Here is a 70,652-nt window from a genome sequence, read left to right as displayed (position 1 = left end):
TTGACCCATAATACCTACTTAATAAGTCTGTTGAGTCAATGAAAGGGCAAAGAAATAAGACTTTCCATGTCATTAGTGGGGACACAGAGGAGGCTGGTGGCCTCAGGGACAGAAGATGCTTTGCCTGAGGGCTTGGCATACAGCAGGAGCCGCACTCCTCCTTTCCCTCTCCATGTTGGTCTCGAGGCTGGGAGTCTCAGGAGAGGCGAGGCTGTGGTCCAGAGGTCTGAGTTTGGGCTGGTTCTGTCCTGACTTCTGAGTGCCCTCCTCCGCTCCTGGTCGGGCCTCGGTTTCCCAACCTGCAAGGTGAGGTGGGGCCAGTTGGACCAGGAACAGACCCATTCCTTACAGCCTGGAGAACAGATGGCCACCCAAAGCATATCCAGACCTTCTTTTTCCAGTTGCTGACCTTTGGGAGAAAGTTCCCCTCCCCTTCCCGCTCCCCTGCCGTGGGCTTAATAAGGCTTAATGAGGGGCCCGGTCCCTCCGTGGCCACCAGCTCATACTTCTACTCCAGGGCAGGGTAGGGGGAACGGGGCTAATGACAGGGTCCTGGTGTGGGGCGAGTTGACAACCTCAGCTGGCCTTTCTGGGCCTCTATTAACAGACCACACAGGGAATGTCTTTCCAAGGCCCATGATTTTTAATTTTTCCACTGGAAAAGGCAGCTGGGACGAGGTGGCCAAAAGGCCAGAGACAACGGCCTGTGCTGCTGTCAGCACAATTCTGTCCGCCTGCCCGTCTGGCTGCCCACGGCCTCCTCCTCCTGCCCTTCCACTTGCCCATGGATTTACCCATCCAAGTGTCCAAGTGTCTACCTACTTGTGCCTATGTCCATCCTTCCTCCTAAGCACCTGTCTGTCCACCCAACCTTCCACCTCTTCATCTGTGCACACGCACACACGCACACACACTCACACACACATCTAATCACACAGGTTATCCAAGATCTGTCTAAAACTAATTCCCCCAAGATCTGTCTAAATGCTAACTTTGTGCCTAAAACAGGACGGGGCAAATCCTTCATCCCCTTCCCTTCAGCCATCTGGTGAAAAGCACAGAGTGAAAAGTGTCACTTGCCAGGTTCAGTGTGAATCTGAGCTCTGCCTTTCTTAACTTTGTGACCTCAGATAACTTTGTGCAAAGAAATTTATCTTTACTTTTGAGCACCTACTGTGCTCAGTGATCTGCAGATGATGGCTCACTGATTCTTCCAGCAACTTTTTTGAGATGACTCCCATAGGAATCATTTTACAGACAAGGACACTTGGCTGGGCCACTGTACAAGGTAGTAAAGGTTGCGCACTGCATGACTCTTGGGGTGTCTTTGACATCACCACCTATGATAGACAATACCAGAAACAACAGTCTTTCTAGAACTCTGTCACACACACACCCCACCCTGCCCCTGAGTGGACCGTCCCTATGGTCAGTGGGGTGTGGTACTACTATGTTCAGAATGATCCTTTCCCAAGCTCAGGTGGATGGAGAGAAGGAGAGAAGAAAAGGAATGGAAGGAGCTGATTCCATGATGTGGTGAAACTCGAGTCTTGGAGAGATGGAAAGAGTTATACAAGGGGAAATTGAGTCCTGGAGAGACCCCAAAATCCAGGGCTTGGAGGAACCTGAAAGATGCTCAGACTCAGCCATAAACAATAGCACTGCTATCCGGAGTGTCCCCATGTGAAAGGCTTGGTCACCCGACCATGGTGCCATTAGAAGGTGGGGCTGTCTTTAGGAGGCATGGCCTAGTGCTAGGGAGGAAGTGAGGTCTTCTGACTGTGCCCTTCAAGGGGACACGGAGATGCACCCCTTCCCATCTCTCTCTCTGCTTCCTGTCTGCCACGAGGTGAAGGGCCCTCCTCCACCACATGCTCCCACCATGAGGGACTGTGCTGCCGCAGGGCCAAGTGCCTGTGGACAGACACCAAGAGCCAAAATAAACCTTTCTCCTTTCACGTTGCTCTCTCGGGTAGGTTTTCCGTTTGTCTTTCTGCAGTAAGTTACGGACACGAGCATTTTCTCAGCTCTTCCCCTGAGCTGAGGCCACACGGTGCCTCGGTCCCTACAGCTCAACAACAGGGACTGAGAATAGCCCCAACCTCGCAGGACTGTCGGAGAAAACTAAGGGGAGACACAACAAAGGACCTACGGTGGCCATGCCGGGGCGAATGTGCTGTCCAGATGTTACTTACCATGTTTCAGTCCGACCCCACGAAGCCCAGGAAAGACGGAGGCTCTAGGTCCCTCTGGATCCAGCTGTGGCCGGGCCTCTCAGCTCTTCCATCTCCCCAGAGAGTCCCAAGTGGGTTTGCTCTGAGTGTGACTTTGATTGAAGCCAATGCCACCAAGTGTCAGGCTGTCTGAGCGGGTGTCAAGGGAGGGCCCCTGGCGATGTCATCCTTCTCCTAATTACCCTACACCACGCCCCGAGTTCCAACAGATGTGGCCTGGATTGAGAAGGGCGGGGCCCAGTGCCAGGCAGAGCTGCGATTGGAACTTGCCTTTGCCCTTCCTGATTGTGAGAGCAACTGCACGTCACCGAGGCTCCTTCCTCCTCGGTGAGTAGAAAGAGGACAATGGCTGCCCAGGGGACAGTTGGTCCTTACAGAAAATGCCACGTGCTCACCTCCCCAGGAGCCAACCCTCCTTCTACCAATTTCTGTTTGTGGAACCCCCTCCTGCCTGTGACCAGTGCAACCTGCAGGAAGGACCCCAGGCCTTGCCGGTCAGGCTGCTGTCCCCCTTGGCCTTGGTAACTGGCTCCAGAGGCAGCCTTCTGGCCTCCCCAGAGACCAGAGGACGCAGCTGACTTTGAAGGATGCTGAGCAGAAAAGTGGAGAGAGACGCCATCCCAAGGACGCGTGTTGCCCCTGGACTTTCCCATCCAGTTCACACCCTGTGCACGTGGCCGGTTCTCTGCAGCCAGTAGAGTCCGAGAGGCGGCCTTGGTGAACCTCCCCGCGAGCCGAGCTGCGCCTGCGCCTCTCCTCCCCGCGGTCCGACCTCTGTGCTGTGCAGCGGGCCAGCTGGAGTCAGGCTCCAAAGGGGTCCAAACTCTTGCTTCAGAGTCTTTTGTTTTGAGGGCAATTTTAATTAAGGGCCTTGTAATTTCTTCTATGAAGAATTGTCCTGGCTGCTCCATGAGAATGTAGGGACTGTCCCCAGAGATGTCATTCCTGATGCCAATTATTCAAACCCCAAGCCCCAATTTCTACCAGATGTGGCCTTCAGAGGGCTGAGGAGTGGGCCATGTGAGGACAGAGAGTCCCACCTGTGTTGTGTGTGGTGCCACACGGGTCCCACCGCAGCCCTGCTCAGGGGCACCCAGTGGGTCCCCGCTGACCTGGTATTCAAGAGTGGCCGAGCTGGGGCTGCAGCACAGGCCTCTGCACAGGAGGGGAAGAGACCCAGCAGGGTAAGAGGAGGGGTGGTGGCCATTGGACTCCCTGCAGGAAGTGGAGCTCCAGGAGACGGAATGGGGGACACTGGGGGACACCAGGGAAAGGAAAGGGCCGCCAGGGACACGGCATGGTGCAGGCACGGACAGGGACAGGATGGGATTCCCAGAGATGTCCTGGTAAAAAGCTCCTGGTCGCTGGGCCCTGCAGGGCTCTCCTCTTTCTTCCTCCTCCTCCTCCTCTCCCTGCTTAGAACCACCCTTGCCCTCTCCCTTCCTGAACAATCTCCCATCCACTGGGGCTGAGCATCCTTTGTCTCCCCCAGTGCCCCCACCCCACCCTCGGGTCACCTCTCCTAGCAGCCCTGACTACACCTGTCTGTCTGGTGTGGGTGACTGGACATCTCCGCTGGCCACAGGCTCCTTGAGGGCACCTCGACTCTGGTGACTTGAAGAGGATTAAGGAAAGGTTCTTAGGAGGGACCTGGGTAAGGTCCTGAGGTCCCGTTGTGTGGGTCAGGTCTGGCTCCGGTGTTTACTAGCTGTGTGCTTTAGGGAAGTCACGGCCTTTGGCCGGCAGTGCCAGTTCCCCCACTGATAAAATGGGAATGACGAGTGACCCTTACCTCATTAACCATCATGGTTCAATATGACAATCCACAGGAACACCTGGTGGCCTGGCAGACCCGAATCCTGAGTCCTTTATATACAATGTGTACTCTGCTTTGGGCGCCCTTCTAGATGCTGGGGCAGAGCAGAGAATAGACAGACATGGTTCCTGTCCCCAGGGAGTGGGCTTCCTGGAAGGGACTGCTAGCTAAAGGAGGGTGACAACAGTTAACTGGGTTTCATCATCCAGTTATATGCTTAGTTCTAATATTATGAGATGGACCTGAGCCCGCGTCTCCCTGCCCCCTCACAGAGGCCTTCCCCCTCCCTCCCCCTGGCAGGGGGGGATTTGCTTATTTTGCTCACATTGGGTTTTTCTAGAATGCAAGCTCTTCTCAGGGCTGCGCTGACCATGCACCTAGGCTGCCTGGATCTTCCTCTAAGCTAATGACTTGAAATGAGCCTGGTTGTCCTCATCAAAGACCCCCATCTCACCCCATGGCAAGGAGGGGGTTCGTTCTGCCCCAAGGACAGCAGGGAAGTCCTCAGAGGCAGGAGTCCCTGAGCTGAGCCCTGAAGGGACACAGGGTGGGCGGTCCAGGGGGCAGCCTCCTCAGCAGAGGCCTGGAGCTTCAGATCATCCAAGTTCTAGCGGATTTCTTCAGCCAGCCCCATCTGTCCCTTCTCCCACCCGATTAGTGCTGATGGGTGGCGGGGTGACCACCCCCCAGGCTGGACGCTGGTGTCTCAGGCGTCTGCATGGCTGTGGGTCTCCTAGCGAGGGCAGGGCACCAGCAGTTGAGGGCTTCGCTTGTCTGCTCGCCCCTCCCTCCCTCCCTTCCTCCCTTCCTAATGAATTTCTTTATTAGGTCAACAAACACTCCTCCATGCTGAGACCCAGTGTTGGGACAGTTGGTCTTCCTGCCCTGGAGGAGCTCAGGGTCTTACGGCAAGAAGAGAGAGAACATCCCAAATAATAAATATAAAATAGGTGGCAATGACGTCCCTGAAGGAAGCAGACAAGAGGTTGAGAGGTGCAGTCCAAAAATCCTACTTTCAGTGGGTTGTCAGGGAAGGCTTCCTGGAGGAGACGACATCCAGGTTGAAACTTGGAGGATGACTGACACAGGACACACATCCAAAGGAAAGGAAATCAGTTGTGTGGAAGACATGCCTGCACTCCCATATTTACTGAGCACTGTTCACAACAGCCAAGAAATGGAAACCATGCGACTATCCATCAGTAGATAAATGAACCAAAAAAAAAAAAGAAGATCATATATACTCAGTGGAATACTATTCAGCCATAAAATTATGAAATCCTTTTAAGACAATATGAATGGAACTGGAGATCATTAGGTTACATGAAAGAAGCCAGATACAGAAACAGAATCATCCCCTGATCTCACAAATAGGTGGAATAAGAAAAAGAGGATCTCATAGAAGTTGAGAGTAGCATCGATTACCGGAGGTGGGGCGTATAGGGGTGGGGGAGGCTGGTTAGCAGATTCTAAGCCACAGTCAGGTGGGAGTAGGAAACAGGGTGCTACTGGACAATGGGGTGACCATAAGTATTGACACCATACTGCACATTTCCAAAAGCTAGAAGGGTTTTCACCATGAAGAAATAATAAATGTTGGAGGGGATTGTTTACCCTAAGTTAAGCATGACACAGTGTATACATAAGACATCACATGGTGCTCCATAAAGACATGTGATTTTTGTCTGAAGTGTCCACTGAAAACTAAATGAGAAATGCAGCCACAAAAAGAAACTTGGAGGATGAAAAAAACATTCAGTGGAAGACTGAGGAGGGAGATGTTGGGGTGGGGGGACAGCGTGTGCAAGCCCCCAGGTGAGGGAGAGCGGTGTGGAGGGCCTGGAAGGAGGCCAAGGGGAAGGCTTTGGTTCCTGCTCTGGGTGCAAAAGGAAACCACTGGAAACGAGAAGGTGCCTTGGCTGCAGGGGCGGAGACGCACCAGGAGGCAACAGGGCAAGAGATGCCAGACGTGAGGTTCCCAGCCCCCTCCTGACCCTTTAATCCTTTGGGCTCAGCACCGTGGAACCCAACGCCTACCCCTGTTGGATAGTTTGAGCTGAAGGCGCCTTATTCCTTCAATTGGTGATTCTCAATCTTTTTGGCCTCGGGACCCTGTCACACCCTTAAAAGTCATTTAGGATCCCAGAGAGTTCTGTTTCATATAAACTACACCCTACACCAAGGACAAGGTAAATTCCAGGAGCCTTGAGTGTAAAATGTAAATGCACCAAAAATCTCAGTCCTTAAGATAAAGATTTTTAATTGCTATTTTGACAAACGCAAATGGAAGCCCGAGGCTGCGATATCCACCTGGCGTGGGTCTTTGTGCATCGTGAACTGTTTGCGTTCATTTTGTCTTTGCTCTTCGAGCAATCGGGAAATCACAACCTCAAACTTGGAAACCCCACTGGGAGTATAAAGGACAAACAATGCCTTCACATCATTATGAAAACATGTCTGACCTTGTAGACACCCTCTTGGGAACCCAGGGTCTCCAGATGACACTTTGATGAACCGCTGCTCTTGGTGGCGTGACATCTTCTGCAGAGAGCTTCCTCCCTGCGTCTGTGGCTGCCTGGGGGGCTCCCCATCTCTGGGCGGCCAGCGCTCCAGGTCTCGGAGGCTGAGATGTTGGATTCATGCTTCTTCCCCATCTGCGCCAGGGGTTCCTCCCAAAGCACAGGGTGCCCCCCAACTCGCCCTATCCTTCCTCTAGACAAGCTCCCTTTGGTTAAAGATCAAGAGCCCCAAATAGGACACATGCTCCCAGGTGTGACCAGAGCAGCTCAGACCCCTGTGGACCTGTCCCCTCCACCGTGGGGACACTCCATCTCTAATCCTACCCCTGGGCCTGGCCATGCCCCCAGCCACCTGACCCACAGTTCCTGTCCCTCATCCCTCCTGGCCTCGTGATTGGAGCGTCCAGACCTCTCTGGGCTTCCTCTGGCTCTTGGGAAGCAGATGTCCCACCAACAAACAGCGCCAGCCCAGAGAGCCTCAGCGGTGACGCCGGCTCCATTCGCTGGCCAACTTCTGAAAATTAGATTTGTTGGTGCTGTAAACAGGATACGGAGCCTGCAGGGACGGCTCCGAGGAGGGCGTCTGAGTGGGGTGCAGGGGGCAGCCACCTGCGGGGCAGCAGTGACCAGCCGGGCGCCTTCCCCAGCCGCATTAAAACCAGCGGCTAATCACGAGCAGAGCCCGGCCCCGGCCGCCGGCCCTTCCTGTGCTCATCAGATGCACCGGCCTCAGGTCCCCCAGCGCTGCCTCTTTTGGACGTCTTCCTCCGTCCCCGTGGGCCGCATGAGAGGACTGGGCTCAGGTCTGTTGCCTGAGGTCCACTCTGTCACCTAATATCCCAGGATATTAAGTCCCAAGAACCTGTAATGGCGGGATTATAAATGCCCGGGGTTTGGGACTGAGTTTGACCAGGCAGTGATGGGGCTGTGACCGTAAGATCCCGCGGCTCTACCACCCTGCCCTTGTGACTTCCTATGATTCTGAACTTTGAAGGCTCTGAGTCTCAGTGATGTCCAGAGCCTGTGAGGCCCCGCCGAGTGCTCCACAGCCAGGTGGCCTGGCCTCGCCTGCCACAAGCCCCACCCCACTAAGAACCCGCAGGTGCCTCCTTTCCACAGCTGTGAAGTGGGGGTCATTCGAGTCACTCACTCATGAAGCACTTGTGAATACAGTGAATTCATGTCTGTGAGAACGTCTGGTGCCTCCCCGTATTTCATATTCTAAGACGAAAAGTTTCTACAGCTTCAGAGTCTGAGACTCCAGAGACATAAGTTTCAAAGAATCTATAGCTCAAAGACTTGTTGATGCTGTGATTCTGTCGGCTGGCCGGGGACAGACACCACACTGTGGTGCCCCTGAGCCAGGATCATGGGGATTTGCCACAGGCCAGCTGGGGAGCCTGACGGGTCAGTCTGATCCTGGCTCTCGGCCAGCAAACCAACAAACATGACGCGTTCGGTACCCTCCACCCCTGAGAGGTGCCTTTCTCCGTCCTCCCTGCACAACCCCTGGAGACAACCTTCTGACCAAAGTTCGCTGACCTTACGTCACTCCGACACAGGAAGATCACCTTTCCCAGAGCTTGGAACTCTCTTTCCCAAGAACCTGCTCTGGCTCCGTACTGTTCCTCAAATGGAGTCTTATTTCTCAGCCCGCCTTTTGAAGTCTTTATTTATTCTCACACCACAAATATTATTAAACACCTACTATACGCCAAGCTCTGTTCTGGGCCCCTGGGGACACAAACATGAATCAGGAAGACAAGGTCCCTGATCTTGGATGCTTACAAATCCCATTTCAGATCCCACTCACCGTGAGCCTTATTCTAAGGGCTGGGAGGACAGGCCATTTCCCGGCTGCAGAACTCTGGACCGACGCCCTGGTCTCAGTGTAGAGTGGGCACTGCCCACCACAGAGCGCTCCAGTGAGGTTTAAATGAGATGGTGATGGAAAGACCCCAGCAGTGTCTGGCCCACGGCAAGTCTGCAGTCCCCGGCAGCTGCTATTATTATTGTCACTGTCATTGTTACTTTGTTTCTACCCCCACTCCTTTGGGGCCCTCACTGTGGTGGCAAAAAAAGCCAGGCAGGCCTGCTCCGGAGTCCTGGGGTGCACAGGATGAACCATCCCAGTGCCCCTTGCCAGGGCCGGTTGCCGGGCATGGTGGGCACCCCAGCCAGGGCTCACGTGCAACCAGGGCACAGCTGTCTCTCGGAGGACTCCTCCTGGCCAACCTCACTCTCTCCCTTGGGTCCACACCACTCCTACAGCCAGAGCCGCCCCTTTGGGTTCCAGGGTCTTCCGTGCAGGGCTTGAGCAAAGTCAGTGTAAGACACAGGCTGAGACGTTGGGTCACCGTACGAAGGCAATAGGGAGCCCAGGTTAGCTCTGGAGAGAGAGCAGCCTCCAGGCCGAGGAGCCCACGGCCTTCCAACGGCTCCTCAGTTTCCCTGCGTCTTGTCCTGACAGCTGCCAGGGGCTCCCGCCAATGCCAGCCATGGGTCCCTGGGCTGTTTGTGGTTAGATTATTTTTTCATTAAGTTTGTAATTATTTAAAAGTGCAAGTCAAACTGTGACGCGCCGAGCTGGGCAGGCAGGAGCTTGAAGCTTTTTCCCTGCCTGCGGCCGGCCGGGCCCCCACCCTGATCTGGTTAAAGGGGAACGTTTTCGGGAAAATAAACAAGGAGGCCTTGATCCCTTAGGGACTTTCTGAACTTGACCCCACCTCGTTAGCAGGCCTCGTCACTCTCCCTGTTAATTAAAGGGGGGATGAGCTTCCAGCGCAGTTCCAGCCTCGCCAGGCCTGTGCCCACATCCTCGAGAGGGAGGCCATGGGGACGGGCAGGCCGGGCAGCTGGTGGCCTTGGAGGTAACAATTTGTCTTGCGATGGAATCCACTCCCCTGAATAAAGGGACTTTGTGTTCTCTGCCGTCCTCACAGCGCCCTGGCCCCCAAGGAGGGGCTGAGTAGAGAGAAACCGCCATGTTTCCCCAAAGCAGCAGCCACCATGGGGACAGCTTTGGGCCACTGTGTGTGGGGTGAGACTCAGCCCCCTGTCCCCAGCTTCCATTAGCATTTCTCGCAGGATCTGTGCAGCTGTGACTCGCTCACCCATTTATTCGTCCACACAACAGGTATTCCAGGCCCTGTGCTAGGCCCCGAGGGCCAGGAGGCAAAAAGGAAAATCTGTGCTTCCCCATGATGGAGAGCGGGGTCCAAGAGGGCAGCAGCACCAAGGATGAACATGGCCAGGTCGGGTCCACAGCCACCAGACCCGCTCAGTCAGGGGGGAGGGCAGCGGGATCCTTTGGGGAGGTGACGTCTGAGCAGAGGCCTGCAGGAGAGAGGGGCCAGCTGTGGGGACAGTGGCAGTGCCACCTTACCAAGGAACGGTGGGCCTTGTTCCTTGTTCCCACTCTCACCTCTGAGACTTATGCCTGGGCCGCCTGGACTGTCCTGTCCCTTCCCACTGGCACCCCAGCAATGGCTTATCCGTGGTCCTTACTACATGATCTGTTGTTTTAATCACTGCGCCCAGTGCGTCTGTGAGACCGGAACACGAAGCCGTCTCAGGGCAGAGCGCTGGCCGCCAGCGAGAGGCTCCAAACCACGTGGCTCACGTGCTTCTGTCCACTACTGCCGCATTTTTCCACTTGAAACTCTAATGAGATGGCTTTCTGACATTGCTTTTGTCTAATCCAAGGGTGTTTTTCTATTTTAAACTCTAATGAAATGGTGCTTTTCAGATGACAGATTAAACATTTCTACACCCCTTGCTTAAAAAAAAAATTCTCCCCAAAACAAGATCAAGAAACAGAAATACAATTCTTTTGTGGGAGAAAAGTAGGAGAGATTTGAAATCCTGAACCAGAAGGAAAATAGACGCGGGGACCCCCCAGGGACTTCCAGACGGAGCCACCCTGCACGATGGGAGGGGGCTGCTCTGTGACAATGGGGAGGGGGCTGCTCTGTGACCGAGGGCTACACAAAGAAACCAGCTGAAGAGTTGGAGGCGGCAGGCAGCAGAGGAAGTGCTGGGGATGCGGACACTGGGAGAGGGATGATCTGCAAGTCTGTCCCCAGTCCCCGCCCCCACCATGCCCAGCCAGCCCACAGTCCCACTAACATCATAGTTTCATTGTCTGGAAAAAGATAAACTAGGAGATCCCCCAAAGCAGGGACACCATGCCTGGAGAAGGTGAGATTCTCAACCCCCTCCACCTGTCTAACTCTGGAATATCCAGGAGACTATTTTGGATCTTCTTTGTCCCCTAAGCATAAAATTACCTGGGAACCATTTCCAAGAAAGTGACCTAGAGAGAGGCCAATTTGACCATGGAAAGCGAAGGTTCTGTAGAAAAAATCAACCAGCCACTTGGCCACCCACCCCATACAGAAGCCCAGCAGTCGGTCAACCCCAACCACAGATTCCAATCTGTGTTGACGTGAATGGAAGCTGGAAATCATCATATGTATAAAGAAATTTCCAACATGAATTGTTACAGAGTCTGTAAACAAGTCAGGATGGCGCCTGGCAAATGTTAGAGTTCGTAAACAAGTCTGGATGGTCCCTGGCAAAATGCCAGGGGCCATACAGACTCGGCCGTGGCTCTCAGCAATGAATGGCAGAGACCACAGAAAACCATGAGGTTGGGGGAAAAGACTTTGAAAAGAAGAGGATACAGAGAACAGAAGAGAACTTAAAAATAAATCCTAAAATTGTTATTCTTTGAACAAGAAAGATATACTATTCATAAAACATGAACAGAAAGCTATTAAAAAGGAACAGAGGAAGAAAGTCAATGTGAAACATACATGAAGTAGATTGTATAAATGGCCCCAAGTTTCTTCTGCCCCAGATTTCCTCCCCCTTCTCAATTAGACTTGACCCCTCCCCTCATCAAGAACTGGACTCTGTTCTGGTTTTCTGTGGCTACATATCAAAGCACCCCCAAAACAAGAGAGTTGATCTTGCAAGTTAGAAACTCAGGCAGGACTCAGCTGGTGAGTGCTCTGTTCCACGGGGTGTTGATGGAGCTCACCAGGTGGCATCCAGCTGGTGGATGAGGTAGTCAGGAAGGTTCAAGAGGGTGTCACTTACAGGTCTGGTGCCTTTGGCAGGGATGGCTGGGAGGCTGGTCTCAGCTCAGAGGGTTGCTGGGCATGTTTGTGTGTGGCCTTTCTGGCATGGTGGTCTTAATAGTCTGACTTCTCATGGGGTAGCTGGCTTCCCCTGGAGCGAATGCCCCCAGAGAGCCATGTGGAAAGTGCCCTGCATTTTCCAATCTAGCATCAAAGATTATGCAGTGTCCCTTTTGTTGCATTCCTAAGGCTGGCCAAGGCTCAAGGCTCTGTGACGGGGAGGGGGCTGCAACATACTTCAAGGCTCAAGCAGAGGAGGTTGTTACAGGACAAATGGGACAAATGTCAAGGATTTGTGGACATGTTTTAAAGTGGTCCTGCTGATGGGACATGAATGTGCTCTACCAGAAAGAGGCTCTAAACTTACATTTTCCTGTGCAGCAAACTGCCTCAAAACTCAGTGGCTTACACTCCACTCTGAAGTTACCCAAGGACCTATGGTTGACCGGTGTGAACGGGCTCCATGTGGCTTGCGCTGGCCTCTCTCATGTCCTGTGGATGGCTGGTGTCGATGCTATCAGGCGCTTGTCTGGTGGCTGGGTGATGTCATCTGGGGTAACAGACGGGGCTTAGTCTTGGGTCTCTGACCCCCCAGGAAATAAGCCTGGGTGCATGCCAGCGGGTGATGGACATGGGTTCCCCAGAACTGTGAGAGGGCACCGGGCCAGAGGCACAAGACACTTCCCAGCTTCTGCTTGTGACATGTTCACTATCATCCTATTGGCCAAAGCAAGTCACATGACCAGAGTCTGTGGGCAGAGCTTGGACAGGGGCCTCGACACAGGCGCGGAGGGTTGGGGGTGTCGGTGTGGGGTTGGGTTTCTACCATCTTGGTTTTATAAGTCTCCTAGGACGAGCTGAGACACAGGAGTCTGTGGTTTCAACGCAGCAGAGACCAGAAGGTTTCCAGGGTTCTCTGTGCCACCAGCTGAGAGCAAATCACGTCTGGGTGGATAGGCCCTGAAAAGAGAAGAAGAAAAAAAAAAACATGGCAGCAACATTAAATTATCAGATTTGTCTGCGAGGAAATCGTGCTGAGCGGTGTTTTATAGGGTGTGTTCAGGGTGATGGGAGGCTTGGGTTAAATGTTCAAAGAAAACTATTTTTAAAAGGCAATTATAATTTAAGGGAAAGGAACTGGAAGTTTTAGAGAAAGGAAATATTGTTACCGGCAGGACTTAGCAGGAGACGGTATTTTCATAGTCATGATAATGACCTTGACCATGAATGTGAAACTAATAAAATCTTGATCTTGGCTCTACTAGGAGGATGGGGGGGATGAGTATAATCAAGTTAAAATCCCTCCTTTATGCAGTAAATGAATGTGTGGTGTCTGAAGTGGGTCCGTGAAGAGCTACAGGTAAATTAGATTTGGAAATATGAAGGTGAACCCCAGAAGACAGATTGAAAAGTATCCAAATGAACTTGGGATCAGGCCTAAGGGTCTCCCTGGAACCATGTGATGGACTTCCCAGTTCCATTGGAGGGTGACCCAGTGCCCGACCCCAATCCTGCCACCTCCCACCACTACCACCTTGGGTAGGGCTTATTATTATCTTATATAATCCACACAAAATAGAAATGTTTAAAAAATTAGATCAAATGTATAGATAAAATTACTGATTATTTTTCTCGCTACTCAATAAAGTACATCCCGTGGTATGTATGTGGACTCCACTTTGGAAATTCTGGTCTAGGGCATAGCAGGTACTCAATAAACGTAGGTACTTTTAAAAGGTAATAAATATCATTATTAGAGAAAATCCTTGCTCTTCTCCTAGACTGTAAGCTCCATGCAGATCAGAAAATGTTTCCCTGAAGTGCATACAACAGGAGCTCAACAAATGTTTATTGATAGATGTGTCCAGAGGTGAAAGAAGTGAAGAGGAAAGTACTCAGGGTTTTGTTGTTGTTGTTGTTATTTTCTTGAGGTCTTGCTAAGTTGCCCAGGCTGGTCTCAGCCTCATGGGTTCAACTGATCCTCAAAACCTCAGCCTCCCCTGTAGCTGGGACTACAGGTGCGTGTCACCACACTGGGCTTGGATTTGGAGTGAAACAACCTCGGGCCTCACTCCCAGATTGGCCACAGGCTCACTGCGTGACTGGGCAGGTCAGTGCGGTTCTCTGGACCTCAGTCTGCTCATCTGTCTGATGAAACCAACAAACCCTCCCCACTAGGATTGGGGTGAGGTAGGAAGGTGCTTTGCCCGCTGTGAGAATGCCATGGGGCCACAACACCTTCTCCCCCTGCTGACCCCCAGGGTGGGTTAGGAGTACATTAGGAGTGCTCTAGGCTGCAAGGAACAAGGTGCTTAAATGGGCTCCAGCCACATGGGTCGTTATTAACAGCTGACACTGGAGTAGGGGACCATCCATTTATACGTGTGCTTCAGAAAACCTCTGAATAATGGCTAATTCAAGGAATTTTTCCCACATGTACCAACCGCCTAGACAAGTTCTAGAGGATACTTGATACCCCAGTGTGACCTTGGGCCTCTTTCCCAACTGCTTCTCCCCTCCCTGCCCCGAAATTTCGAAGCCTGACCTGTGAATAAATGGAAATCTTCATTTTAATGTAGTCCTGCAGGGCGATCTTTTCTTTTGTTAATGATGTTTTCTGTGTTCTGAGTCATCCTGGGTCATGACGACTGAGATTATTAATGTATTTTCCTAATGATGATAGATACCAAAACTCTGGAGAAGTAATAAGCTGTCGTGTTCTACGGTGCAGTGGGTGGCCTGTCATTCACAGTAGCCCTTTATGTGTTTCATGAACAACTACGAGAGAGGCGCTCAGAGCCCCCAAACTCAAAGCAGTGGTAAGGAACTTGGAATGTTCCTTCCCCTGATTTCATCAGCACACAATTGAATTCACGGGTAGAAACGCCACACTGAGCTTCAGAAAGGCATGCAATTGTTGTGTATTTTATAAGGTTTTTAAGTGTTCGGTAGCAGAGAGCAACGTTGGCAAATTATCAGACAGCACCTATCAAACTGCACAATTAAAGTAATAATTAAAAAGTAAAATATTTTCTTAATAGAAAAGATTGTTAGATCCAAGGGAATTTATTGTCATCCAACCTAATAAGGACTCTGCAGCTCCAGGGTGTTCAGAGGGTCATTAATGTCCCCGAGGTGCCCGGCTCCTGGGATCCTTCTTTCTGCCACCCTCTGAGTGTGCCAAGGGGGTCCCAAGGTGGCCATCACAGCTCAAGTCACAACCTCAGATGACAGTGTTCAGGAGCAGGAAACAAGAGGGGGTCCTGGTAGACAGCGTGACCCCTGGCCCAGAGGATCCCTGCAGACCTCCTGTTACATCTCTTGGGTCAACCCTGGTCAGATGGCCACCCTAAGCACACAGGAGGCCGGGAAAATGTCGGCCAGGGTCAGCGTCTGTTCTGAGAGATGGGAGGGAGGGACAGAAGGAGAGGGTGATGTCCAGGAGGTGGGAAGCCTCCATGTCCCCCCATGGAGATTTAGTGACCAGGGCAGGGTGACCAGTGGCCCCAGTGAACCTGGGAGATGGAGCTTCTAAAGCCAAACCCAGGAAAGTGCTGAGAGGCTAGGACAAGTCAGCCTACCTCCAGGAGAGTTCCGTTGGCCCGGAGACCAGGGTAGACCCACCTCACCTGCAGCCCCGACGGAGGAGGTCACCTGGAGAAGCGTGAGGTGCGGGGAGGGAGCTTGCTGCCTCTGGCTCTCCCCAAGCCCAGCCCCACATTTCACCTCTAGGTCTGCTTGGCCCTGGGTCCCAAAATGACTCGAAGCCTCACACGTGCTCGGCTGTGTGGGAAGAGCTAGAGATTCCCGGAGGAACCAGGGACGTCTCTACCCAGAGCAAGTCCAGACGGAGAGCCAGGAGACTTCAGGGGAATCGAATGTGTCAGTCACTGAGAGCCAAGGTGGGGGACCCAGTGCAGCCTGGGGGCTTTGGGGGGAGGTGTTACCTCCCTGGAGCGTGCGGGAGCCTGGCAGGTAGAGGAGGAGCAGAGGCCACTTCATGCATGAAGGCTGCCCACTCTCTGGTCTTCTTTTAAAGCCACAGGATAGCTTGTTCTTGGGAGTTTTTTTTTCTCAATAAGATTTTATGTCCCTTTTAATAAGAGTGGCCACTACAAGTGGGCAGGACTCCCTGAAAAGCCCTCTCCCACCCCCTCTGCTCACAGTGGTCCCTGCAGTGGTCTTGCAGGATGCGGGGCTGCCAGGAGGACTCTCCTCATTTTATGGAGGAAAAGTTGAAGCCCAGAGAGGAGTCATCCCCTGAAGATCCCACAGCTACCACGTGCCAGAGTGGACACGTGGACTCAGCTGCCCCTCTCCAGCCAGCACCAAGGATGTCCCAGTGCTGGGAGGAGAGGTCAGGTCGCCCACAGTAGACCCCCTCCCAGGGCTCTGCAGGTCCCCTGCAGAAACTCACTGCATGTGATGTGGGCTGAGGGGCCGACATGGCCTCAGAACTTCCTGTTAAGCCCTGGCCACACAGAAAAGGCCTGCCTGTCCCCACCCCTGGAGCGCTCCTCCCCCTCTCAGCCTTGGGCATCTTGGACAGGAGAAAGTGGGGTCCCCTGGGGCCTGGTATTCCACAGACAGCATCAGTGAAATACCTGAGATAATCAACTTAGAAAAGGTCCATCTTGGCTCACAGATTTGGAGATTCCAGCCCACGATCCGTTAATTGTCCATCTCACTTTGGGCCTGCGGTGAGTCAGCACAGAGCAGTGGGAGCTGGCCGCATGACCAGGAGGCAAAGGTGAAGAGGAGGGCAGGCCAGAGACCCAGGACATCCTCCAGGACACTCCCCTGGGGACCTGACCACCTTCCACTGAGCCCCTCTCAAAGGTGTGCAGCGCCCCCCGATTGGGCCACGCAGGGTGTGTTGGTCAGACTTTTCATTGTTGTGACCCAAAGACAAAACAACTGAGAGCAGGAAGAGTTACTTTAGCTCCTGGTTTCAGAGGTTTGGTCCATGCTGGGCTGACTCCACTGGGCCCTAGGTGAGGTCAACATCATGGCAGAAGGGCAGAGCAGAGGAAAGCAGCTCAGGAATAGCAACCAGGAAGGAGAGAGGGAGAGGGAGAGAGAGGGAGAGAGAGAGAACTCTACTCACCAGTTACAAAATATAAACCCCAAAGGTTTACATCCTCCAGCCACACCTGACTACAGTTACCACCCAGTGAATCCAGATCAGTGGATTAATTCACATAGCTTCTGATGCAAAGCACTGAGAGAAATACGACATCACTTCTAAGGCATTCCAAGATATTTCTGCCCTAAATGCACACCTTAAATTTAATATTGAGGAAATATCATTCAAATCAAAATTGAGGGACATAACTTTCCTTAAAACAACAAACCCATGCTTTTATTTTAAATCAACAATCATGAAAGTCATAGAAAGACAGGCTGAAGAGTCACAGCAAATAAATGCAATATGGGTCCTGAACTGGATCCTACACTGGAAAAAAAATCCCCAAAGGGACATTGCTGAGCCTGTTGACAAAGCTGGAACTCAGGCCACAGATTAGAGAGCAAGTGCAGGGTGTCTGCCTTTGGGAGGGAAGAGGCCGCCTGCTTCACCGGTCACAGTTCCAAGGCCATTTTCCCACATCTTCCTGGTTACAAAGAAATACATATTCCCTTTGCCCCAATGATTCTGTGTCTTAGAATTTATTCTGCACGTTCTCAAGTATTTGCAAAGCGATGTGGAATCTTCCTGGTAACGACATCTGTCAAGAGGGAACCCAGCAGCTCAGCTGTGGAGTTTAGGCAGCGGTTAAGAAGCAGCCGCAGGCTCTCCAAAGGTGTTAAAGACTGATCTCCAGGAGGGGTTGCAAACAGCGGGGAGCCCCATGAGTGTGTCACCCTTTCATAAAGAAACAAAGCCGGGAGAATGATGTCCCTGTGCTCATAAAGCAATCAACCATTTTTTAGTAGAAACATGAGCTGCTGCCTGGGGCGGGGCTGTGGGGGGGCCAGGAGGAGCTGCCTTCTGCAGCGTACACTTCTGTGCTGTTGTTTTGTACATATGTATCTAACCTATTTGAAGAAGAAAGAAAAAAAGAGGAGAAAAGGAGAAAGAAGAAGTAACCAGAAATAAATACACATGCATAAGTGTGTGTGTGTGAGCAAAACGGTGATTTACCTTAAACGTTGACCGTCAGCTCATACGGCTGTCCTGGAATACTGCTGGAAATGCATAGGAAGGATCACAGGTGACAGAGGACAGAGGGATGTTCAAGCCTGTCTCTCCACGACTAGAGGCAGAGACAGAGGCCACTTAGGGCAGGAAGGACTAGGATGGCACTCAGATCTCCTGAACTCCGGCTGCCCATCCACACTGCTACCTCTCTCCTTCCAGCGAGCAGATCTTTCTTTTCACTTTGCATCCCTGTCCCCTGCTGCCCCAGAGCCACCACCATCCCATTCTCTTCATGCCACACCTGGCCCTGCCCCTGGGCTGTGGATTTCTGTGCAGATGCGTGTTTGGTCAGCAAGGCTTTGTCTTTTCCTCGGCTGCACATTTGGCCTCCCATTGAACTCTAAAACAGGGCCAGGGGTTGAGGATCTGAGACAGACAGAGCTGAGCCTGAACCCTGCTGTCAAAGCATCTCCTCTCTGGGTTGTCTCGTGAGTTTGAGCTGAGCTTGCAAACGTGTGTGATGTGTCTGGAGCCTCGGGGCGGAATGTGACATGCGGCAGCTGTTGTTCAGGAAAATGAGCACCCTTGGCAGAGTCTCACCGAAGCCCCAACCACAGCTCAAAGAAACCCCACAAAACAGATTCCAGAACTCCAAGCACCTGCTCTAGGATAAGGGGGTCTGGAAAGAGTAGCCAAGCAGACCTATGCAACCACACAGGTCACCTGCCCCATCTTGTGACCCCCTCCCCCGCCACTGTATCACAGTGTTGGTGTTGGTCGATTTAATGTAATACGTTGTAATTATCCAACTCACATAGGATAACACAAATGATACATCTCTCCAAATATTTGAAAGGTACGGAAATATATTAGCAAAAAAAAAAAAAAGAAAGAAAAATCATAGCAGAATGTTGTCCCCAAAGAAGAAGAAACAAAATGACGTCTACTTTATGATTTCATCCATGTTAAACTCCAAAGTTGACAAAACTCATCTGGGGTGACAAAGGAAACAGAAGGGCAGTGATCATCATCCTCCAGAGGACAGCGGGAAGATGGCAATGGCCTCTTCCTGGATACAAGTGCCAGTTCCAGGGGTGTGTAAAGATTGTGGAGTTTTACCAATTGCACACCTACCTGCACACATTTTAAAAAATATCACTCCCAAATACATTTCTAAAGTAAAAATAGCCTATCTCCTATTTTATTCCCTCCTTCTGGAATTGCTACTGTTAACAGTTAGTTCTCTGTTTGCTTCCAAGATATTTTTCTATTTGTTTATAATTCTAGGGGATGAGTGGATGGGTGGATGGATGATGGAGATGCACGGAAGGACCCCAGAGCCACAGGACGTTCCTAGACACACCTCAAAGTACTAGAAATGGCACCTTCTGGCCAAGCCCTATTGCTGATAAGTCAACAAGGTTAATAATAATAATAATAATAATAATTATTATTATTATTATTANGGGTGGGTGGTGGGTGAATGGATGGATGAATGGATGAGTGGATAGGTGGGTGGATGGATGATGGAAGGATGGACGGGTGGATGGGGTGGGTGAGTACACAGACGGATGATAGTTAGTTATCTAGGTGGAATTTGTTTTGTTTGTCCCTTAAATGTTACAGGCTTGTTCTGTGACTTGCTATTTTCTTTTAATAACATGTCTTAGAGAGCCAACCACATCCATATAAAACATCTGTTTTTCCTCCCTCACCCCCTTGCTGCTGAGGATTGAACCCAGGACCTGGTGCGTGCTAAGCACATGCTCTACCACTTAAGGACACCCCCCACCCAGCCCTGCGCTCCTTTTTAAAACACACATGGTGCTCCAGAGCGAGGATATACCATAACTAACTTCATTAGCGTCGTGTTGCTGGGTGTTGAGGTCATTTCCAGCTCTTGCCATTTAAGCAACGCTGCCAGGAGCATTCTTCTGCCTATTCCTTGGAGCCTTGTTATGTTTCCATTGAGCAAATGGCTGAAGGAGGAATTTTCTGAATCAACGTGTGTGCATTTAAATCCTAAAGGCTGTTGCCAAATTGCTCACCAAAATGTCACCTTGGCTTACACGCGTCCCTTCATTCATTCTTGCACTTAATCATATTGTCATTGAACACTTCCTCCGGGCACCTTGCTTCTAGTTCTGGGAATGCAGCAGTGAACAAGAGGAAGCCCTCACCTCATGGAGCTCAGTCTGGTTGGGGAAACAGCCTCAAACAAGTAAAGACATAAACACACCCTACCCCACCCCCCACACCATCATACGAAGCACTAACGTAAATGAAGGTGTCTGAGCATGCGCGTCCCCCATGGCCCCCTCCCACCCGCGTTGCCCAGTCTTTAGACCTTTGCTAATCCGACAGCTGCCTCTCCTGTGTCCTGTGGTGAGCTGCGCCTGGGCTCCCCTTTGCCCCTTTAGGACGGGGTGTTTTGTCTCCCTTGCTAACTTGCAGGAGGTCCTGATTTATTGTGGATTTCAATCCTCTGACTATTAACTCGCTGTGACTCTTCGCTCCAGCCGGTCGCTTGCCTTTTATCTTTGCTCAGGGAGTTTCACAAAGTCCTTTTGATGGGGAACCATGACGAAATTTATTTCAATCATTTATTCCAGGAAAAGTTAGGTTCTTATGTGTGAGTGTGTGTGAGTGTGTGTGTGTGTGTGTGTCCCCACCCCCATGAATCCATGCAACGTGCTTCCTTGTTCTTGCCATGGCCACAGGGAGTCCCACAGCGAATGTCTCCATCCACCTCTAGCAACTGTCCAGCGGTCCCAGCAGGCGCTCAATAACCTGGCTCCCCCCTGAGCTCCCCTCGGTTCCTTCTCACAATTTCATTCTTCTTTCCTTCTCTTGGTCTCTGGTTTTATTATGTCTGCAATAAACAGATAACTAAATTTTGTTTATTATTATTATTATTATTATTATTATTATTATTATTACAACATGGTGGGACACAAATAAATGATTTTATTTCCTGCTCACAGCAGGCACGATGCTACTCCAAGAGAGGCAGCAATTTGAGACAGGGCCGCCGGGAGTCAGTGATGTACAGACTAACTCTCCATGCCTGGTGGTTCTGTATCTGAAGAGGGGAACCATCCATCAGGTATGGATGGTATTCGCCAAAATTCTTTCATTGCCCAGTGAAAGAAATCCTGTTAAATAAGCAAAGGGAATTGCTTATCCACAAAAGAGGCAAACTCAATGGGCTGCAGGCATGGCTTGATCCAGGCACAGGGGAAACGGGGGCTCTCTCTCCCTGCACACTCAGCTTGGCTTCTCTGCCTCTCTTTGCTTGGTGAGATCATCCTGTCCTGCTTCAGACAGCTTCATTCCATGAGAGGTAAATGCAGCACCAGCAGACCCAAGGCTACACCCCGATAGTATAAAGAGGGAGCCCCTCCCCTAGGCCCCAACAACAGGAAGGATTCTGATTGGCCCTGCCTGGAAGGCCCTCCCCTTGCGTGCAGAGCATGGGGCATATAGAATCCTGGACCAGAGGAGAGTCCCCCAGAGGCGGGGAAGGGGCTGGGAAGTGACAGGCCGGCACCACGTGGAGACCTGAGAAGCAGAGCGCTCCCCACGGGGAGGAAAGCCACGCTGGTCCCAAGCGCACAGCCCCCAGGATGGACTCTGGCCTCTCTGTAACGGGGACTTGTCTTTCTCCCACCCTGAGCTCTCAGTGGCCTTGGGGGCCAGTACCGTCGTCACCTCCAACAAGGGCATCCGCTCACCCGCCTGCCCGCTCTGGTCTTGTGCCTGCCCCTTCCTGTCACCTCGCCAGACGCCAGCCTTTCTTACAGCCGTGACTGTGCCCAGCTCGGCCAGAAGAGGGGGGCGCTGCTGCTGGCGGGTGCATTGGATTTGACTGAAATGCACCTTCCAAGGGGTGGCTCAGGGGGCTCAGAGAGGTCAAAGTTCCCAGTGGAGAAGGCAAAGGACACACCTATCCTGATCCCCAGGAAATGAAGGCCATGACTATTAGTCACCCGCTGTGTGCCTGCCTGCGTTTTTAATGTGCCCAATCTGCTTCAGTGTCCCCACCCCCTGTCAACCGCTGTCAAGTAAATACTAATTTACAGATAAGGAAACTAAAGTTCAGAGAGGGAAAGTGGCTCCCCCAAGATCACACAGCCAGAGTCTCCAAGAACTGGGATCTGAGTTGTCCGGGGGTCCTGTCCTCTTTCCACCCATCCTCTAATACACACCCCCCTGTGATTATTAAGTGATGATTCACATGACAGAAATGACTCCCAATTAAATCTGAAAATACAGAAAGCATTTGGAATGTGCTCCGGGAGGCCAGCCTTAGCAGAATTACTTCCATACCCAGAATTTAGTCCTCAGCGATGGAACAGCTGGGTTTTTCTCCTTCATGTCCCCAGTGAGAGATGACCAGCTCCCAGCCATCACTCCTTCCCTGGGACGCCTCAAGCCCTCTGTGCCACAGGGACATAGAAATCAATCGATCGACCTGTTACGATGCCTACTGATGAATGAAGAAGTCCCTCCTTTGCTATTGGGTAGGCCTGTTGGGTACTCATTGACCCAAGGTGGATGCTGAGAAGTCCTCGGCTCATGTCCCAAAGTACAGTGACAAGATCACTTTGTTTCACAGCCAGCAGTCAAAGAACACATCTGCTGTCAAGCTACTAAAATTGCAGAGGAAACCGTGGGCCTTTCCCTTTCCTACCACACCGAGTGGGACTAGAAGAAGCGAGTTTGAATATCCTGGCTTCAGCGTCTCTAAGCTGTGTGACCACAGGTGTGTCTTCTCTGAGCCTCTGTTTGTCCATTGGCAGAGAGGTGGTGGGAGCTTCCTTCCCAGGGAGTGAGTGAATCCACAGGGCCTTTCCTTCTGAGGGTAACAAACCATTTCTGTTTTGAAGGATTTGATAGGGGACTGTGTTGGTCAGCTTTCTGTCACTATAACAAAATATCTGAGATAATCCACTTATAAAGACAGAAGGTTTGTTTTGGCTCATGGTTTCAGTTTCCAGCTTGTGACTGGTTGAACATATGCTTTCAGGCCTTGATGTGAGGGCCAGAGGGCAATGGTGGGGAGCACAAGCAAGCAAGCTGCTCACCTCAAGACCAGGAAGCAAAAGAGGAAGAGGAAGAGACTGGGGTCCCACAGTCCCTTTGCAGAGCATACCCTTGATGCCTTAAGAACCTTCCACTAGGCCCCACCTCTCAAAAGTCCCATCACCTCCCAAGAGCACCACCCCCGAGGACCAAGATTTCAAACAGAGACCTTTGAGAGACATTCAGGATCCAAAGTGGAACAGGGACTTAAGAGTTGGGTGATTCTGGTGCCAACTCCTGGCTGTGTGACCTCAAGCAAGCTGCATGACCTCTCTGAGCCTTGGCTTACTCTTCTGTACGATGGTAGGGGAATGGTGCTTGGTCACCGTCACCCCTCTCTTCTTCACCTGGCAGGCAGCCTCACCTCCTGCAGACCTCAGGGCCAAATCTTGGTCTCCTAAACTTCCATTTCTGGCCCCAGGTGTGAAAACCAGGGGGCCAGCTGGCCAAGGAGGGTGAGGGAGCACTGTGTTCAGCACTCTGTGGCTGTTCCAGCCCTGGGGAGACCCGTGAGCCAACTCACTCAGAATAAAGTCCAGTTCCCCATAGGACGGACCTGGTGAGGGCTGCTGTGACCCAGCCTGGCCTCCTCCGCCTCTTTCCTTTGTCCTGTTCCATCGACACTGGCGCATCAAGCTCATTCCACCTCAGGGCCTTTGCACAGCTGTTCCCTCTACCCAGAATGCTCCTCTCCCATGTTGTTGTGGGCTTGCTCTCTCCCTTTTCTCAGGTACCTGCTCAACAGTCGCCTGGTCAGTCAGGACTGTCCCGGCTACCCCTGGCCTTAGCACTGTGATGTCACAGCTCATGTATGACGTGGTTTGTTTGGCTATTTCCACAACCAGAATGTGAGCTGTGTGGGGCAGGACTCTGTCCAGCTCAGAGTCCTGTCTCAGTCCCTGGATTAGTGATGTGGTAGGTGCTCAGCAATCGTGGAATAAATGGGGGGCAGAGAGGCTGGGTGGTCTTCGATGGGAGGCTGGCTGGGCACGGGTGGGAGGCTGGGCCAATGAGTAGCGAGGAAAGGTCACTGGATTTTGCAGTCAGACACTGGCCCTTGCTCCCGTCCCCTCCCACTCCCTGTGTGAAGTCGACTGGGTTTCTGAGCCCTGGTCACACATCCCAGGACACACACAGTGGGTTCCGCCTCGCGGGCCGCTGAGATGGGATGGTAAGGCGGCTCCTTCCCTTGGATGCCTGCTTCTTCTGTGTTGATCGGGGCGAGAGCTTCGGGGTGATGGTCCTGAATCTCAACCCCTCGCCTCCCTTACCAGCAAGTGAGCTGAATGCTCTTTGCACCATGAGCCTAGCCATTATTATGCACCAAGTTTGACGTCCAAAACGGGACAGTACGATGTTCCCTGACCCACTGGAGCTGAACTGAGGAGGCTGAGGCCAAAGGGGAGACCGGGGCCTCCCATGGACACATGTCAGCAGAGACCGTGTAGGAATCAAACCAGTCCCCCTGACACCAAGGGCCAGGCATTTGTGGATGTAGAGGGATCCACAAAAGTAGTAATAATAATAATAATAATAATTATTATTATTATTATTATTATTAACCTTGTTGACTTATCAGCAATAGGGCTTGGCCAGAAGGTGCCATTTCTAGTACTTTGAGGTGTGTCTAGGAACGTCCTGTGGCTCTGGGGTCCTTCCGTGCATCTCCATCATCCAAGAGACTGGGCAGAGGACAGGTCAGCTGAGGGGGTCAAACCAAGGAAGCTCAGCAGAAGGCGTGGCCCCTCTGACTGTCTCCAGGTGGGAGAGCAGGTAGCTCAAGCCTGAGACTGGGAGGGAATATGTTCCTTAGGGAGGTTTGTGAGGGCTAAAGGAGTGGGTGTGAAGGCTGAGCGTGGAGGCCCTCTCCGGGGAACCAGCCGCCATGTTGTGAGGAAGCTGGAGTGGCCCAGGGGAGGTCCACACGGAGAGGACTGAGAGCCCAGCTCTGGGCCAGCACCCACCCCCGGCCACATATCTGTCCCCTTGGAGGCAGGTCCCCCAGCCCCAGCAAACCTCTGGCGTGTGCAGTCCCAACTGACCCCCAGACTAAACCCCCCGAGTGACCTGCAGCCAGAACCACCCAGCTAAGGCCTCCCTCCCGAATCCCTGGTCCTTGGGAACTGTTGTGAGTTAATCATCAATTACTGATGTTCAAGCCAGTGAACTTTTCCTGTAATGGTCTATACAGTAAATCTTATCGTCTTCGCGGGTCTATGTCACCATCACTCTGCCACTTTAGTGCAGAGCAGCCATATCTGAGAAACTTATGTCACTGTGTGCCAACGAAACTGCTGTCTAAACCGGCCAAGGGCTGCGGTCTCTCTGACCAACTTTCGTTTCAAGCTACTAAAATAAAGGGTCCTTGCGTCTCTCGGTGAGTTACTGGTCTTGCCAATTCCCTCTCCTGTGTCCCTCCATTGGACTGCTTGATCTCAGGGCAGGGTCAGTACTGGGGCATCCCTTGTCCCCAACTCTCAGGGACAGGCATGGAGAAATCTCAACCCAGCCATGTTTAGAGGAACAGATCAAGTAAAGCTCGAGGCACTATTTATGCCCAAGCTGTCTCCTGTCTCTCGTGGCTGCAGCAAGACTCCAGGATTAACGAGGTCGGAAGGTTTCCTGGGGAAGGAACGTGGCCGGAGTCTTGGAGAGTAGGTACAACTCAAGGCCAGCAAAAAGGAGGCTTGTTTGAGGCCACAGGGAAGTGCGGAAGCCAAGTGTGGAAGGTGGACACACGGTAGGGAGGCCAGCAGGTTGGGGTCTTGAAGGTCCAGGATGGGACGCCATCCTGGAGACCAGAGCTTCTCGAACAGAGCTGGAGAGGCTCCTGGGTAGACCCTGGGGAGAGCCGCTGTGGCCTTCAAAAACCTTTGTGGCCTTGAGGCCATGAAGAGAGTGAGTCATCAAAGCCACTGATGCTTGTTAAGCAAGTCACTGACGTGGGCTTGGCTGGGCCCTTGGGGCCCTCTGCAGGCAGAGAAGAGCATCATCCTAGGCGCCCCCAGCCAGGACGGGGCTGCTTACCCACCACCTCCCGGTAGTCGGTGGCCGAGGGCTGCTGGCAGACACCAACCCCCGGCACCTTCAGCCGTAGGCAGGGGTGTTGGCAGAAGGCTCCTTGGGCGTGGAAAGGTGAAGGCTGAGGCGACAGAGACAGGGCAGTGACAGTATGTGCTACAGGTGGGGTGACCCAGCCGTCTGTTAGGAGTCACAGTTGAGCAGTTGTGTGTTGGGGTCGGGTTGGGGGCAAGCTGCAGTCAGGGGGTAGGGAGCAGGTGCCTGAGGGGGAGGCCCAGCCTCCACAGACAGATGCAACCGGGGTCAGAAGCCAGGAGACCGGAGGCTGATTCTGGTTCTAGACATACTGGCCTGGGGACGGCCACAGGACCTACGGGGAGCGGCCCAGCCAGGTGGATGAAACACAGTGCGTTGGCCAGATCCTCGACCCAGGGACCAGGGCTCAGTAAAGACTTGCTGAATGGAGGAGTCTAACCCCAGGGAGCCTGCAGGTGCCCAGTCCAGCCAGCCGGTCGGGCACTGCCTGGGGCACCCAGGACCCCTCCCCCCACAGGCCTGGAAGTCAGAACCTAACTTTGTTGAAACACAGGCTCTGCTTCTCTGTGTCCCTGCCAGGCCACAAGGACTGTGACAGCAGTGACAGTGTCTTAAGGTCTCACCACTGCCCGGCACACAGTGGGTGCTTGGTAATGGATGAAGGAATAAATCCATCCGTGAGTGACTAATGGCAGGAATTGAAGTAAGAGGTACGGGGCAGGAGGACATGGGCGCCCAGTGCCTCTCCCTGCACCCCGTGTGAAGTCCCCTCCCTGCAGGCTGCACATTGTAGGTCTGCATGAAATATTTTTGAACAGAACTAAGAGCTTACACCTGTTGGGCACCAGGCAAGGTTCTAAGTGCTTTGGACATATTGAATCCCTTAATCCTCATACTGGTCAAGCCCCTGTACAGATGAGGAAACTGAGGCTCATAGTGGTTCAGTAACATGCTCAAGGTCACATACATAGGAAGCGACAGAACCCGTATCTGGCTGGTCTCCATGGTCCATTGAGCCTCAGTGCCTCTCAGCTGACACAAATAATTACTATGGCAACAACTGTCACTTGCATCGGTTCAAGGTCAGGACTTCTGCTGGGTGCGTTAAAGACACCTTGCTCCCCTTGACCCCATTTAGTGGAGGAAGACGTGAGGCAGGGAGGGAAGGTCACCCAGCAAGGGGCAGCTCTGGTGTCAGTTCCTTCCTGAGGCTTGACCGTGGCTTTTCTCCTTCACCTTCTCAGGCCAAGCTCCCCCCTTGGTCTTCTCCACACCCATCACCACCACCTGCAGACCAAGAGCCAGGCTGACCCCCACGTCCCTGTTCCCCAGCCACCAGAGACCTGCTGTCCCCTCATTGTGAAGAACCTCTTTGTCCTTCCCCACTCTCCCCATCCAATTACCAAGGGATCAGCTTGATTGTGGACACATTTTGGAAATATTTTCACTGTTGTTTTTTAAATTTTTTCCTTTGTTTGAAATACCGTTTCAACTTCAGCCACAGGGACAAGAAAAACTGCCCCCGGCTGACCAGGGCTGCGAATGTGAAACCAGAGACGACAGCACTAAATAATCATAAGGAAAACCACCCGGACACTGGGACTCCTCGGAGTTCTGGCGTCGGGAGGACTCGGGTCTTTGAGGCTGTGCCCCCTGGGTGGGGCCGGAGGGGTTGTGAATGCAGGAGGTGAAATGGGGATCCAGCCTCCTGCAACACACTGTACGTCTTGCTCGGTTGCCTGGGCTTCCTCCAAAGGGTCCTGACATTTTCTCTGGATCTCTTGAAAAGATCCAGGATGGGACCAGAAGTGCAGTTCCAAGTTAGAGATTCCCATGGGGGGCTAATCTGGGACCAGAGTAGAGGGCTCAATATGGCACCAAGATCATAAGTCAATGTGGGGTCAGAATTAGGACTCGATCTATAGAAAGGATCAGGGATCAGTCTGAGGCTGGAGTCAGGGCCTGGTGTGAAAAATAATATTCAAGGTTCTGACTTAGTCTTGATCAAGACTGGGGCCACATGAGATCAAAATAGGGTCAGAGCCCCCCCTAGAACCAAGGTTCTGATTTGGTCTAGGATCAGGTTCAAGTTCCAGTGTGTGATGCAGGATCAAGGCTCAAGTCTAAGACCAGGATCAGGGCTCAGTGTAAGACCAGGATGGGGCTCAGTCTAAGACCAGGATCAAGGCTCAGTCTAAGACCAGGATCAGGGCTCAGTGTAAGACCAGGATGGGGCTCAGTCTAAGACCAGGGTCAAGGCTCAGTCTAAGACCAGGATCAGGGCTCAGTGTAAGACTAGGATAGGGCCCAGTGGGTGTCCAGGGTCAGGATTCCTCCTAGGTCCTCAAACAACCAAAACGGAGTCCTGGCTTTCACTCCCACTTTCCGAGAGCATGAGTCCGTTTATCTATGAGACCTCAGTATTGTCTTCTGTAATCATAACCCTTGTCCTGAATCCTTCCACGGTCAAATATTAGGCCAAATGAGGTGGCAGGTGCCAGCAAGCCTTGCAAACTGCAGAGTGCTGGGCAGACATTTCTGTCAACACCCCAAAGGATAGAGGTCACTGTGGACAAGTCCAAATGTCACTAAGCCTCCTACCGCCTCTTCTATGCTAGTTTTTCTTCTGCCTATCAATCTAATAATAGCGAACAGTCCTGCAGCACGGCTGGCTTCCATGTTCTGAGAACTGCATGGGCATCTGACTAATTTCATCCTCTAACAACCCTAGGAAACAGTTTTGGCATCATCTTTGCAGTGGAGAAGCTGAAGCTGAGGTAGGTTAAGTAACTTGCTCGATGTCACACTGAATAACTGGGAAATCCTTGCTTCCAGTCAGGACAGTTTGGCTCTCAAGTGGGTGCAGAGTGTGGGAGCTGGGATGGGGGTCGGGGGTGAGTATTGGGGATTCTTTGTGGAGCAGACAGATGCGACTGAGAGAGATAAGTCATCTCAAAGGCCGAGGGGTGACTTGTGGCCCCCAACAGCCTGCACTGGCCCAGGAGGCCAAATCTCCCAGCAGACCCCATTTCCACACGGGGACATGAAAAGGTTGGGGGAAGAATTAGCGGGTGGCTTTTTCAGGCATCTCTTTAAACTTGTTTGTTTATGGAAAGAAATTTCGAGCCAGCTGCTGAAAACCTGTATTTTATGGGTAATTTTTCAATTTATTTCACACTGGTATTAAAACAATGACAACCCGACCCTCCGTGGAGGCTGCAATTCCACGGGTGGGGGGTGCAGGAGGGGACGCTGGCAGGAAGCACCTCCTTTGTGTGTCTGAGCGTCCCTCGGGAACAAGGCCGTCTGCCTTCCTTTGGGGAAAGCCAGAGGGAGCGAGGAATGAAGACGGGGTGCAGAGTTTGATTTCAGAGAGGAGCAAGATGCAGTCCGGGGAGCAGGACAGCCTAGCTCAGTGTCTCTGTTTTACAGATGAGGAGCAGGCTGAGTCGTACCACCAAAGCCGCAGGAGGACCCCCCTCTGGGTTGGGTGCTGCTCTAGGTCTGGCCTGCACTACTGAGAGGTTGTCTTAGGGATGAGATGCCTTGGTTTGAGGTTTTGAGAAACAGACCCTGACACCAAGATCTAAGTCAAGAATTGGGAAATGACCCCAAGAAACATGGCATGAGACAGAAAGAGCGGAACAGGAAGGGGAGGCAGTGGGTTATCCCGACGGCATACCATGGGCAGCTGGAGGTCGGTCCCCTTGGTCCTGGGAGACAGCACTGGGTGCCTTGGGCTCTCTTGCCCCCTGGATGAGGGAGTCGGGGTATCTGTCCATCATCGCTCATGTCCATTAGCAAGTGGGGTGAGTTTTTCCCAATCATTGCATGTTTCAGTTCAATGATTTCAATTTGATTCTTTCTCATAACTAATTTCTTTGCTGAGATCTTATATGTTTTCATTTGTTTCAAGATAATTCATCATTTCTTGCCAAAGCATTTTTATGATGGATGCTTTAAAATATTTTTTCAGATGATCCCAACATCTTCATCTCTTTTGAATTCATTCTTTTTTAGTTATACATGACAGGAGAATGTATTTTGACCTATTATACATACATGGAGTGGGTGTATATTTTGCTAGGGATATTTAATATGTACATTTAAAGTAGCATTTACAATTGCAATAACCTCCCATTCTTGTGGTCATACACGATGTGGAGTTACACTCTCGTGTATTCGCATGTAAACCTAGAGAAGATGCGTCCGATTCATTCTACTTTCTTTCCTATTCCCATCCCTTTATTCTCCTTTGTGTAATCCACTCAATATCTTAATATTGGCATCCATTCATTGTATTTTCTCACTAAAAATTGTTATCCCAATTCTTGTTGTGGGGGGTAATTTCCTATTCTATACTGGACACTTTGGCTTTTATGTTAGGACACTTCAGATTTTCTCACATCTCTTCCTTGAACAGGCATCTTGCCGTTCAGGTGTAGCATGTAGGTTCCCATCTGCTCTTGTGGCTGTCCTTGCAATGACCGGTCAGTTGTCTGTTCTGGTCTGGTTCGTTCTTCTGGTGCTATGGGGCAAATATTACACTGATACCAAAAAAAAAAAAAAAATCAGACAAAGAGAGAACAACAAAAAAAGAAATACAGACCAATATCATTGGTGGAAATATTCCCGAAAGTCCCTAGCACAATATGAACTGACACAATTAAATAAATGACAAAAAGAATCAAACCCAATGGCTACATGAAGTTCATTCCACCATGAGAAGACTGAGTCGGTATTTGAAAAGCAATCAACGTAATGCTCCACATCCACGGGCAAAAGGAGAGAAATGAAACGATTCTGTCAACATACAGGGAAAATCTGGCAGAACGTAACATCCAGGCATGAAAAAAAACTCTCAGAAAAAAATAGCAATAGGAACTTCCTCAACTTGATTAAGAGCATCCACAGAAACCTGCCAGCTAACTGCATGCTGAGGCTGAGGACTGAACACATTGTCACAAGGCGAGGGCATCTGCTATTATCACTCTTATTCGGCCAGTTCTAGTCAGTTCCATAAGGCAGAAAAAAGAATAAAGGCACAAAGATCAGAAAGAAAGAAAATTGTCCCTATTTGCAGGTGACATCATTGTCTATGTAGAAACACCCAAAAAAATCTATGAAAATACTCCTAAAACTAATGAGTGGATTCAGCAAGTTGACAGGATACAAGATCAACCCACAAAACTCTACTATATTTCTGTATACCAGCAGTGAATGTGTGGACAGCAAAATTCAAAGTAGCATTTACAGTTACTAAAAAAAGAAAGAATATACTTAGGCATAAATATAATAGCACATGTAGAAAACTTCTATGCTGCAAATGTTAAAACACTGATGTTAAAAATAATAAAGATCTGAGTAGAGAGCCATGCATGGTGGTGCACGCCTGTAATCCCAGTGTCTTGGGAGGCTGAGGCAGGAGGATTACAAGTTCAAAGCTAGCCTCAGCAATTTAGTGAGGCCCTAAACAACTTGAGACCCTGTCTCAAAAATAAAATCTAAAAAGGGATGGGGATGTTGTTCAGTGGTTGGGTTCACTCCCTGGTACCCCCCCCAAAAAAAATTAATAGACTTACCATGTTCATGGATTAGAAGGCTGAATATAGTAAAATGTCAATTTTCTCCAAATTTATATACTTGTTTAATGCAGTTCTAACCAAACTCCTAGCAAGATTTTTTTGTAGATATAAATGAGGATATTCTAAAATTTAGATGTGAAGTCAAAGGAACTAGAAAAGATAGTTAGAAAAAGACATTAAGAATTAATTGAGGGGCTGGGGATGTGGCTCAAGCGGTAGCGCGCTTGCCTGGCATGTGTGTGGCCCGGGTTCGATCCTCAGCACCACATACAAACAAAGATGTTGTGTCCGCCGATAACTAAAAATAAATATTAAAAATTCTCTCTCTCTCTCTCCCTCCCTCTCTCATTCTCTCTTTTAAAAAAAAAAGAATTAATTGAGATGGATTGGCCAAATTAATTTCAAGATTTCATATGTCACAATAATAAACAAAGTGTGGTACTGGCAGACAGGAAGATATACAATCCACAGAAAAGAATAGATAAACCCCAAATAAATCCACAAAAATGGGCCCAACTAATTTTTGACAAAGGAGTGAAAGCAACTCAGTGGATGTAGGATAACCTCTATATGGAATCCCACTGGAGCAAAGGGACATTCACAGGTAAAAATATGGACCTGGACCTAAACCTCATACCTTACATAAAAGTTAACTTAAAATGGAGAGTAGAGTTAAATGTGAACTTATGTAGCTTTTTAGAAAGCAATAGGAGAGGACATCTTTGAGACGGAGGAGTGGAAAATGTTCTTGGACTTGACACCAAACCCGGGTTCCAATTCAAGAAAAAAAAAGTGGGCCCCTGCCCCATAGAAATTAAACACCTTTGCTCTGTGAAAGACTCTACTAAGAAGATGAAAAGGAAAATTACAGACCAGGAGAAAATATTTGCAAATCATAAGTTTCTCTCTCTAGGATATGCAGGGAACTCTTAAGGCCCAACTATAAACAAAAACACCAGGGGTATTGCTGTGTCTTAGCTTTCTGAGAACCTGTTTCGATGCTCCTGGGTACAATGAGCTTCCTAAAGAGTTTCCCGCCGCAGGGGCAGGATGAGGGGCTTCGGCAACAGCAGCCAGATACGGAGGCTGTGCTGAACGGAAAGGGCCTGGGTATTGGCACTCTTTACATCACGGAGAGCCGCCTTAGTTAGATGTTTCTGGATTAGGATTCTCACTGGAATACCCCACCATTAGTTTACATGCGGTGTCCAGGGACCTAAATGCTTATCCTCGAGGGCATTTGTATGTTATGGTGAATGCCAATTTTGGAGAAAAAAATCAAAAGAATCTCTTGCTGATGAAGAGGAGGAAGATAGTGATGATGATGTTGAACCTATTACTGAATTTAGATTTGTGCCTAGTGATAAATCAGCATTGGAGGTGATGTTCACTGCAATGTGTGAATGCTAGGCTTTGCATCCAGATCCTGAGGATGAAGACTCAGATGATTATGATGGAGAAGAATATGATGTGGAAGCACATGAACAAGGGCAGGGGGATATTCCTACATTTTATACCTATGAAGAAGGATTATCCCATTTAACAGCAGAAGGGCAAGCTACACTGGAGAGATTAGAAGGAATGCTTTCTCAGTCTGTGAGCAGCCATTATAACATGGCTGGGATCCCCACAGAAGATTCAATAAGAGATTATGAAGATGGCATGGAGGTAGACACCACACCAACAGTTGCTGGACAGTTTGAGGATGCGGATGTTGATCACTGAAAATGATTTATGCTGCTTAAAAGTTCTGCTTATAACTAGGAGAGAACCTGGTGCCTCTTCCACTTTGGAGTGGGGTTGATGAAACTCTTTCCTTCTCCAAAACTCAACATTTAAATCAGTTCTTTCTCAAGACAGACTATACTGAGACAGCAAGTTGTCACCAGCAGAAGGAACCACGAACTTTATTAACAAAGGTGAATTAATTCATCCAAGGGGGTACTTGTAGTTTATCATTTACCCCAAAACTTTGTGTTAGGTACCCTATGAGTAAGCCTATAATTCCTGCCTTTGCTGTATGAATCATCTGTATAGTAGCAGGCCTGTGGTAAACATGCTCAGGAGCTTGGAGTGTGGGAAGAAAAGGCAAATATCTCAGAGGGATCAGCCTTTGTTATTCTCCACAGAGTCAAGAGTCTTTTACTGATTTGGGGGCCAAATTAATTAATTCAGGCCTCTGTAGTAGCTTCTTGGGAAATATCCTAGCTACAGATCCTGCCACTGACAAGAGTGTTTCTAGCTACCTTCTGCTCCTTCTGCCCTCTTTTACCAGTCTACCCTGTATAGCCTCTTAGGTTAGTTTTCTGTAACAGAACAGTGAACTGAAATGAAAATCCTCCAAGTACTTCTAATGATAATTGTTTTGTCTTTGTAATAACATAACAAATAAATCTACATTTTCTATAAAAAAAAATACCAAAAAAAATTCTTAGACACAAATGGGTGTCAAAATACTTTATATACAACCAGAAATATGAAAAATTGTGCTGTATATATGTAATGAGAATTGTAATGCATTCTGCTGTCATTTATTTTTTTAAATCAATAAAAAAATCTTAAAATGTGCAAAAAATATGTATACACCCTTCATCAAAGAGAACATACAGAAATTTATACACAAGTATTTAAGGTAGCTTTATCCTTTTTTTTTTTTTTTTTTTAAATGTTGAAGTAAGCACAAGCCCACTTTATTCTTAATAGCCAAATATTGGAAATTACCCAGTGCCCTTCATTGGAGGAATGGCTACACAGATATAATGTATCCATACCCTGGAAGATGACTCAGCACAAAAAAGCAACTAACTGCAAATACATGCAAAAAATGGAATGGCTCTCAAGGAAATTATGCTGAGTTAAGAAAGCCAATCTCAAAAGGATACATACTGCATGATTCCATTATAAAACAAAAACTTGTGTACAACATAATTACAGAGATGGAGAACAGATGAGTGGTTGCTAGGGAGTTAGGGCTGGAGAGGAGAGAGCAGAACCATAAACGAGTTGTGTGCCGGAGTCTTGTGGTGGTGGTGGAGTTAGGCATCTTGACTTGGTGGTGCTTATAACAAACTCTACGTGAGAGAACTCTGCATCCCAGGAAACCACTCTTCCCTGGGAAATATGAACAGTAGGTCACTTTGGCAGGACCCTCAGGTCGTTCTGGGGAAGAGCTTGGTCTTCACCAGGTGGAAGATACAGTTTTTCAGGCTGCTTAGCAAAAAGAACTTGTGGGGGCCACAGAAGACACAGGCAGGAGAAACTGTTATCACTAGGACAAGAAATGAAGGCCCAATGTGACCAATGAGCCAGATGTTCACCAGACTCATTTGCTTTTCCTCTGGGGTATAGTCCAGCACACATCTAGACTACATTTCCCAGCTGCCCTTGCGGGTTCACGTGGTCATGTGACTGAGTTCTAGCCAATAGGATGTGGGTAGACCAGCTCTATTCCTTCCACAAGACCTACCCCTTCTCAGTGAGATTTAAACCACATAGAAAACTGCAGATGTGCTGAACTCTTTTTATAATATTTTTTTCCTATATATACATACCCATGGTAAAGTTGAATTTATAAGTTAGGCACAGTAGGAGATTAACAATAACTAGTAAAAATAGAATGATTATAACAACATACTATAATAAAAGTTATGTGAATATGATCTCTCTGAAAATTTCTCACCGTACTTCCACCTTTTCTTTTTAAAGGAAATACTTTACAGCTTCTCTTTTGGCAACATCACTACACTTGCACTTTAGGGCCGTTACTAAGGGTTACCTGAACATAAGCACTGAGAGATGATAATAGTTGATAATAGTCTGATAACCTAGTCAGCTACTATGTGATTAACGGGCTGGTAGCATATACAGAGTGGACATGCTGGACAAAAGGGTGGTGTGCATCCAGGGCTGGATGGAACAGGCTGTGTGAGATGTCATCACACTGCTCAGAACAGTGCACAATCTAAAACCTATTGTTTGTTTCTGGAATTTTCCATTTAATATTTTCAAACTCCTGTCAACTGCAGTTAACTGAAACTGTGGAAAGTGACACTGTGGATGAGGTGGGGCTCCTGTACTGAAGAGGTGGAGCTCAAGCTGGAGGGAACCGGAGTCCCAGTTATCCCACAGAAGCCTGACTTATTAGAAACACGTGCCAAGCTTGTCTTCCTCTGCTGCTAGTGTCTAGTGTCTCCATAACTGACATCCCAAGGATGCACACTTCCTGGGCATGCCATCCGCATCACAAGCCCCAGTGTCCTCCCTGGGGACTGTCATTGGGGAATATTTGGGGTGAAAAGGGAGAAGGGTGAGGCAGGGAGGAGACTGGGTCAGCTTCCCACTCTCCTCAGTTTTGATGGGCTGGCTCCCCTCCCAGAGGGCAGCTGAGAAATCCAAATAGCTCATGGTAGCTCCAGAGAATTCCAGCGCCTCTGAGCATCGTAGGGAGGGGCTTGAACCCCAGGCCTTAGAACCCTAGAAATCAGATTTTGGAAAGACTGGAAGAGGTGTCACAAAATCCCATCTGTGCCATTGAACTAAAAGGGAAACGGATCCTGACGTCCCCTAATAAATCAGGGACGCGTGTGTTCTCATTCATCCATTCATCTATTCTTTTATTCAATACACCGATATTTATTAATTCCTCATGGGTCAGGCACATGGGGATCAAACAGAAGGTTCCTGTCTCGAGGAAACCACCCACAAGCCCCTTCCCCACACGAGTAGGCCAGCAGCACTCAGCAGAGTGGAGACTAAAGCGAGAGAAGGTGTTAAGGGAAACTGTGTGCTGTTTTTCCTGGTGCCATGAGAGGAGGTGTCCCTGAAGAAGCAGCACTGACCTAGACCAAGCCTTGAGGGCACCTGGGGAAGGGTTTCCCAGGATGAGAGAACAGAAAACCCCTGTGCACACGTAACAGGGGTCTGGGGAATAAGAGGAGGCCCAGGTAGCTGGAGCTGAAGGCCTGGGGTGGGGAGGAGAACTGGGAGAAGGGGAGAGGGCTTCATCCTGCAGAGCTGTGTGGCTTGGAGTAGCCCTGGTCTCTGCGTGACTCATTGTCCCTCTTGGCTCCTGTGGATGCTGCCCCCCTGGATCGGAAATGACTTGGGGCTCGGGGGGAGACCTCGTCTCTGGCTGGGAAGAGTTGACAGTGTAGAGGGAGGGACAGATGCAGCCGTAGTTCCCAGCTGGTGTGACTAGAACTGTCAGAAGGCATGGTGGAAGCCCAGAGGAGGTACCAGGCCTGGCCTGAGAACCAGGGAAGGAGGGGCATTAGAGGACTGGGCCTGAGTGAGTCCTGGGAAGTGGGGAAGGGACTTAGGCCACCATTCTGTGGAAGCCTCAAGGTGAGAGGCCTGAAATACTGCAAGGAGGGGCCTCTTTGGCGTGAAAGGGGAGAAGCGTGAGGTGGGAAGGAGACTGGGGTCAGAGATGGCAGACCATGTGGCCTTGCAGGCCATTGTAGACAGCACACTGGGACACCGTGATGCCCACCCCAGCTCTGACCTAACCGAGGCACCCCCAGGCCTGAAGCCTCTGAGGCTCCATCTGTGAAATGGAACAGCTTGAATCCAATGACCCCTGTTGTCCTCCAGTGTGTGTGGTGCCCCACAGGAAGGATGGCCCAGCTGGGGCCGTATCACACACACCCTGTGTTTCCCTCTCCCCGACATTCTCAAGTGTCCCTCATTGCATTGGGATAACTGGAAGAGACACTCTCCTTTTCTTTTGGATCAAGCTACACAAGAACTGGGTGTGGTGGTGCACACCTGTAATCCCAGTGGCTTGGGAGGCTGAGACAGGAGAATTGCAAGTTCAAAGCCAGCCTATGCAACTGCAAGGCACTAAGCAACTTAGTGAGATCCTGTCTCTAAATAAGTACAAAATAGGGCTGGGGATGTGGCTCAGTGGTTAAGTGCCCCTAAGTTCAATCCCTGGTTAAAAAAAAAAAAAAAAAAGCCACACAGGTAGATTATGCAACAAGACAGTGAGTTCTTCTGGCCCTCCAAGGCTCTCACTCTTCCGATGGACTGTGCCTTGAGAGTGCCTAGGAGAGGCAAGAACTGCACCCAGGTTGACAGCTGACCTGCTGTATGGTCTTAGGCAAGTCACTTGGCCTCTCTGAGTTTCCCTTTCCTCCCCTAAAAAGTAGTTCATCAAGACAGAAACAATCTGTGTATAGAATAGCCATCTATAAAGTGTGTCCCCTAACACCAAGCACACAGGCCTTGGAAATGATAGCTAGCATGTTGTTCTCTGTTTTGGTGAGAAGAACAATTGGAGGCAGGAGGAAGCTGTTGGGTTGGAGGAGCAATTTGGCACCGAAAGGGTTAAAATGGAACCAGCTGCCCCCAGTCCTGTTGATAAGGTTGGAGGAAACACAGTGCAGGTCCTCTGACCTGTCACAAGCGAATTTATGAGGTGCTGGACACTTTTGAGTCAAAAAGCGGAGGCTCCCGGCAGCTGCAGCAGGAAACACTCAGGGTCAGTGGCCAGAAGGGGCTCAGGACCCTCTTGAAAGAAAGAGAGAGCTGGGCAGTAGGCGCCGCGCAGACGGCCACCCAACAGGCAGGGAGGTGGAGAGGGATGGGACTCAGGCAGAGCCAGGGGCCCCGCCAGGTAAAGGCAGGGAGACTGAGGCGGAAAGGGACACGCACACTGGCGAGAGTGAAGTCACGAAGACCGAGTCGGGGGAAAGGGGCCGAGTTGGGGCTCAGGACGCAAAACAGAGGACGCGAAGGGGTGGCCCTCGGGGCAGGAGGCAGATGCAGAAAGAGGAAAGGAAGGAAGGCCACAGGCGAAGAGCGGGTCAAGATGCGGCCGAGGGACTCTCGGGTCCGTGCGTCTGTACCTGCGGGTGCTTGTGCGCATGGCACGTGTCGGGGGCTCCTGATCGCGGGGCTGCGTCCACGTGCGGAGGACAGCGGGGGGCATGGGGTGGAGGGAGGGCGGGGACCCGGAGCTGCGATGGGTTGCAGGACAGACCAGGCTCAGGGACCCGCCAGGCGACCCCCCTGCGCCCGGCCCCGCGGGCGATCGCGCCGCCCCCGCGCGCCGGCTCCTTCCCCGCGGGGGCCAGTGCCCGCCTGCGCCGACGCCTCCCTCGCACCTGGCGGCGGCCGCTGGGCGGACAGCGGGTCCCTGACGACAGGAGCGACTCCGCGCCCAGCGGATGCGCNCCCGCGCCCGCCTGGACCAGGCTGCACAGATGCGGGCGCCACTCTGCCTGCTGCTGCTCGTCGCCCACGCGGTGTACATGCTCGCCCTGAACCGAAGGAAGAAGCAAGGTATGAGGTGCGACAGGGCAGGCGCTGCGGGGCGATCGGGGATGTCCCTTGGGGCCTCTGCCTGATGCCTGGTTTCTGGGCTAGTCACTCCTCTAGGAAAACGTCAGACCCAACTGACAGATGGGGAGAGTGAGGCACCAGGCACCTGGTAAGAGAGCCATTGAGCAAGCTGGACCTGATGGCTCTCCAAGGAGGAGAGAGACCAGCAGGGCTTGCTCCCTGTCACCCCTGCCCCTCCCCTACCGTAGCAACTCTGAGCCAGCCTGGGGGATCAGGGGCTAGGAGACAGTGGTCGAGAAGCCATCCTAAGCATTCACGTCGAGTCCGGAGGTGACATCTAGAGCCCTGGTCTGAGAATCCAGATGTCCCGCTCCCAGCCTCATCACACACCTTGACTCATGGGGTAACCTCCCAGAAGGCAGTGATCCCGGGTGGGCCTCCTCTGGTGAGCTGAGCCAGATGTGAGACCTGAGTTCAAGTTCACTTATTCTGGGATTGACCTGGAAGGAATTCAGTGCCTCCAAGAGCCTCAGTCTTTCCATCCTTCCTCCCAGGGCCACTAAGAAGAAGGACCAAGGTTCAGATTCTAAATGTGTGTGTGTGGGGGGGGGGGCTACGTGCAGGGTCACCTCAGGGTCTTATCCCAAATGTCTCACTACTACAGTCAGATCTTGAGGAGGTGGGTGTGAAGCTGCCCCTGCAGGGTGACAATCAGCAGAGTCAATTAGCAGAGGAGAGCGGAGGAGAGCAGAGCAGCAAATGTCACACCTGAGCCCTGGCGCCCCAGGGTGCCTGTCTGAGAATCAGCTGGCAAGTGCCAGCCACTGTGCCGAGGGTGTTCCATGCTCTGTTTCGTGGAATCCCCACTATATCCTGTGTCATAGGCGTCATCTCGTTTTATAAAGCAGGGGACCCGAGGCTCCCCAACACCTGGTGGGATGCGTGTTTTCTGTCTCTCCAGCTTGGATCTGAGCTGGGGAAGAGGGGGAGACAGTTTGCCCTGGGGGGCTTCTCATGCTGTGGAACTCCTGGAATGCAGCAGGAAGGAGGGGGCTGTGGAGAGCTGGTGGGGTGCACAGCAGGGGATACACAGAGATGACAGGCAGGGAGTGAAGAGATGGGTGGCCTCAGGCAAGCTGGGGAGACTTGGGAGCTTCTGTGGCATCCCTCTTGAATGGCCTTTGACAGTGACTCAGAGCCATGGACTCTGAAACCTGGGTTCAAATCCCCGTGTCCCCAGCTGCATACCCATGGGGAGGTCACCTTGCTGCTCTGAACCTCAGTTTACCCACCTGAAGGTCCTGTAGGAGATCTCTAAGAACTTTCTCAATTGTAAAAAAATGTTGTTGTTGTTGTTTTTATTAAAAAAGCTTTCTCCTCCCAGACTCATCTTTAAAATGGGAATAAAAATAATTTTAAGGCCGGGTGCAGTGGCACACACCTGTAATCCCAGCAACTCGGGAGGCTGAGGCAGGAGGATTGCGAGTTCAAAGCCAGCCTCAGCAACTGTGAGGCCCTAAGCAACTCAGTGAGACCCTGACTCTAAATAAAGTGTAAAAGAGCCCTGGGATGTGGCTGAGTGGTTAAGCGCCCCTGGGTTCAATCTCCAGTATTAATAATAATCATAATATAATTTTTAAAAGTATTTGACTCATCAGGAAGATGGTGGGTGAGTCTAAACCAGTGAGTGTACATAGTCATTCATTCACTCGTTCATTCAGCAAGTGTGACAGGGCAGCCTCTGTGCCAGGCCCTGTGCTGGAGAACTCGGGGACGCCAAGGTGAACACACCCAGGCCTGCTCTGAAGGCTGCCAGGATGCAGGGACAGCCCTGCCCTCGCTTCCCCACTCTCCCCGCAGTGCCACAGTCGGTGACCTCATTCGAGAGGTCGGGGGGAAGGGCTTGCAGGACCCGCAGCCACCCCGTCTGAGCCTTCGCCCTTGGGGCCTGGCTCCCACAGACCCGAGCCTCCTCGGGTCCCACGTCACTGTTCCTTGATGAAACCCAATTTTTCTGTTTCTAAGACAAAAAAAGAGTGAAAGAAAAGGCTTGAGAAAGGTTCTTGGATCTCAAGTGGCTCTTACAAAACATTTTGATTAATTAAGTATAAATGAATAAGAACCAGATGGGGACGTTTCTCTTGAAACGTGCCGGGGTGTCCTGGCCATGCAACAGGCAAAGTGAGGGGCTCTGGTTTGTATCCCCTCCCCACAGATCTGGAGCTCAATTTAGGTGATGAGGAGAAGCCAGACTGTGACTAACTTTCCCCAACATCCCAGGCCTGCAGGCGAGAGGTCCCCATGTTCACAGGCGACTTTTAGATCCTTCTAGACTGGAAGCAGACAGGGGCAGAGGGAGGAGCCCTGGAATTCAGGTAGATGAGGATTCACACCCTGAGCCCCTCCTGCCCTCGCCCTATGATCTTGGGGAGGCCACACACCTCTCCATCTGTGAAATGGGAGCCGCTGTACCTGCCTCTGGGCAGTTGGGAAGATTTAGCACCGTCCCAGAGGGAAGGTTCTAGAAGGCACCCAACGGGGGGGGGGGGGGCTTCGACAAGGATTCGGCCACTTCCCATCTGACAGCAGAGTGGAATGCACATGGCTGGGCGGAGGGGCTTCTCACACGGGTTGAGTCACCTGTGTCTCTGGCTCATTTTGTGATGTCACACAAACCTTCATTCTCTCTGAGCTTCTTTTTCATGTACCGTGAAATCACGAGCCCTGGAGGCCTGAGAGGTGGACAGCAGGTGACACTTCTGTGCACAGTGCAGAACCTGTGTGCAGGGTCAGACGGTCCCCACTGTCAGCTGTGCACAGAGCAGGGGCCGACACCTGGGCAAGCAGGTGTCTAAAGGCAGGACTGGGGACAGGTCTTCAGGCCTGGCCATGACTCACACAGAACGAGGTGTGTCCCCTGGATGCTGACACCCAGACCCAGCCAGGTCCAGGTGCACATCAGCAGCGAGAAGAAGGGAAACGCAGATCGATACAGGGCCGAGTGGAGGGGGTCACCTGGACAGCAAGGGCTGGGCAGGTCGTCCTGTCCCTTGAGGGCAGGGTTTCTTTATAAATAGGTCCAGTTGAGAGCTGGAAAGCAGATACTCCACACAAGCGTCCAGCTCCCCCTCCCTCTGAAGCCAAGCAAAAGGGGTGCTGCTTCTACCTCCTGCTGCTGAGCCCTGGGGAGCGCACCTCCTCTCCCAGGGATGGAAGCTGTCCAACTCCTGAGCTCCTTGAGTGTGAATCCACACTTGGTCACAGCCTGGTGTTACACCCACTTCCCAGACGTAAGAGAGGCTCAGAGAGGGGCCCTGGCCTGCCCTGGAGCTCACAGCAGCTGAGCTGGGCCATGGATCCAGGGCTTGGGAGGCTCCATGGCTTGTGCCTGGAAATAGAAATGACTCCTGTCCCTGACTGGCAGTCACAGAGTGGCTGCAAGGGGGGGGTGACTCTGACAGTGGAGGGACCATGATTTAGTCAGGTAGAGGTGGCAATGGGGTGGGGGGACTCCTGCAGGACAAGGGGAGAGTCTAGCCACGTAGGAAGAGCCCAAGAGACCCTGTGGCTGGAGGAAGTGGAGGTCCCGTTGCAGATGGGGCCAGAGTCCAGACAAGGAGGCTTGAGTGGATCTATCTGCCACTTTCATCATGAAGAACTGTTGATTGGGCCTCTCCTCCCCTGAGCAGGGCACTGAAAAGGACAGCAGAGATGGCGCTCCAGGGTCACTGAGAACGTCACCGCAGGACCCTGTTTCTCCTCCACATAGCCCAGAGAAGCAGGCTGGCCACAGTCCCGGGCTCAGCTGGGGAATCTGAGGCACCAAGAGGACACACCACTTGGCTGAAGTGTCACTTGGATAAAGTTTATTCATCCATCTTCTGCCTGGTGAAAAAACCGAAGTTCACATTAATCCGAATAGGTTTGAGCTCATCGAGGGGTCAGGGAGATAAACTTAGTCGCAATCAGTACTTCTGAGCAAAGTGGAATGGAACGGAACAGAGAAAACAGAACAGAATAGTCTAGACTAGGGTAGGAGAGGAGAGGAGAGGGTACAGTAGGTCAGCAAACTTTTTTTTTTTTTAAGAGCCAGGGAGTAAACATTTGGGGCTTTGTGGGTCCCTTAGGATGTGTCACATACTCCACTGCCTCAGCTCCTGGGCTTGCAAAACCTCCCAGATTTGGCCAATAGGCCTTGGTCCATGAGCTTGCATTTCAGAAAATATCAGGATGCATCGCAACCGTGAACGCCAATTATCATTTTGAGAAATGTGTTTTGGCTTCTGCGTCTATGTGTCTGTGTGTGTGAGGGGGTGAGGTGGCTGTGTGTGCACACATCTGTGGATGCCAATGAGTGTGTGAATGGTGCTGTGTGTGTGTGCACTGTGTCTGCCCCAGGTGCTGTGTGTGAACTAACACAAAACTCTAGTTCTCACCATTGTCCACCATTGTGGGCGCCACTCAGTCACCCTTGCTGCTTCTACTCCCCCACGGCCAGCCAGGTGACCAGCGCAGGTCCTCATGAATGCAAGATGCCGGGCCTTGGGAAGGCAGGAGGATCCCCATACTCCAGATGAGGAGACTGAAGCCCAGCAGGTTACACGGGGATAGGCAGGGAGCTGGGGGTTGAGCCCTTGGTGTCTGTCCCAGGGACGCTGAGGGTCCTTAGTTTGGCGGTTTGTTTCTCGTCACCCTGAATCTGGTGGCCATGTCCTTCCAGCATATTTTAGCCCCTGGAAGGTGGAGGGACCCCTCAGGGCCCTCAGTGTCCTCCTGCATCACACACCGTGGGACAGCCATTGTGCGTCAGGCATGGCCTGGTCCCTTCACCTGGTCCTTGCCCAGGCCCGTCTGGTGGCCGCAGCTGCCCTTCTCCTGCCTGCGGAAGATGAAGGCTACTGTGGACTTCTCCAGAAGCCCACCTGGGCTGCCATTAACCAGCCCTCCTCTGTACAGCGCTTCATAGTTTGAAGACTTCCATGTGGGGTAGGATCATTGATTAGAGGGGTGTTGAGGCCGAATAGGTCCATTGAGACCCTAAGACCCATCCCTGTCCAGCTGGAGACCCCAGCGCAGCACCTGTTCTAGGTCATCGGCAGGAGCTAGTGTAGGTGCAGCGGCGCAGGGTGAGGACTCTGCGTGGACACAGAAGACAGCCCTCCAGAGCCCACAGGGAAGGTGGACCTTACAGAACATGTCTCCTCCGTGTGACTCAGGGGGGCTCAGTCTGCCTCACCTTCCCCCACTGCAGAATGGGGTAAAAGTCAGACCAAAGAAATGAAAAAGGCTTTCTGCAGATCAACTCTCTGTGGAGATGGCCAGGTAGCCAGAGGCTGGCCAGGGTCATGGCCTCTGAAGGGCCTCTCCAGTTACCTGAGCCATGTGGATCCACCACGGGCTCTGTGGCCTAGCTCTGTGGTCCCCAGGAGGGATGGTGCAGAGGCCTGTGCCAGACACAGAGCCATGGTGGCCTCAAGGTGGCCCTTCCCTCAGGTCCCTGGACTGTGGACCCTGCCTGGACACAGAAGGGCCCAAGGCTTGGTGGTGGACAACCAGAGGCCCACGCCTCACCGGTATCTCTACACGCATATGTGTGTTCTTAAAAACGTGGTTTTTAAAAAAAATTTTAAAAAGCTGTCCCTCGGTATCCTTGAGGAATTACCCAATTTTCAACCTACAGAAATGGCAGTTTCATGTGCTTCAACCCACACTCCTCTCCCGAAATTCTGTTTTGTCCTCTGAAAAATGTGGCTAATAATGGTCTCCTCGTGCAATTGCTCTGAAGGTCAAGTAAGGACAGGAGGCTTTCAGATGCCAGATCTGAGGACCTCAAGTCCCTGGTATAAAATAGTGGAGTGATTGCACATAACCTGGGTACATTCCCCATCTACTTTAAATCTTCTCTGGAATGATTATAAGACCTGATGCAATGTAACATGTCTATAAATAGTTGTTACACTCTATTGTTTAGGGAATGATATCAAGAAAAATGTCTGTTCATGCTCATTACAGACCCAATTTCCTTTTTTTGTTAATATCTGCAACTGGAGGTTGGTCAAAACCTTGGATGCAGAAACTGACTCTGCTTAACTTTCTCTGGCATCAAAAGGGTAAAAAAGCTGTTTTGATTCGGTTTTTATGGTTGGGCTTTACTCTATGCCAGGTCTTACCTGTATTATTTTATTCTGTTTGGCAATGTCAGATTCTGTTCTAGGTCCATTCTATGTATCAAGTTGATTAAATTCTCTTGATAAACGTGTGAGGTGAGCGCATTATTATGCCTATTTTACAGATGAGGAAACCGGGGCAAAGAGAGTGTAACTTTACCTAGTCCAATTCTGCCTGGTCCCAGAGCCTCAACCCTGACTATTGAGCTTTACTGCCTGGTGGCCGCCTTTGCCCCTCATTGCCACCCAGTGAGGGACCATTATTATCCACATTTTATAGAAAAGGAAAAACTAAGGGAGAGGATTATTCACTGAAGTGTATGAGATTGTCATGTTTGTAAGTTGAAAACAGTCAAATGTTAGGAACTTCATATTTCAAATGCTTGACAGAATGAATTTGGCAAAACCAGAACTTAAATCAATAATTGAAGGCAGAGCTTCTTGGGTCCATAACCACTATGTCTGGGCTTCTCCCAGTTCATCCACATCACATCACATCCCCCGAGGTGGCTTGATCCTATTATTCTCCCTGTTATTCTACAGATGAGGCTGTCCATGCTCAGAGAGGGGAATCAACTTGTGGAGGTCACACAGCCCGGGTGGGGAGAGGTTGGGATGGGTGCTGACTCCCTCCTGAGGATGGCCCCACATCTCCGTGGGCTGGAATCTCCTTGGCCCTGTGTAAGTCCACACCATCCAGGACGCACCCACCCCAGCCTCCCCATGGGATTCCTCCAGATCCCACAGGAAAAGGTCCGCTTCCTGCCTTGGGATGAGCAAGGCTAGCTCTTCCCAGGCTCTGCTGTCCCAGGCTGGACCACCGCATCTGCCTGGAATGCTTTCTTGTAGTGAGGTTGTGCAACTCCTAGGGCCACTGCTCTGTGTTCCCCAGGCTCTGATGGCCTGCTGCCGCTGGGGGAATCTGATTCAAAAGAAAGGCACCCGGAGCCAGGGGACCCAGACCACACGGGGAAAACGCTTCCTTTCACCAGAGGACTCCACTTTCCCTGGAGCCTGACGGCAGAGCCACATCCACCAGGGTGGGGACATGAAGAGAAATGTCACAGTGGCTCTTCAGAGTCAGCTCTGTTGTAGGGAGTGGGCACAGCTGTCTCAGCACGTCCAGACGGGCACTGGGGGACTCTGCCACTCACTAGCTGAGTGGCTCTGGAGAGGTCATCTCCGCATCTGGGCCTCTGTTTGCTGATGTGCAACACGGGACATGAACCATGTGTTCCCAGGACATAGGAAGCGAAGCATTCGGCCATGACTATTGGGAGTGCCTGGTGCCAGGCGGGGAGGCTGGGGTTTGGGATTTGTCAGGCCTGGGCTCAGCTCCCAGCTCCGCTACTGCCCGGGCTTGGGTGAAAATATTTCCCTCTTGAATGTCAGTGTCGTCCATCAGGATATGGGGCCAAGAACAGCATCTGCTTCCCATGGTCGTCCTGAGGATGAAGGCTATGCATGTGACCCGTCTGGAAGACAGTGGGTACTTAATTCATGGTCTGTAATGGTCATGCATCATAGGAGGTTGATTTTTCTCGTGTGCAGAATGTTCAAGCCTGATGTCACACATGGGCCTGGCTGTGTTTGAAGGTCCTCAACAGACCAGACTCGTCAAAATGTCATTTTAAGGAGCCTAGACTCCAAGATAAGTGTGGTCCTAAGTGCGGTGCAACTGTGTCATAGTGACCCACCCTCTCTGAGCTTCTGTTCGTTCCTAAATTCCTCTTAAAGGATGACAGGGAGGATACATGGTGCAACGTGTGTGTGTGTGTGTGTGTGTGTGTGTGTGTGTGTGTGTGTGTGTGAGAGAGAGAGAGAGAGAGAGAGACAGAGATGCTGACACATTACAAAACGTATAAATGATATGATGGCTGTTTGCGGCTGGGGCTACGGTGGGGCCTGACTTCTGCCCGCTGCGCACAGCGCGCTGGAAAACCGAGTCAGACGGATTTATTTGGGACACGCCTTTCCTTCCTCCTCCCCTTTCAACCACCAATCACCTCCAGGCTCCTGAGTCCATCAGGCTCCGCCCACCCCAGGCATCTGAGCCAATCAGGCTCCTTAATGCATAGCACATTATCAGCGTCCTCCGGCCAAGACCTCGGTCTTGTTTTGGGTTTTCATTTTATTTTTCTGTATTTTTATAATTGTTACCAGTAGCTGGGTTTTCTTATTTTACTCTTAAGATTTCACTTCGTTTATTTTAAAACTTTTATTTAAACCTGCTAAAGTTATTTTTAAAGTTTTAGTTTCTATTAATTTTAAGAATAATTTATTTAAATGTATTTTGCAGAATTCCTTTTTTATTTCATTTTTACGTATTGTTTTTAGGTTTTTATTGCTTGAGCTGTATTCGATCACTTAACTTTGCAATGCTATTTTATTGTAGCATTCTTTTAATTATCCTTATTTCATTTTTAATTCCTCTTATTTTAAAATGCTTATTTTTTGTTTTTCTTTAAACTTCATTTAACTTTAATTTTGCCCTTTTAGGGACTGCTACTGGGGACTGAACCCAGAAGTGCTTTGCCACTGAGCTACAGTCCCAGCTAAGACAGGGAGGCTGACCTTGAAATTGGAATCCCCCTGCCTCTGTGGCTGTATAAGGCTTCCCTGGACTGGGCGAGGTGGCCATCAGGGAGAGGGAGAGACCCGCTTCCGTGTTGTCTGTTGAGTTAGATGAAGGAGACCTCTAGCCCATACTTGAACCAGATCAATTAATTAGAACAAGGACATAATCAACTTAAATGTCACTAGATTCAAACACCTACACAATATGCACACAACTGATTCATGGTTTGACGGCTTAACCTGGAAGAAACATTCTGAACCCCAAAGAGCAAATGATTGACATGGGTTCACCTGGGAATCTGCACTCCCCCCACAAGAAAATCCTATCTATAGTCAGAGAGTCAACCCTGGGTGCATCCCTGTCTTCTCTGAGAGGCTGAGGTGGTTGGGGCTCAGCACCCTACCTTGGGAAGGGGGGTGCCTTTGCTTTGATGTCCTTTGAGGAGTCCTCTTGGGCCCTGCTTTCAACACATTCTGAAATTCGTGTAAGTCAAGAACCTGCGAAGGCCTAGTTGAGGTCACCGTCCCCTTGGAGTGACCTCATCTGACCCCTGTCCAGGGACAGTATTACTCACGTGCCCAACCCCCCCTTATTTTGACACTGACAATGTCTTCCTTCAGTCTGACACCATCTGCTAACTATGTGTTCCCTTGGAGAGGAGAAATCACTACATTGCAGACGATTTGGGGTCCATCCCTGGTGGGCCTCAGGCCTGAGAGAGTTCCCAGCTTTTGAAAGCCTACCAGGCAGGAGTCAGCGGAGAGACTGACAGGCCACCAAGCAGGCCCGGCCTAGTGTTGGGGACTGAGGCCCTGGCTTGCCCCTCGACAGCTCTTTGCTGTGCATACTGGAGCCACCCCCTTGACCTCTCTGAGCATCAGTTGTTCTTCATGAGAATGGGGTTAACTGAAGCCCCACCCTTGCAGGACTGTGGGGGCCTGGCCTGGCCTGGCCAGAGGTCACTGTGAGTCACCACCTGTTCTCAACTTGGAAGGTGACTTAGGGAGCCACCTAGACAGGGTCTTGAGTGTCACCCTAGGCTGGGGCAGCAGGTATGCAAGCTGCTTAAAAGCCACCACCAGAGGGAACCCAGACCAGTACCTGGCCCCAGCAGAACCTGAGGGTCAAGGGTCAAGGAGGCATGGTGGGAACCGCGACAGGGAGAAGCCGAGGCGATTCACAGAGGCGAGGGGAGGCGAGGGGTGGACAGTCGTGGGCTCAGGTCCCTTTAGTACAAGGACAGGTTACATCTGCCCAGTGCCTGCTCCGTGTGACACTGCCGAGGCCATCTGCCCTTCGGTTCTTGCAGTAAGCCACGGGTGACGTGTGGCTGTCCTCCTTCCTGGGACCCTGTTTCCCTCACCATCAGCCTCACTCTGAGTGTCCCTGGGGCCTCCACCCTGTGGTCCATCCCCCTCATCACCAGAGGGAGCGTTCAAGGTGACCGCTTCCAGGAAGTCCCGGCACCACCCAGACTGCTCCCAAGCCACCACGGGGTCAGCCGTCCACCCGTCCACCTGCACCCCGGGTCTCAGGCCTTCTCTGGGCTGAGCTGTCTCCCGCCTTGGAGCTTTGTGCCTGGTCCCTCCACCCTGAGCACATCTCAGAGAGGCACTTCTGGTGGCCCAGGCCCTCCTGTCACTTTGTTTGCTCTGGTCAGCTCCGTGTCACTGTCTGCAATGACCCTGTCCCTGCTGGGATGGAAACTTCCTGAGGGTTAGGGCTGTCGTGTTCACTGGTGTCTCCCTGGTGCCTAGAGCGGAGCCTGGCCCACAGTGATCACCCCTCGATGTCCCCAGGGACGGGCTCCAGCACCCCATTGGTACCACAATCCCACATGCTCAGTCCCTTTCACAGGTGGCATCAGATCTGTAAAACCCTGCACATCCTCCCCTCCGCTTGAAGCCACCTCCTGATTAGTTCTGATAGCTACTGCAAGGCAAATGCTGTGCAAATAGCTGTTCTGTTATTTGGGGGGTGGCGGGGGTGGGCGGGGGTGACAGTGAGAAAGTCTGTGCATATTCAGTCCCGACTTTTGATTTTATTTTTCTTGTTGTTTGTGGTACAGGGGTTTGAACCCAGGGGCAGCCCACCACCAAACCACAGCTCTAGGTCTGGTTTTTTTGTTTGTTTGTTTGTTTGTTTGTTTTGTTTTGTTTTGCTACAGGGCCTCACTAAGTTACTGAGGCTGGTTTCGAAATTGTGATCCTCCTGCCTCAGCCTCCCTAGTCAGTGGGATTACAAGCGTATGCCTCCTCACCCAGCAAGGCTTTTTTTTCCAAAGTATTTTTGACATGAGACCCATGGATAGGAAGGATGACTGTTGTGAGCCCCCCGTAAGTATTTGTGGAAAGAACAGTCTTCCAGGGTGGGCGATTGTCTCCGTTTCCATATGAGCAAGCTGAGGTTAGGTGACTGTCCCAGGGTGTCAGGTGTGGGCTGGGATGGAGAGCAGGTTTATCTGGTCCCAGACCTGGGATTCCCCCTTCTCCCTCACTGCCTCACTCTCTCTGGGGGACGGAGCGGCAGAAGGAGAGACCCCAGCCATCCTCAACCCCAGAGCAGGGAGCAACAATGGGAAGGGCAGACCTGGTCTCCCCAGTCAGAGGAGAGGCCAAGCTGGGTACAGTCCCAGGCAGGAAGGAACAGCTAGAGAGAGAGAGAAGCCAAACACACCCATTCAGAGACCTGAGTCCCTGCCCTCACTGTGTGCCTCTGAACACGTTCCTGCCCCTCTCTGAGCTTCAGGGCACCATCTATAAAGTGCCATTACTACCCTGTGTGTTCTAGTGAACAGATACTGCCCAAACTCCCTTGTCCAAATGGGAGACCTTTTGGATCCTGCCTATCTTGTGGGCCATAATAATATTTCATTCTTGTTTTCATCTTCAGTTTGGAAAACTAGTGATGTGGAGCAGCTTCTCATGTGGTTACTGGCTGATTTATCTTTCTTCTTTGAAATACTGGTAATATCTTTGTCCATTCCCACCCTCTTTTTCTTATTGATTTATAGGAGCTCTTTGTATATTAAGGACAGCTACCCTTGGCTTGCTTTGTGGGTAACTGGCTTAATGATCAGGAAGTTATAAACACTGCGTGTGCTGTTTTTCTTCTCCAATTCTTATTTCTAAAACCCAATCTTTAATCACTTTGGCCAGACCTCAGAGCTTTTTGGTAACTTCGAGGCATCAAGTAGCCCAATCCAGTGCTAAAATTTTAAAATATAGGTCTGATCCAAAGCTCTCTCTTCTTCCCAGCACTAACTTGGCTGCCCTGTGGGGAGCTGGGCCTCACCCTCACTCCATCCCTCCTCCTCCCAGGCTCCTTCCTCCCCGGTGCTAGGCAGCTTTTGCCACTAGAATGAAATACGGGATGTAATTAACTGAAAAGAGAAATGTTTTATTGCGCTTAAAATCTGGAAGTTCCACTCCAAACTGGGTGACCCCCTTGCTTTGGGTGCTGGGTGGCAATGTGGGAAGCAAAAGAGGGAGAAAGAGAGGTCAGAGTCCCATGTCCCCCTTTAAGGGAATTCCCCCCACCCCCCTACAGCCCTCCCAGGCCCCACCTCCCGGGAGGGACAGAGCCTTCAGCACAGGGACCTCTGGGGGACACTCATCCTGGCCATGGCACCCTGTGTGTTGGGGAGCAGGAGCAGGGATGGGAACAGAGACGGCTGTCACCTACCTCCCGGGTACTCCTGTGGCCTCCCAACCCGGGCCCCGTCACCAGAGAACAACAGAAGGGGCCAGGCCCACACGTTCGGGTGCCCTCTCCGTGCCCCCTGCCCTCGCCCATCTGGGCTGGGAAACTGCAGCTTGGGTCAACCCCAGCTGCCTCCTTCAGTGTCCCTTGACTGGGACAGGAAACGGCCCAGGGGTAGTGCCGCTGCCCCAGGACTGGCCTCACCCCTTCTGCATCTCTGCTAAGTCCCCCTCATCCTTGTGGGCACAGGGCGGGTCCACAGGTGTCATCCGGCAGGTCAGAGTGCCCATTCATTACCTTCCCGCCTGGCGGGGAGGGCCTGCCCCCGCTCCCTGGACAGCCCTGAGGTGCTCTAGGCCAGAGCTGCCACGGCTGGGGCGGCCAGGGGGCAGGGACAAGGAGCAGGAGGAGAGGTTGGTCCCCTGCCCCATAGTCCAGGAGAGGGTATTGGCCCCAGTTTGGGATTCATGAGGCGGCTTCCTTTACCGCATAAGTTGGGAGGGAGGGAGGACTCGGGGTTTTGTTTCCAAGACACAAGTTCTGCAACAGCAAGGTCAGTACCATTCGTTCATTCATTCAACAAATGCTGGCAGGCCCTGTACCAGGTGCTGGAGGGTCAGTGGCGAGCAAGGCAGAAGTCCTGGGGAGGTTCATCTTTCCAGTCTAGAATTACTTCATGTCTCTTTCCACCCTTATGTTCCTGGAGTCTAAAACAGAGCCTGGTACATAGTAGGTATTCAAGAAATATTTGCTGGATGGCTGAGAGATAAGCTTAAAAACACAAAGCTTAGCTGGGCACAGTGGTGCTCGCCTATAATCCCAGCAGCTCAGGAGGCTGAGGCAGGAGGACACAAGTTTGAGGCCCTAAGCAACTTAGTGAGGCCCTGTCTCAAAATAAATAAATAAATAAAAAGGGCTGGAGATGTGGCTCAGTGGTCAAGTGGCCCTGGGTTCAATCCCTGCTACCAAAAAGAAAGAAAGGAAAAAAAAAAGATAAATGAAACACCGAGTGTGACCTTCCATTTGGCAGATGGAGAAACAGAGACCTGGAGACAGGGAGGGAGAGATGTGGACAGGAGTCCTCCTCCGGGTCTCTCCCTCCTGCTAGGGCTTGAGGGGAGGCACCTGTGTGGACAGACCAGACTCATCATAGGAGCCCTGAGATGCTCACCCACTCCCGAGGTGGCAGTCGGGCTGAACTGGATCCCCAGCTCCCTGGCACCTTGGGACCCATGGGTCCCCAGGGGTGCTGCCTCAGAGGGGCTGGGCTGAGGCCACCCTGGGGCTACCAGCCCGACCTTTAGACCAGGCCCCGCCCTGGTGCTTAAAGTGGACCTGTTTGGTGGTCTGTGTTCTTCCTGAGACGGCCTGGCTGGACATCCAGCTTGCCACTCATGGCTGTGTGAACCTGGGTAACTCACCTACCTTCTCTGTGCCTTATTGTCCCTGTCTCTCAGATGAGTTCATAATACCCACTTTCTAGGGTTGCTGGGACAGTGTGGCCCATGTGGGAGCTCACAGCTGCTCACTGCTGTGACCTGCCATCTGCCAGGCTGTTCTGGGGTGAGTCACAAACACCCTGATGCAGTGAACCTTCAGGAGGATGTCTGAAGACAGTTTTATCCCCATTTTACAGACAGGGAAACTGAGGCTCGGGTGGTTAGGTTGGGTTTGCATCCAGCCTCTCTGCCTCTAGACCTGGTGCTTCCAGCTGCTCCAGTCCTGCAGATCTCCTCTCCTACTGCTGTGATCGCTGTGGGGCTCTGGCCGGTTCCCAGGCCCTCCAGGGCTACCCTCAGAAGTGGACAAAGGGAGGCCGAGGGACCGGGCACAAGGTCCTCACTCTGACCCCTCCTTGCCTCAGCCACAGCAGCTCTGCGCTTCTCCGCTTCATTAGTTGAGCTCCCATCCCATATCTGGGCCACAGGGGCTGAGAAAAAGTCCCAAAGCCCTTCATGGAGACAAGCCTTTGTGTTTCAGGTGGGGAAACCGAGGGCCAGCGCCACGGGGCTCTGCCAAGGGTCACGGGGTGGCGCGGCTCTGCCAGGACAGGAGTCCTAGCGCTGAGCTGTCTCGGACGCGCCTGGGAGGAGGGAAGCGGGTGTCTGGAGAGCAGACTGCAAAACGGGGGTCTTTCTCGGGCGGGTCTGGGGGCACCTCGCTCCTGCCTTCAGGGGTCCTGGCCCTGCCGTCCTCCCGGGGCTCCTGGGGCTCCCTGGGTTTGGACCCTGGAAACGTCCCCATTCCCTACTTGCAACATGGAGCATCCTGATTGGCCGGACATGTCCTGCCAGGCTCCTGAGTACTGCAAACACCTGCTGCCCCCGACAAAGCTCTGACACTTCTCAAGGAGCCACGGAGACACAAGAGGGGTCTCCACCCTACAGAGCCCGGGAATCGGACCCCATGAGGGGGGAAAGGGGTGAGTGGGGGGTGTTTCTTGTCCCCCAGGGCTGCCCGGCCCCGGTCTCACGGTGTTTTCTGACTACGGAGGTTAGGTGCAGAGAGGATCGAGAGGCAAGGGACCTACCCAAGGTCACCACCAGGCCACCCTGCTGTGGGACAAAGCCACAATTAGAAAGAGCCACAACCCGTGGGGATCTCTGTGGCCCTGGAGAGTCACTCAGCAAGTGGTCACTGAGACCCACTGTGACGAGGTGTGGTCATTACAGGAGAAGCTGAGGCACAGGGCACGGTGGCCAGTCACTCAGACATGACAAGGAACTAGCTTCTCGATTATTCCCTGGATGAAGGGCAATGACACCCGCCCGACGATGTCACAACAGACGATTCCTTACGTAATGTCACAAACTCGACAACATGGTGACTCTTTTGCACACAAGACACTCCTGTGACATCTCCAGAGACAGACTGATGTTGTGAGTTTTACACTCAGGACAGCTTGGTGACAGCTCTGTGTTCTTGGATAACCGGGTGCTGCTCTCCACAGAGGTGGCTCTGGTTCCCTCCTCTGGGTCCCAACCTCCTCTGCCTCCAAAAAAAGTGCACTAGTGACAGGAATCCCAAGGCAGCCGTCCCCTCCCCTGCCCCCACCCAGTGCCTCTGAAGGACACGGTGGCTGCTCACCACCAGGAACACAAACGTTCTTCCCCTAATGAGGACTCAGTAGCAGGCAGAGTCCATGTGGTAGGTCCAGGGCGGGTCCCTACAGCAAGAGGGAAGCGGAGGGTCAGCCTGGGAGGGAGCCGGGCGCAGCAGCTGCTCTGCCTGCCATTGTCCCCACATGGGTCCCAGAAAGGCCTGACAGGGGCAGCCCAGGGCTGGGGTCAGGCCTTCTCCGTGCTTCAGCCCCGGGCACCAGGGTCCTTTAGGGGTGGGTCTCACCACACGCCTGCCACTGTCCTGGGGCACACGGGGACCCACCAACCCTGTCCTTCCTACCAATGACAGCAAGGACTGTAACCAACTCAAGCTACTTGGGAAAATGACCCTCCCATTGGTGGTGACAGGAGTCAGGTTGCCCCTCCCAAATATCAGCCCAACCTGCCCTCCCCCCGCCCATCAAAGGACACAAGGGCAAGGCACCGTGACCTGGCAGAGTCGGGGTCCGGTCAGCGAGGGTCCAGTCTAGCTCCACCACATGCAGTTTTGGCCTTTGAGCCTTTGCTTTCCCAGCTGTGATGTGGGGAGTCACAAGTTTATGCCCGTACACCCCCAGGTACACAGGGCGCTCTTACTGTCCCACTTGGGCTTGGAGAGGTGGGATGGTGGACAGTCCAGCTAGAGTCTGTCTTAGACACTGGCTTTCAATGGACCAGTGATGGAGAGGGCCGTGGTAGAGTCAGGGTTCAAACCTACTTCTGTTGCTCTCCTGGCCAATGGTGACCCTCAGATTAACATCACGTCAGAATCACCTGAGGTGCCAGGCAATCCCAGTGGTTCAGGAGGCTGAGGCAGGAGGATCACGAGTTCACAGCCAGCCTCAGCCAAAGGGAGGCCGTAAGCAACTCAGTGAGACCCTGTCTCTAAATAAAACACAAAATGGGGCTGGGGTGTGGCTCGAGTGCCCCTGGGTTCCATCCCTCAGTACCTGGCTGGCTTTTAGGCTTCTCCTTCTGGTGGAATGCACCCTGGACCTCTGCGGGGGAGGAAAGAATGCAGGAGAAAGGTCAGCAGCCTGTCCTTCCTGGGCACCCTTTCCTGCCTCCGTTAAAATCACGTCATGGATCCTGAGGGGGGCAGTGGCCTCAGCCCAGCCCCGGGGCAGCTGGGCTCGCAAGGCCTGTTGCTCGGCATGGGGATTAAGGGGGCACCCAGGAGGCACTGGCTGGAGGCAGCACGGCTGGAGGTCACCCCATCACCGTCTGCGGAACATGTGCCCTTCAGGGACCACCAGTCCAGCCCTGGGAAGAGGCCCGTGGGCTAGAGGCCTCGCACTCTGCGTCCTGGAGTCTCCTGGGGGACTCATCTCCAGGACCCACCCCTGGCTGGGCATGGCGCAATCTGCCCCCACGGCGGGAATGTGCGGGGGGGGGGCCCCCCTGAGCCAGCCCCCAGTGGTGGCGACTGCCTCCCAGATGTGGCTGTCTCCGCGGGCCTCCAGATGTTGTTTATTTCCCTTGGTCATCAGTGACATGCGTCCCCATTGCCAGGAGGGAGCTGGGGTGTGCTGCCCGGCGCTGTCTGTGTGGGGCCCTCTTGTGTGGCTCGGAATCCTTCCCCAGGACAGAGCAGGACAGGGCAGGCAGGGCCTTGGCCCTCGGAGGCTCACTGCCCTGGGGTGAGGGGCAGTGCTCCTTCTGCCCGCTCACCCTCTCAGCCCCAGGGAGCCCTTCAGGACAGCTGTAGGACATCCTTAGTCCACCATAACTAATGATGTTCTCATGCAAGACGCGCTTCCCTGGGCACACCCCAATTATGAAGAAACTCTACCCCAAAAAATGTTGGCATCAAAGAAAAAGCACTGATTGTCAAAGGCATTCCAGAATCTCAGATGCCCGTGGAGGCAGGGCAGGTGGTGAAGGTCGCCGTAGTAACAGTGATGTCATTGAGACCCTCTCAAACGGTCAGACCCTGCCCGGCTCCTCACGACATGCCTTGGAAGCCTGCCAGCAGGGTGACAGGTGGGAAACCTCTGGCACAGAGAGGTTCACCCAGGAGTACAAGGTCACATGGGCAAAGGCTAAGGGACAGAGCTGGGATTGGAACCCAAACTGTCTGACCTTTAACCCTGCTCCACACTCGTGGTTTCCAAAGTGTGGTTCTGGGACCAACAGCATCGCCATCCCCTGGGAACCCCTTAGCAATGCAGACTCCCAGGCTCGGCCCAGGTAGGCCAGAGCAGCCGGTCTGCAGGGAGGCCCAGCGCAGTGCTTTCCACAAGCTCTAGGGGTGAATCTGGTGCATGCCCAAGGCTGAGGACTCCTACGGCCCGGCACAGTGGCTCACCTGTAGTCCCAGCTACTCCGAGGCCAAGGCAGGAGGACTGCGAGAGCCCAGGAGTTTTAGGCCATGTAGCAAGACCTGTGTCTTAAGAAAAAGAAAAAACAAGAGTCCCCGCTAGGCAGAATGAGCTCCTAAAGGTGAAGAGGGCACAGGAGGCAGCTCAGGAAGGAGAACCATCAGCAGTGACCTTTGCCCTCAGGAGCGGAGGAGGGAGTGGGAGGTCTGCAGCTAGCTGGAGCCAACACCCTCCAGTTACGTAACTGCAGCCAATCCCGGCCCTGCGAGGATGCAGGCCCAGCGTTGGCAGATGTTCTGGCTTTTTCCAGAGAAGTCCAAATTCCAACTTTTTATTTGAAATCTCTTGATTTTATAAATGTTGGCCATCTGTCCAAATTAGTCCTAAAAAAGTGGGGCTGGAGGCCTTGGCCTGGGCTCCCAGGATATGCCAGTCACAGGCCTGCCGGGCGGCGGGGAGCTGTCTAGGATAACCGGTCATTCACAGGGGCCCAGGGGCCCCCCAGCCTCTGCAGCCCCTCAAGGGAAGAGCTGCAGGGTGGAAGTGGATGTGGCAGAGGTGACTTTAGATCCACCCAAAAGGGAAAGAACACAGAGGTCACTTGCAAACGTCGAGGCACCGATTCCTGGAAAACAAGATGCTGAGGCCCATTTTCAGGATGTGGCTGACGGGAGGCTGGGGATTTGTCTTAAGAGCTACAATCTTTCCTTGTTCCCAACAGAAGGAATAAACCTAGCCGGGCACAGTGGCGCACGCCTGTAATCCCAATGGCTCCGGAGGCTGAGGGAGGAGGATCACAGGTTCAAAGCCAGCCTCAGCAACTTAGTGAGGCTGTGAGCAACCTGGTGAGAGGCTGTCTCTAAATAAAAAATGAAAAGGGCTGGGGATGTGGCTCAGTGGTTAGGCGCTCCTGGGTCCAGTCCCCAGGACCAAAACCGAACAAAAAAAATAAACCTGTCTCTCACCCAAGACCAACACTGCCCGCAGTGTCTCTGCCAGGGACTCTTCACCCTTCACATCCTTGGTCCCTGCTGTTCACCTTCCAGCCTCACCAGCGTCTCTGGCCTCTGTGAAAGGAGGGAGGGGCCAAAGGGTGGTTCCCGGTCCTACTGTGTGTCATGGCAGTGGAGGAGCAGGAAGGGAGTGTGGGTGTATAGAGGAGCCCCTAATATGTGTAGGACACTTTCTGAGTCATTGGCAACTGTTGCTGTCACATGGAGAAACTGAGACCTTCAGAGATAAAGGGACTTGTCCAAGGTCACTTGATGAGTGCTGAAGCCAGAATTTCCACCTGGGCACCTGCACCATGACACCTGTTTTGGATTTTTGAGACCCTTGCAGGCGGGAAACACATTGCCCTTCAACATAATATCAATGCTCCAATGTGTTGGGTGCCTGCCATGTGCTAGGGCTCCAAGAGTTTTCCGTGTACTTCTCCTTTAATCATGACAATCCTGCAAGGTAAGCATTATTATCCCCATTTTTTAAAATTTTTATCTTCTAGTTGGACACAATACCTTTACCTTTATTTTACTTATTTTTATGTGGTGCTGAGGATCAAACCCAGGGCCTCTCACGTGCTAGGTGAGCGCTCTGCTGCTGAGCCACAACCCGGCCCTATTATCCCCATTTTATAGTTTGAAAAACTGAGGCTCAGTAGAGTAGCAGTGCCCCACAAGGCAGGGAGCCTCTAACCCTGGACCTTACCATGATAGAGGTCCAGAACTATTTGCTGAATGAATGAATGAATCACTCAACCCAGGGGGTAACTCATGCGGTCAGAGGTGAGGAGCTGACGTTGCTGTGGAAACTGTCAAGTCCGCATGATTATCATTCTCTAAAATGGACATCCAAGTCTCAGCTCCTCCCCCTGGGTGCTTGGGGAAAGACAAGTGACTCAGATGTCATTCAAGCCTCTCCAGCTGCTGGAGCCATGCAGGGCCATACACAGCGGGCCAACTGGCATCTGGACTTGGAGAAGATGGGCTTGGTTATGGCAGACAGTTGCTAAGTTACATAAGGTGCCGTCTACTCATGGGGCCCCAAGAAAACTCAGAAGGTTGCAATTAGAGCTTAAAGGCTTTTATCTAGAAACACACATCTGAGTGGGAAAGAGAGCAGTGATGAGGTCAGGATTCCCCTGAGGTAGAGAAGGATCCAGTGGTTTTCAAACTGTGCTCCCTGGAACCCCCAGGTTCCTTGGGACACTAGGTTAGGTGGGTGAGCTCCAGACCCCTCTATCCTGCAGAAGCAGAGCTGCTCCGTGATGATCTGTTTCCTATCTAGTGAGCTCCGTGCATTTGATTGTAAGCTGACAGAACAGAATTAGTTCAAGTGGAAAAGTGACTTTCTGCAGAGCCACGGGGCAGGCCAAGCCTTGGGAGGGACTGGAAGGTGTTCAGAAGCTGTGTCTGCCTTTTGGAGCCCGGGAGGTTTCTGGTTGTTGCTTCTCTTTCTGCATCTGATTTGTTTGTTCTCTGTCTCTCTCTGCTTCTGTATTAGTCAGAAATCATTTGGTTGCAAGTGACAGAAAAGCAGCTTGAGGAAAGACAAGCAGGTCTGGGTTGCCTGCATTAGATTTGCGCGCAGATGGCTCCTTCTGGAATCTGTCTTCATTTCCACTCTGCTGCTGTTGTGTGTGTGGCCTCGTTCTTGGGGGGCTCTTCCTTAGTGTGGTGCCACCTACCACCTCTGATCTACATCCTCTAGATCCACAGGGTGGACAAGAAACACACACACACACACACGCATGTGCAAACATATACACCTACTGACTTAAGCAAAAATTCCAAGACCAGCTCTGGTTGGGACACATGCCTGTATCTGAACCTATGCCACTGAGGCCAAGGGGACCTGATGCCCCATTTGCCCAGGTGCAGTGTGCCAGAGTGGAGATGGCCCCACAATGACCTCAAAGTCAGGGAGCATGGAGGATGAGCCTCTGTTAGACAAGTGAGTGGCCTGCTCACTTGGTGCTGGGGCCTGCTGGTGTCTTTTGGCTGCCTTACCTTGGGGAAAATGTGTACAGGCTGTCCTTCCCACCTGGGACTGTCCTTAGGTCAAAAGGTCAGTCCAGATGATTGCCTTATCATCCTCGAGTGAATCTCAAGAGAGATGAACTAATGGACCAGCCTGGATGAGCCATCAGTCAAAGACAAGGTCATAAAATACAAGCATGGTTGCTAGCACCAGTTCTCAAGCCAGGGAGACTGATCAGAGAAGACCTCTCTCAGATACCTATTACATTTATTTTGGGCTTGTTAAAATGCACATTCCTAGACCCAAACCAGATACTTTGTAAACCTCCCTAGGATTCTGATACATGATCAAACTGAAGAACCACTGAGTTTGGATCTTTCTAGAGCAGTACTGTACGAATTCTAGTTGTCATCACTTATCAAAATAAAGTAATGACAGTTACACCCTGACCCTGGGCGGATATCATTGGGTTCTTCTAATGAGTTACAGAGATGGGGTAAAAGGCCCAAGTAAGGCCATCTTTTGTAGCCTGGAGGTTTCTGGTTGTTGAATTCAGTTGTCAGAGGTGCCATTACAACTTGGTGGCACTAGAGGGCACCCTACCAACTGCCGGACCAAGGATGCAGCAGGAGACAGCCACCTCCCTTTAAATGTTAAGATCCATCCCGCGCTCACACACGCGCGCGCAAACTGATACTCTCCGAGGTCCAAGAAAAGTCTTAATTGGTCTCTTGCCTTCAGCACGTTGAGTCATCATTCCATAAATAGTGCTGTCGCCTAACTGGGACTTCCTTGGGGAAGGCTGCACCCCTTTCAACTGGGTCCCCAGTAAAATCGCAGGGATCGGGCTGAGTGATATTTAACCTCTTGAGCAGTGTAACAGTTTTGCCTTGTCCTGATCTTGGGGCCCTTAGCTCAGCCTCTTTGCTATCACTTCTGTGGCTTCAGTTTTTCCCATCGGGTTGTGGGTCAGAGGCCCTGGGTGGCTCACCCCTGCTGCCCCAGACTCTGCCCGAAATGCTCCAGGAGAGCCCCGTGGGGCAGACTCATCTGGGACCCTGCCCCAATTGATTCTGCATGACCCAGGGTGGCATTTTACCTCCCTGAGCCTGATTTCCTCAGCTGCAAAAATGGCCAACACACCCATGTCGTGGCATCTCGGTCCACGAACTCAGTCTGCAGGAAACACCACCTTGTTTTTCTGCAACTGAACGTTAATTTGAACTCCTGTTCTGCGGGGTGACAGGGATCACCTCAAGTCAATCACGGTTGCCCGTTGTCAGTGCCCTGGAGCATCTTGGCTCCCGGGGCATACACACTGCCGAGGCACCGAGGAGGGCACCCTGGTCCCCACTGATGTCACTCTGACCTGCCATCAATCATTCTATGTCACAAAGACCCAGTAACCCAAACAGGATGACCACGCTTTCCTCCCAGTCCCATGAAAGAATCTCTGCATCAGGCAGTCCCGGGCTGGTGGAATTGCACCGTGATGTTGTGGCAATCAAATGTCCCTGCTGCTCGCTATTCTTGTAGCGACCAAAAATCCAGGAGCCAGGAGTTGGTGGAAGAAATCGGGTCTTATTCAAAGCCCTGGAGAAGATAGAGGGGCTTGTTTTCACCCCAAATCTCTAACGTTGGGGGCTCAGGGCGCAAAACGCTTTTTAAGAGAAAAAAGAGGTACCGCGAACAGAAAGGCTCTGTCCTGGGCGGGGCCTCGGTCATACCGAGGTGGGTGTGTCCTCTTGTGGGGACCTTTGACCCCCTCGGCCAGTTAACTGAAACCTCAGGGAGAGCTTCTCTTCAGCACAAAGGAGGGGCGGAAGGCAAAAGGGAGAGGAGGGCGAGGAAGGAACAGTTTCAGATAAAGTTCTGTAAGGCCCTTGAACCCCCAAATCTGCCGCGTCTCTGGCTACCGACCCTGCAGCGGGACCGGCAGAGGAAGCTAGGAGCAAAGAGCGCAAACGTTTCCTGGGGTTGCCCCGACACGCCCACTCGCCTCCCATTGGCCAGAATCAAGACATGTGACTACGTGTAGCTGCAAAGGAGCCTGGGAAATGGAGTCTTTCTTGGACCGCGTGAACCCCGCTAGAAGTCAGGGTTCCGTTCCTTAGACGGACAGGGAGAAGGAACACAGGGGATACCTAGTGCAGTTCCCACTCTCCAGAATTGGTCCCCTTCCCTTGCCCCAAATCTCAGCTTGAGGATGGGGCAGAGCTTGGCTTGGGGATCTGGGGAAGAAACGAGAGAAAGAAAGTGGTCCACCCCCGCTCAAGGGCTCCGGAGGGGCTAAATGCTTTTCCTTTAAGAGGATTTTTATTGTGAACTGTTTCATACCTACAGTGAAGAATTAAAAAAAATTAATGAGAATTCACTGTTGCGTCTGATTTTAAGAAATGAAATATTACAGATAAAACGAAATCCCTGGTCAGCTTTCCCATCCCTTACCCGATGCCTGGCCCCAGAGGTGCCACCATCCTGAATTCAGTGTGTGTTCATCCCTTATGTGGTTTTTACTCTCCATGCACATTTCTGTATCATAAATATTACAAAGTGTGGTTCTGCAGCCGTTTGAATTTGATAGAAATGGTTCTTACTGCGTGATTCATGGTGCAAGTTGCTTTTCCTTTTGGCATGTCTTTGAGTTGGGGCCACAATGATAACTGTAACTCTACCTCAGTCATTTATCATGACCGGGTTGTGTATGTGGCGTTTGGATTGTGATATGTGACTACACCACCAAGAATTTATTCTTTTGCTGGAGAGTTCATTTTTCACAATTGTTTGCTATTAAACCATTCTGCAGTAAACATCTCTGTACATGTATCTTTGTGCACATATAAAAGAGTTTCTCCAGCCTAGTGATTCTCAAAGTGTGATTGATCCCTGGGATTCTGATAGCAATGCATATCCCCAGGCCCCTCTGAAGACCTGCGGAATCAGTGCTCCAGGGTGGAACTCTGTGCTCTGCAGGTAGGAGCTGGCGATGTGCTAAGGGTTATAGCAGATGTAGAATTGCTGTGTTTGAAGAGGCAAGTCTTCTAGTTACTAGACACTGCTAGATTTTTCCCCAAAGTTTCCATGCCTATCAGAAGCAGGAGTTCCCCTTGTCCTGAGCCGTCTTTGGTATCACAGAATTTAAAATGTGTTGCCAAGTGAGTGGGAAGACTGGGCTCTGTTAAAATCTGTGGATGTGATTCTCTAGGGTCCTGGGAATCCCTCTTACAAAAGCGTCACACTTTCTTTTTGTTCTCAGGGCCCTGCAGGCCTACAGTTTGGGAGATTAAAACAAAACAAAAAACACTTTACCCTCCTGTTAGAGTTTTCCTTTCTAGAACAAGAGAATGAAGGTGCATCTTAGTTACTGTATGTGTCTGTCTGCCTTAGTCAGGCTTCTCAGTTGCAAGCAACAGAAATGAGGTAATCAGCAGCATCAGTTGGGGGGCTCATGAAATCGGGGGGCTGAAGATCAGGTTTGGGAAGGGCAATGCTCATCCCATGGACAGAGAGGGGAGACAGAGGTCTCAGACAGGTATGGGCCGAGAGCCTGCTCTGCCCCCAGCATGGATCCCGTCCCTGTGTGTCCTGGCCACACCAGGAACCACCCTCTGCTGACTTGAGGAAGGGCCTCCTTGGTTCCTGCTCCAGGGACAGGCACCCAGGGGGATGCCTCCATAGCGGGGATGGGGCACTGGGAGGAACAGGAGAGAGGCTGAGAGTGCGAGAGCTAAGAATGTCCCCTGCTGGGTGGCACCAGGGAGCTGTGGTGTATGATCAGCTCATTAAACAGTGTGCCCTTGGTGGGCATGAACGTGAAGCCCTTTAGTGTTCCCTCGGTTGCTTCCTGGAGGAAGCACATGGCCTTTACTTTCCCCCCATCTCCTACCCCCAGAGGCTTACACCGCTGCCTCTTTCTGCAGGCACCTGCCAGCCACCAGCCTGTGTGAGGCAGCAGCAGAGGCCATGCAAGCCTGGCTCCTCTAAGGTGCCCTTGCCACCAAGAGCCCCTTTGTGCCTTCCCTGAAGGTCAGGCGGCCTCTGCTGCTGCTGTCCCTGCTCTCATCTCTGCCCTTTTCTCCTGGCCACTTTTCTGTGCTCAAAAAGGTGTGGAAAGGAGACAGATCTGAAAGGCTTAGGTCCAGCTGGAGCAGAAGAGACCAGCACCTCCTTGCAGCTGCCCCACAGTCATGCTGGTACAGGAGTTCTGCCTTCCCCAGGGGTCCAGTCTCTTTTGATCTTGCTTCTCCACCATCCTCGGGGCATGGATTTCACCTTATGATCCAAAATGACTGCTCGTGCTCCAGCCATCATGTTCGCAACTTATCATGTTTCTGTTCTCATCATCTTTCTGTTCTCGCGAATAAAAGGCTCAGGGGTCACTCCAGTCAAACTGGGCTGACTGGGCTGCGCAAAATAACCACACGAGAGACACAAATACCTTTTTCTTTGGGGGTCGCTGTGATGGCTCCTCTGACCTTAAGGGTCCACAGAAAGAAAGAGAGAGAGCGAGCACGCGCTGACCCCTTTTATTGAGGAGAAGCTACTCAAATGAGGCAAAGGGTCAGGTTTCAGGGGGCTGAGTATCTTCCTGATGTCCACTGTCAGCAGGTTGACTGACACCTGGGTAGGCCACACCCAAGGGCACAGTAAGAGAAGGGGACACACACAAGGCACTTCCATGGAAGATTCTATCCTAAACAGGGCAAAGCGTTATATTACAAAGGAACAGGTGAGCCTAGCTTCACCCATGGGGCTGTAGCAAGACACACCCATGCACGAGACACCGACCCTCTAATCCTAGAAGGGTGGGGAAAGCTCTGCCACGTTTCTGGGACTGAGCGCCTCAGCACCCAGCCAGGGAGTGTGACTCAGTCACGTGTAAGGTTGGTCTCCTACGGCATTCCACCCAATAGACAAGATGAGGGGATGTCAAAAGGGCACCCCCCCTCGTTCTTTAAGGCGGCTTTCTAGAAGCACAGTGCTTTACCTTACACTCCATGACCACATTTGGGAAGCTGGGAAATGTAGTCTTTTTTTAGGGTACCATGCGCCCAGTTAATACCCCAAGGAGACCGTCTGAGCTGCTCACATATGGCTTGACCATCTCTCTCCCTCTCCTTCTCCTTCCTCCCTGGTCTGGCTGGCAGTGGGCACTGGCCTGGGGGGTAACTGCACGGGCTGTGTCATCTGCTCAGAGGAGAATGGCTGCTCCACCTGCCAGCAGAGGCTCTTCCTGTTCATCCACCGGGAAGGAATCCGTCAGTATGGCAAGTGCGTGCACGACTGTCCCCTCGGCTTCTTCGGCATCCGCGGCCAGGAGGTCAACAGGTGCAAAAGTACGTGGATCCTCTCTTGTCCTGGGCTGGAGGTGGGCTTCTGGGCAGTGCTGTCCTACCCTGTCCCCCAGCACATCCAGAGGGGAGCTGGAATCTGCCTGAGGCCAAACTTGGATCCCTGCTTGGTTCCAGACAGTCTCTGAGGCCCTACGCAAGCCAATCCCCTCTGTCTTCATCAGCACTCAAGATAGGGAACTGTGACTCCTGCTCTAGTTTGCTGTGTGGCCTTTGGCAATTACTCACCTTCTCTGGGATTAGCTCAAATTGGGAAAGGAGTCCTACCTCTTAACTCTGTTTTTGCTGTGACCTGGGACAAAGCATCCCTCTCTCCAACCCTTGGTGAAAATAGAGCCTGGGGGTCCTCACTCCCAGCCTAGATTTGCTGTGTGACTTCAAGCTAGTCGCTAATCCCTTGAGCCTCAGCTCAGATGAGAAAGGGAAAGCTCCTCACAGGCAGGTCCAGGCTGACTTTGCCAAGTCTGAAGTTCAGAGGTGACGCTGAGTCCTGAGCCAGTGTCACCTAACCCGGGGCTGCTCAGGCAGACCCACGAGGTCCCCCGCCCACAGCAGTCCTCACCCGGGTTGTCCCCGACTCTGTTACAGAATGTGGGGCCACCTGTGAGAGCTGCTTCAGCCAGGACTTCTGCATCCGGTGCAAGCGGCGGTTCTACCTGTACAAGGGGAAGTGCCTGCCCAGCTGCCCACCAGGCACCTTGACCCACCAGAACACGCGAGAGTGCCAGGGTGAGTGGGGCCCCTGGAGCAGGGGCGTGGGGAGAGGAGTCCAGAGACCAGGAAGCTAACATGGCAGAAGGCCACGTGGCCATGGGAGCCCAGCACCACTGAGGCGGGTGATCTGGGGAGAGCTACAGTTTGGGAATCAAACAGATCTCCATCAAACGCCGGCTTTAAAACCTGCCCATTAGTGACCTCAAGCAAGTCACTATGCTCCCTGTCCTTTGATTTCTCCAAAGGTTAAAAAGAAAATCACAGTAGAATCCAGAACCTACTCCACGGAGAGGGCTGAAGAATTAAATGAGTTAAATGTTATGAACGTTAAATGTATTGCTGCGACTTGGGGCTTAATAAGCCCGGTGCATGCTAGCGTCATTATTATCGCTGCTCCGATTACTGACAGCAACGTATCAAACCCTGCTGTGGTCCACCCTTACCCCCGGGCTGTGCCTTGGCATTCTGACCAGAACCAGGCATCTCTGCCCGCACGTCCCCGGGCACAAGGTCATGGTCCTTCCAACCACAGAGGGCTCCTGACTCCCTGTCCCCCTGAGCAGCAGCCCCACAGCCCACCTGCCTCTGGGGGCTCCTTCCCCTTCCCCACCTCTCGGGAGGCTCCTCCCCATTGCCCGCCCCTCTGGAGGCTCCTCCCCATTGCCCGCCCCTCTGGAGGCACCGCCTCATTCCCTGTGCCCTGGGAATGTGCTTGTGCTTCTCCTGGGTTCCTTCTATCAGTAACCAGCTGACTCCTGGGTGGTCACGCCCATGACCCAGGCGTCACCCTTCCCCTCAATCTAGGAATCACTAGTGCACCTGCCCTGGCCAGGCTCTTTCCTAAGTGATAGGACCTTAGTCAGCAAAGCAGCCTCTGCTCTCATGGACGGGTCTCTCAGCGGGGAGATAGGAGAATAAGGGCATGATATGTTGGTGGCAGAACTTCAGAGGAAAATCTGAAGCAGCAGAAAGCCCCCAAACCCGCCCACCTGTCACCCTTGATCCCCACTCCACCCCCACCTCCCACATCTCCACCCTCTGCCGTCTCCCTGCCTCGGCTCCCTGTCCTGCCAGGGTGACTGTTTCAAGACGTTAGTCTGTTCAGGTTTCTCTCCTGCTCAAGGCCCTTCTGTGGCTCCCATTGACCTTGGGCAGAACATCCCCGCCCTAGCCTGGGCAGTCTGGGCCCTTCTGGAGCCTCTCCCCTTCCCTCACTCGACTCCTCTCTGTTCGGGCTCCAGCTTGCCCGTTCTAGGAGTCTCCTAGGTGGAATCACCCTGGGGACCTCGCTGGGATTATCCCTCTACCTGGAGCATCTCCTGACCTCCCTGTGCCTAGACGACCCCACAAGGTGCCACTTAATGACTCAGTTCAGGAGTCCCCTCCAGGAAGCCTTCCTGGTCCCCCAGGCTGCGACCTGCGTCCCCTCTGCTGGTTTGTGCCTCCCTGGTGCACTGAGCATGTGGCCCTCCTGGCCTGATGTCTTTGGTGACAGTTTCCAGGAGGCAGGTTGGGTGCCTTGTCTTCAGCTGCCCTCTGCCCACAACGGCACTGGAGTGGCACATGGGCACTCTGGACTTGTCACAGAATGTATCTAGTGTCAGGACCAACATCCTAAGTTCTGGAAACCTGCTTTCTGGGCCCCGCTGCATCTCAAACCTGCTGTTCGAGAGCCCCAACCAAAGCCCTTTACTACTCCAGGCCTCAGTGTCCTCGCCTACAAAATGTGGGTACTCACAACTACCTCCTGTGTTCCGTGTCTCCTCCAAGTCAAATGTGAAAAAAAGAACTGTGTGTGCGTGTGTGCGCATGCGCGCGTTCGTGTGTAAATAAATTACCTCTATTAAGAAGTGCATGTCCGGGACCTGACTTTCCCTCACGGCAGCTTTGGGTAGCTTCTACATTATGGTTGATGAAAGGCAGGTGATCAGGTGCAAAGCCCATGTCTTTTTTGGAAGGCTTCCCAGCCAGCTCTAGCCCCATCTCTGCCCGCCCCTCTGGACCTTCACCCCCACTCTAACCACCCAGCTTCCAGCACCGGGGCCAGGGCTTTGCGGACCTGCTTCCCCTCCCTCGCTGGAGGAGCATGTCACCTCCCCTGGGGCGCCTCCTTCAAAACCAGAAGGTCCTCTCTCTGGCTTTGGGCCCAGAGCAAGCTCCACAAGCCTCCACATGTTTCATCCCAGGCTCTTTAGAATATTAGAATATTTTTGAATGTGTCCCTCCATTCCTAGTGACAGACTGAGCCATTGCAGATGGAGATGGTGTCCTCAGAACCCTAGACCCTACCTTGGGCCTGAAGGGCACTCGCTTTCAGAGGCCTCATCTGTCTGTCTGTCTCTCCCTTCGCCCTGCAGAGGAGTGTGAACTGGGCCCCTGGGGCAGCTGGAGCCCCTGCACGCACAATGGGAAGACCTGTGGCTCTGCCTGGGGCCTGGAGACCCGAGTGCGAGAGGCTGGCCGGGCCGGGCAGGAGGAGACGGCCACCTGCCAGCTGCTGTCTGAGTCAAGGAAATGTCCCCTCCAGAGGCCCTGCCCAGGAGGTGAGTGCAGGGCTGCCTGTGGGTGAGTGCAGGGTGACGTCTAGTGGCCTTGAGACATTGTCCCCACAGATGGTACCTGCAAAGCCAGGTGAAGTCCTCCAGCAGCCACGCCTTCCTTAAGATGACTCAGCCCTTCCCCACTGATCACTCCCCTTTCAATCACGTGGACTTTGGAATGTGCTCTTTTCTGATCTGAAATGAAATTCATGGATAATGTGACCCACTGACACAGGTCACTTTTGAAATATCCGCGTAGTTCCCTAACTGGAATATAAAAGGGAAAGAAAAGAAATTCCATGATGGAAGCACTTTGGCCCCACATACGAGAGGACACTCAGGGAGTCGAATCAGAGTGTAGGTACGGCTGTGGCCAGTGTCTCTGGAGGGTGCACTTGGCCAACAGAGTTGTGGCTTCCCAAATGGGGACCAGTGATGAAGAAAGTCACACTGTCTGATGCCACACAGACAGTCCTAGAATATTCCACGAGAGAAAGTGTCACAGATGCTCGGCATTCACATGAAGCAGCTCAGCTCTGAGCACCATGAGGGTGGAGTGGATGAAATAGGGGACCACTGTCCCATGCATCACCTCCATCCTTGTCCACTGAATGCCGTGGGACCCCCTTCATTGAGGCAGCCAACACCTTGCACAGATTTCCAAATACTGGGGGCAGGAATTAAGAACCACGGATTTAAACAGAAGAGAGGGTGCAGGGGTGGAGGGCATATGTGACAGTGGACACCAATAATATGGAATTGGCAATGTTAACTGTGTTTATACTACATACCAGGCCACTGCACTAATTTTTTCTACAGTTGTTGACTCATTTAATCTACATAATGATGCTATGAGGTAGGTATTATAAATATGCCCCTTTTACAGATGAGGAGATGGAGACCTAGCTAGAGAGGTTGAGTCACTTGACAAAGGGCCTCACTGTCAGGTAAAGGTAGACCTGGAATTCCAACACAGATCACTGTGTGCAAAGAGGAATTTAACATCATGGTTAAGGGTGAAAGACCTGATGCAGGCCAACTCAGGGCACACTGCCGGGACAGGGTGGAACCAGGATCTGAACCCCGGGACACCCCTGGTTTCTGAAAGACTTGTGGTGTCTGAGTTGGGAGTGCAGATGGCAGAGACGGAGCCTCTGGGAGTCATGGCAGGTAGCTGGGGACAGACTGTGAGATGGAGACAGAACCGGAGAAACGAGGATACCCCCGNGGTGCATGAACGCATGGGACAGGGGCAGCTGTCAGGCTGGCACAGGAGAGGGATGAGGACCCAAACCAACCACCCAGCTCCCCCACCTCCAAACCAGCAAGGGTACCCACCACGCCTGTCCCCAGATGCTGTGCTCACCCGAGCCCTAACAGCCTGCAGCGGAGAGTGGGAGCCTGGCTTCAGTGGCCCTGAGCACTCGAAGTGGGTGTGGGAGCCCCAGAAAGGGGCATCCCAGTCTAAGCGCGTGACCCTGACACTACCCTGCGGAGAGGGGAGTTGGGGCTGGAGCTGTGGCCCTGACTTGGGGGAAGATGGGCACACAGTTGACACCAAAGGAATATCCTGCCCTCCCCTCATCACTGTCTGCTGTTTGCCCTTGGAAGGGGGCTCCCTTCCAAGGTCAAGGTCATCCAGTTCATCAACCGGCACTGGGCTGGCCAGGAGGAGAAGAAGCAGAGACGCCCCAACCCTTATGCTCTTAAAGAGTTCGTGCTGGGACTATGTCCATGTCTCCCACATCTGGTCGATGGTCACTCAGTTTGTCCTCTCTGCCCTAGTGTGCCACCTCGAAGGAAAAGCACAGGACTGGACTCCAGAAACTCTGGTTCAGGGTGTGCCACTGGCCGCCTAGCTGTGCCTCCGCGCCCCCCCCCCCAAGACAGTAGGATGTTCACATTAGACATCCAGGGGGTGGGACTCAGGGGGTCATGATGCACACCCCTCCCCACGGTGGGAGCCAGGGAGGACCAGGCCTCCTCCATGCCTGTCAAATGGGGACAAGGGGGCCCTCCCTGACTCTCTTAGCTTCTGTGACTTTAAATCCGTGAAGCCTTGGGGCAGCAGCTGGGTCCTGAATGAGGAAGCTGCCCCTTTTGGGGGGTGACTGGGGACATGGTTACAGGTGCTGTCTCCAGCACACAGCCCGTCCACAGTAGGTGGGAACGCGCGAGAGGGTCATGGGGGCACCCAAAGGCCATCCAGAGGCCACCCTGAGGCCTAACTGGGGACGCCCATGACCCCAGCGCAGGCACTCCCCGCAGGTCAGCCCTCCCCGCCCCCCCCCCCAGCCCCCAGCCCGCTGCGCTGCGGGGACAGCGCCCCCTGCGGG

At 52.2% G+C, this 70,652-nt stretch overlaps 1 protein-coding gene and 1 pseudogene across 1 annotated transcript; both read left to right on the top strand.

Annotated features, from left to right (window-relative positions):
• The first annotated feature begins 32,544 nt into the window (after nt 1-32,544).
• LOC107159335 lies at nt 32,545-33,394 on the top strand (annotated as a pseudogene).
• A 5,367-nt stretch (nt 33,395-38,761) lies between these two features.
• Rspo4 (R-spondin 4) lies at nt 38,762-68,425 on the top strand. The gene is made up of 4 exons (XM_015486284.2): nt 38,762-38,863; nt 64,859-65,047; nt 65,651-65,791; nt 68,134-68,425. Exons 1-4 carry the CDS (start codon nt 38,785-38,787, stop codon nt 68,343-68,345), a joined length of 621 nt encoding a protein of 206 aa, XP_015341770.2. The 5' UTR covers nt 38,762-38,784; the 3' UTR covers nt 68,346-68,425.
• The last annotated feature ends 2,227 nt before the right edge of the window (nt 68,426-70,652 follow it).

This window comes from Marmota marmota, unplaced genomic scaffold (assembly GCF_001458135.2).
Source record: "Marmota marmota marmota unplaced genomic scaffold, marMar, whole genome shotgun sequence".
Taxonomy (NCBI): Eukaryota; Metazoa; Chordata; class Mammalia; order Rodentia; family Sciuridae; genus Marmota; species Marmota marmota.
This window is presented reverse-complemented; position numbering and strand designations above follow the sequence as displayed.

Bases quoted from the DNA above. Each gene is read 5' to 3' on its own strand.
- Rspo4 (XM_015486284.2), top strand. From the start codon at position 38,785: ATGCGGGCGCCACTCTGCCTGCTGCTGCTCGTCGCCCACGCGGTGTAC. The intron at 38,864-64,858 runs GTATGAGGTGCG...TCTGGCTGGCAG, and splicing joins GAACCGAAGGAAGAAGCAAG to TGGGCACTGGCCTGGGGGGT. The intron at 65,048-65,650 runs GTACGTGGATCC...ACTCTGTTACAG, and splicing joins GGAGGTCAACAGGTGCAAAA to AATGTGGGGCCACCTGTGAG.